We start from the raw sequence: 72089 nt of genomic DNA, 5'->3' as shown, positions 1-72089 counted from the left end.
CAGGTGATCGCAACTTGACTGGCGAAAGCAGCAACCGGCAGCACCAGTCGCCCCCTCACAGCACGGACTCTCTGGGGACGAGCCCATTGCCAGCTCAGACGCAGAGGACGATGCAGGACCAAGCAGACTTACAGGGCCATCAGGCTCCCAGGACATCACTGCCTCCACCACCTCGGCTTGTGTCACCACACCATCACCTGCCATATTCAGCTGTGCAGCCACCACCACCACCACCATCTCCACCACCACCACCACCACCACCACCACTCCTGCCTGTGCCACCCTGCCTGATCCATCACCCGATGATGGACCATCAACATCCCAGGCAAGCAGGGAGAGTGGACGTGAGAGGACACAGGTGAAGGCACAGCACACAACCAGGAGTACAGTTGTCTGTCGAGGTGGGGAAGGACACCCACCCCATCCTGCCGCCGAAACCCTGGAAGCCATCGCAAGAGTCAATGCCTCCTATCAGCAGGCGCAGGAACAGTCTGATCGGGCCCACCAAGACTCACAAGAGAGCAGTCATCTGTTGCGGTCAATTGATACCCACATAGACCAAATTGTGGACATCATGGGCCAGCAAACTGCTCTGTGGAGGGACTGGCTATCCCGCGCCACACCACCACCCCCTCACCCTAGTGCCCAGCGGAACCGCACCCCAACACCACCGCCACCCACACCTGAGCCCACGGACAGGGAGGTGGCCCCTGACCAAGCTGCCCCCACAGCTGTCTCCGCTCCGGCTACAAGACGGAGGGGTCGTCCGAGGCTGGATGCAGGTGAGAGCAGTGGTGTTGCTCCATCTACCCGCTCTAAGAGGGGGCGCCAATGACTTCACCCTTGTCTGAGCCTGCCATTCACCCTGAAAACTATCCTGTCCCACAAAGCCAACCATTGCCACACGTCTGTTGAACTAGCTTGACATCACACATTGTGGTGTCCCCACGGTGTTTTCATCGGCCATGACCTTCAACTCTCACTCCCCCACCAACACTTCTTTGTAAATATGCACCAACATCAATCCTCAACCTGTAAATAAACATCACGTAAACACTCAATGATGTGTGGCCTCCATGTTTTAATCACATGATTGTCTTAGAATGTAACGTTACCAGGTGCAGGGATCAATGTTGTTGAGAATCATGCCTCTGTGGGAGTGACCTAGGGATAATGAGAGAACAACAAACACAGGTCAGGAAAGAGATTTACACCCATCACAACACACTGCACTGCAACATCCCACAAACCACACTCATCACCAAGTAAGTGGATCACAGGACACACATCAGGGAGCATAGCATGTACCCCATCTAACACACACATTTGCAAACAGAACATACCAGAACAGGCAGCATAGACACATAACATCCACACTCCACCATCAAACATACATCACGCATTGTCTGGCTGTACAAGCGGTAGTTACTCACATTCAAGGGAAATAGAGATCAACGAGCTGACGCCTCTGGTCCACACCTTCTTCCTCACCACTATCCTCATCAGTCGACATGGGTGGGATGGGAGGCCGAGCAACCTGTTGGTCTTCAGGGTCCACGATCAGTTCAATGTTATTGCGCAAGGCCAGGCTGTGGAGCATGCAGCAGGCAATCACTATTTTGCATACTTTGCCTGGTGAGTATGGCAGGGCCCCTCCGGTTTTGTCAAGGCAGCAAAACCTAGACTTCAGCAGTCCAAAAGTACGTTCTATCACTCAATGTGTCCTCCCATGGGCATCATTATAACGCAATTCACATGGGGTAGTAGGATTCCTGATGGGGTTCAGCAGCCACGGCCTGTTTGGGTACGCAGAGTCGCCTAGGTGGGGTGATGACAGACACAAATTTCATTACCAGGATTTGTGGAAACACCATGCCACACATACAACACAATTGTCCTCACAACACACTGACAACACAATTGTCCTTTCAGCACACTCACCTACAAGCCACGCACGTTCTGGATGCAGATTAGCCATCAGTTGGGGGACAATGCTGCTCCGCATGATGTGGGAGTCATGGGCGGAACCGGGAAATCTGGCACACACATGCGAGATGATGTTGTCAGCCAGGCACACCACTTGCACGTTGATTGAATGGTAGTGCTTCCGATTCCTATATACAGCTTCACGTGCCAGGGGTGGTATGAGACCAATATGTGTCCCATCAATTGAACCCACTACGTGTGGTAACTGGGCCAGGGCATAGAAGTCCCCTTTGACTGCTGCCAACTGTGCCTAACGTGGAAAATGGATGAAATCATCCTTGTAAAGCATCATGGCATCCAGGACATCCCGCAGAACCATGGTGAACATGGATTGTGACATCCCTCCCGCATGACCAACTGTGTACTGGAAAGTGCCAGTCGCAAAGAAATGAAGTGCCGCCATCACCTTTATTGTGGGTGTGAAAGCTCCAGGATATGTCCTGCGTGGCTGTAGATGAGGTGACATTTGTGTGACAAGCTCCTGCAATCTCAGTCAGTCAAGCCGGTATTTGCGGATCACCTCCTCGTCAACCATGTCCTCCAGCACAGTGTATGGTCGATGCACATTTGGAGCCCTCCTGTGTGGGAGTAGATGGCAGCAGATGTCAAATGACCAACAACACATAGCTGTGCAACACTATCACATCTTGAGCACCACAATGCTAATAATACATGTTGCTGACAGTGATGATGTGTGTGATCGGAACAATATATAAGGCAATAGAGCTGACTACACACACAATGTACAGCCACAAAGAACATCCTGTGGGCTAACATGTACAATGTAACGTGCACACATGTTAAAACATCTTGCAACAACACATGACTGAGGGACCATATGTGGACAAGCGTCCACACAGACACACATGTACGTGCACAAACAACATGAAATTGGAACACACCCTACTTGTGTTCATGCACCCATGAACACACATACAATGCCCCCTCAGCTGACATGCATGGACACACAACAACAGACGTGCATACACAGAATGCATGTACACACACATCATTGTTACTTGCACACACAAACCACACACTCACAACAGCTAATGAATGTGTGTACACACCCTTGTGGTACTGTGTAGATGTGTAGAAATTAACACGTGTGTCCACAAGACCAATACGTCAACACTTCGCAATGCACATCTGACGCAACTTTGGCCCACAACACTAGCCTTTGTTAACCACTGGCAAGGTCTACAGTCTGAGCACACATGCAACAAATGGACATGAATGTAGCACGTGGACATGGTCCATAGACTACACATCAAAAATCTTACAGCATTCCGGACATGTCCTGACACACACGTACAACTAAGAAGATTACATGTTTGAGGAGACATGCAGTGTGTGTACATACGCCATCTGGGGACGCCTTCCACCAACACAGGAGATGACCGATTACACAGCAATTAAGCATGACATATGCTGTATGGTCAATGACCATCCCGGTTGCACCCCGCTAAATGCATGTGCGCACTACCGCGACGGTGCATCATTTGAAATCAATCACTCACAGGGGAATCATTTGAAGGGCAAGATGGCCGCTGTAGCGCTGTGCTGAGAGGTCGCATTAACTCCCTCTCCCGCACCGGATGATTGAACTGTCGAGTAAGATGCTGTGCTACCCGTGAACACTACCCCTGATGGAGATCGGACGATGGTGGCACAAAGGGATACCTAAAACCCAGCACATTAAAGAGCAAGTACTTCGGATCGGACAGGCTTGGGTCCGAGTCAGGAAAGCAATTGCGAGATTCCTAGACAGACAACCCATGGCTCCTAAAATACCCGCCCGCGCTGTAAACCAGGAGAAGACGAGCGAGAGAGGAAAAAAGGTATCGGGCTCACCAGCAGCAGCAAAGACTGGAACAGCTGCTATGCTAAAAATAGACACTCCCGCAGGGAAGAATACAGGCGCGATCAGGAAAGTATTTCCCCCTTCTCTGCCGGAGAAAGTGAAGAGAGGAGATATGCGGAAACCGAGCATGGCTGCAAAAAATAGCAGTGGAAGCACAATGGAGCCTCGCAACGCGAGCAAGGCTAACCCCCCCGGGAAAGGAAATGAGAACAGGAACCAGGACACGGGAATGCGGCAACCTACCATGAAAGAGATCCTGGCAGCAAAGATCCCCGAGACACCAGATCCCCTCAGCGAAACTGACGATGCTGTCACTCTGGCTTCGGGAAACGTCCTCGAGGACGTAACGGACGGCGAAGGCTCAGAGAGTCTGGCGGCTGCTAGGCAACGAGCGGAGCCGGCGCTGAAAGTGACGCAGAACACTGTAGAAGCGCTGATTCATGCGGCAAATGGAGTACACGCTGGAGGTGAACAAACAAACGAGATTGAGAGTGGAGGTAAAGGGGAGTCTGGAGGGGGTTTAGCTACCGGCATGGAGAATATGGGAGGCACGACTGCTGACATGCTAGGAGCTCTAATGCTTGTGGAAGAAGAGATGAATGCCTCTAAGAAAACGGTCGGCACCTGGGGCAGCAGGGACAGCCTAGCAAACCAGAACTTCTTAGGGGAGGCACACAGCGGCAAACACCTCCAGGGGGGAGGGGATTGTACCTCTCTAGAAGGGGAAGGAGAATTCTATTCAGTAAATGAAGACTCCGGGTCAGCATCTTCATCAGAGTCCAATACAGAGGAGGACGACCAGGATGATCAGGAAGGTACTGAGTCAGGCATCAGTACTTCTGGGAAAGAATCCACAATGAAGAAAAGACATGCAAAATCAGGGAGACAGAAACCTAACTCATCTAGTCATTTAGAGAAGCGGCTAGTGTGGGACTACTCGGCAACCTCGCAAGTATACCAGGAGGATGACAATCCCAGCAATACTGTTGAGGGAGCGGTAGCTGGCTCTACCCCTCCCCAATGCAATCCCTTTCATACTCTGTTTTCCACCCTTAAGCAGATGCAAAATGAAGCAAGGGCAGAAAGCCGCAGAGCGAGACAGGCCTCAAAGAAAATACAGAGCAGTTTAAGGAAGGTTAATAAACTATATGATGAACTTGTGGATCGTGTAACAGAGGTTAAGGAGCGCACCGGTAGACTTGAAGATGATGTTGGGAGCTGGCAATCATTTAAGACAGAGCAGGAAAAAATGGCTGAGGATATGCGCTGGAAGATGGAGGATTTTGAAAATAGACAGAGGAGGAACAACGTCAGACTGCTGGGTGTGGCGGAAGGGTCAGAAGGACAGGACGTTAGACAATTTGTGATAAATCTCTTGAAGGGGGCCTTTCCAGAATCCCAATGGCAGTGGGAAACAGAAATACAGAGGGCGCACAGGTTCCCATTTACAATGAAGAAAGCCCGGGCCACAGGAGGAGCAGGGAGGGACGGCCAGCAAAACCACCCGAGGGCAATATTAGTGTACGTTGGGAACTTCTTGCTCAGGGAAGAGACTATGAGTAAGGCAAGGCCAGACAGTAGGAGGACTTTTGAAGGCAATACCTTTTTTGCCAGGCCAGACTTCTGCCACTTTACCGTAGAAAGGAGATGGAAGTTGAGGCAGATGATCGCTCCCTTTCAAACCCTAGGTGTGGAAGCATATTTACTGTACCCTGCTAGACTTAAAGTGATTGTGAGGGGGAAAACTTGGATGTTCACTTCTGAGATTAAAGCCGAGCTATTCCTGGAAGAAATGAGGAAGCAGAAGGGGGGGTAGGAGACATGGGTATCCGCACACATAATAGTGTCACCTAAATACGGAGAAAGGGGTTAGGGGTAAAATGGGCAGCACAGCATAGTTAATGCACTTAGCAGGAGAGGGATGCGGCTTGCACAGCACAAGGCGGGCACACATAGGTCTGCTGACCTATTTGCCTGTAAAGGGGAGGAGGTGGGGGGGGCAGTGCAGGGGAAGGGAGGGAGAGGGTGGTTGCAGGGGGGGGGGAACAGCAACTTTTTTTTTTGTTACACTACAAGATTTGGCACATTGTTACTTATTTACGAAACACTGGATGTACACAAATTGGTTTGATGATGGTAAATAATGTTCAACATTGGTCGCAATTATCAACACTAGCGATATGGCGTGCAGGATAGCATCAATTAATGTATGCGTCTCAATGAGATGAGTAAGAGGATGCAAGTTGCAGCGTATTTAAAAACTATGCGACTGGATTTGGTATGCCTGCAAGAGACACATATAGAATCTAGTAAGGCATACCTTCTGGAGCAACTAGGGTTTAAGGTGTTGGCAAGTACTAAACAGGGGACTAGGACCAGAGGGGTAGCAGTCCTGGGTAGGCAAAGGGATGCGGTTGTAGGGAAGAAGAAGGAAGATCAATGGGGCAGATGGGTTATTCTGGAAGTATGTTTTAGGGGTCAGAAACTAACTCTTGTTACAATTTATGGATCTACGGAAGACGATTCAGATGTATTTCAGTTTCTTGATATAGAGTTAGCCCAATGGCCTGAGCCTATAGTATTTTGTGGGGATCTTAACATTCATGACCCAGAGAGCTCATTTACACGTCCAGGTGCGGTATACCAGGGTAGGAAGAGGAAAGTTTATAGGGCATTAGCTGCTATGGTCACACACAACGCCTTGGTGGATCCATGGATAAAGCTACATCCACACTTAGATGGAAGCACCTTCTTTTCCGCCCCACATAAAGTAATGGTTAGGCTTGATTACTTTTTAATATCTAACTCTCTACTTCCTGGGTCTCAAGTGGAAAAGCTACCTAGGGTGATCTCAGATCACAGTCCAGTGATTTTTACTTTTAAAATTAGCCAAACATCAAGAATACCATCACAGTGGACTTTCGAGAGAGGTCTATTAAAGGATCCTGCTTATAGGGAGCACATGACAGCCTGGATCAAATGTTTTTGGGATATTAACAGGGGGACAGCAGCTCTGGGAGTGGTCTGGGACACTTTCAAGGCAGGAGTACGGGGAGAAACAATTAGTTTTGTTTTGGGAAGGCAAAAGAGAGAAAGAGAAAAAAGAGAGCAGGTTGGGCAGAGACTATTAAGAGAGGAAGGCAACTTAAGTAGAGCCATAGCACAAAATCTACCTCTAGAAGAATACCTGCTTAAAATTATAGCCCTAAAAGCTGAAGCAGTAGAAGGGTTGGCTAGACAAGCTGCAGATAATTTCCTGACAAAGAAGGAAAAGACGTATGAACTCAGCGAGAAGGTGGGGCGAGTGCTGGCAACTACAACTAGGCAGAGAGCGGCTGCAGCGGGAATAAAAGAAATTAGGGATGCACAGGGGAATATGGTTACGGACCCTAATCTAATAAAGGAAGTGTTTAGAAAATTCTATGCAGATTTGTATACCCCAGAGGAGCCAGTGAGCCTATTAGAGGTTGAAAAATATTTAAGAAATATCGTTCCCCCGACAATGTCTGAAGAAGATAGGGAGATACTAGATGGACCCCTACAATTGGAAGAATTTAATGAGGCCCTCGGTAGCTTACCAGTAGGTAAAGCAGCAGGGCCAGACCAAATCCCGCTCGAATTTTACCAAATATTTAAAAACGTGCTAATGGCAGATATGTTCTTAATTATGCAACAAGCGCAATCAGGGGAATCCAGTCCGGAATCATGGGGAGGGGCTGATATAATCGTAATTTTGAAAAAGGGGAAGCCGCCAGATGCACCAGGGTCTTACAGACCAATTACATTAATGAACTCTGATATTAAAATATATTCTAAAATGTTAGCAAATAGATTGGCAGGGATCATCGAGCAGCTGGTAACCCCCATACAGCACGGATTCATTCCTGGAAAAGGGACAACGCAGCACGTTAGGACCGTTGTTACTATGTTTGACTCTGCAGATATACTAGGGGACCCTGTCGCAGCACTTTTTCTAGACGCTGAGAAGGCGTTCGACAGGGTCTCCTGGGACTATCTTTGGCAGGTCATGAGGTGGGGTGGGATCGGGGAACCTTTCATAAAAGCTATACAGGCTCTTTATAGTACCCCAACAGCGAGAATTAGAGTGAATGGAGGACTGTCAGACACAGTAAAAATTGCTAGGGGGACCAGGCAGGGATGTCCCTCCTCTCCCCTCCTTTTTGCGCTATATCTTGAACCGCTATTGCGACGATTCGAAGCTAATCAAGAGATACCACCAATGAGGGTAAACAGCTGTACGGTGAAGACCCTAGCCTACACAGACGACGTAGCTATATTAACCCCGAACCCCAGTCTAGCTATAAAGGAGGTTGAGGCAGAGGCCCAGCTGTTTGGACAGATATCGGGGTATAGCTTAAACAGATTAAAAACGCAGATTATTAAAAATAGGTATACTCTATGTGATGATAATAGGGTGGTTAACTCAGCCGGGTACTTAGGGGTTTCTTTAATGGCGGACCTGGACAAGATTGTAGAAATGAACTTGATTCCTCTGATCGATAAGGTTAAGAGAGACCTGGAGAGGATGAATAATTTACATCTCTCTCTCATGGGGTGTACTAACGTGATCAAAATGTTGATTTTGCCCAAATTTTTATACTTTTTTCGTTCTATCCCCTTGGTTTTTGAAGTTAAGTGGTTTAATTTGCTAGAGAAAGTATTGAATAGGTTTATCTGGGCGCATGGGAAAACCAGGCAGGCCTACAGGTATATGACTCTCCCAAGAGAAAGAGGGGGGTGGGGGGCCCCTGATTTTAGGCTATATCAAATGGCTGCAGCATTACAATATATGCAGGGGCTAATCGGGGGTGGGGGACTCGACACAAGGGTTACGATCATGTCCACGGAAGTCTACTCTATAGTATTGGGGGCAGAGGCAGAAAATAACTTCTTAAACAGAGTTGAGTTTGGATACCATAAAAGGACCAGATTCAAGACTGTAGTAGCTGCATATAGGATTTGGAATGCCTTTCTTAAAAAAATGGGACTGGGAAGATATAATAGATATGTCAGACTTTATAAAAATAAATCCTTCCCTGCAGAAGTATTTGCTGATTCGACAATAGCAAGATGGACTCAAAAAGGGATAATACAGATTGGAGATCTAATGGACGAGGAGGGGATAGTCCAGTTTACGGACCTTACCCTCAAGTATGGTATTGGGAGAAAGGACTTCTTTAAATACCTACAGGTAAGGAGCTTTCTATGCCATAAGCAGGGTGGTAGCGTGGGGTTTAACAGCAATGAAGTATTGGAGAAAGTAAAACTAGGAGGGGACTGTACAATCAGATCCTTCTATGCATGTCTAGCAAAAGGGAAGACAGATGATATGGAAAAAGTTAGTAAAAAATGGGTTGAAAAACTGGGGGGGGAGCCTGGAAGCTTTCAAGAATCTATGGACATGGGCTGTAATATCTTGTGTTCGGGTCCCCTGCAATCGCAGCACTACAAGACATTATTTTCATTGTATCACACCCCTGCCAGAATAGCTAAGTGGGGAGGCACCACTGGCACCACTTGCCCCCGATGTAATGCAGGTGATGCAGATATAATTCATATGTTTGCTACCTGCCCCCAGCTATATACCTTGATTAAAAATGTAGAAAATGTCCTTGGTAATACACTTGGCGTACGAATAAAATTGACACCTATGAGGATTTTGTTGGGGAGAGATAACCAGGACGGACCTGATTACAAGGAATTTATGTTTATGGTTACTGCAGTCCTGAGATTGACAATAGCAAGAGCCTGGTTAGATAAGATACCCCCTGGAATGCAAATATGGCTGGCAAATTTATTAGCTAGCTATAATCTTGAGAAAGCAATATATGCACGTAAGGGGAAAAGGGGAAGAAGGCTAGGGTTAAAAATCTGGGAACCAATAGCGAAATGGAAAGAGAGTATGGTACCGCAGGATAATGCAACATAATATGAAATATAGGCTTTCTTGTGTTTAATTCGTGCTTTACTTTATTATATGTTGTTTAAATCTCAAACCAGACGATGTAAATTATGGATGTAAAGCTGATTGGAAAATGTACAAATGTATAAATGTATGACATGTAATACAATGTGTATATTAAGAAAAAGGGGGGGTAAAAAAAAAATGTATTTAAAAAAAAAAAAAATGAAATCAATCACTCACTGGCGCCGCTATGGCGGTGCACGCCTTCCGCGGTGGTGGTGCAGGCCAACACATACATTTGATGATGCAATCTGGAATGGCAGTTGAGAAATACCCTTACAGTGTTATTGCAGCACCCACCGCCAGTCCAGGCCGGTCACCCACTGCCAGTCCAGGCCCGTCACCCACTGCCAGTCCAGGCCGGTCACCCACCGCCAGTCCAGGCCGGTCACCCACTGCCAGGACTGGGCGGTGCCAGGACTGGCGGTGGGTGACCGGCCTGGACTGGGGGTGGGTGCCGCAATAACACTGTGAGGGTATTTCTCAACTGCCATTCCAGATTGCATCATCAATTGTATGTGTTGGCCTGCACCGCCCCCGCGGAAAGCGTGCACCGCCATAGCGGCGCCAGTGAGTGAATATTTTCAAATGATGCACCGTCGCGGTAGCGCACACATGTGGTAGCCGGTGTGTGAACGTGACCGTCCGTGCACATGTAGCCAATGGGAACAGGTTACGCGTTGCGCGTAAGCGCATTCAAAAATTGCGGAAGACGTGCACCACCACAACAATGTGAGTCATTGGCTCATTTTGAATGAAGCATCCAGGGAAAACCAATGGCTGCAGACGTGTGCCACTGATATGAGTTCAGGGCCCTATATATGTGTGTAGATTTCCTGCACACATTCACTGCTTCCAGCCACTGCTGCCTGCGACCGTCACCTCCACCTGCTGCTCCTGAGCTATCCAACAACTGCTGCCTGCGACCGTCACCTCCACCTGCTGCTCCGGAGCTATCCAACAACTGCTGCCTGCGACCGTCACCTCCATCTGCTGCTCCTGAGCTATCCAACAACTGCTGCCTGCGACTGTCACCTCCACCTGCTGCTCCGGAGCTTCCAACAACTGCTTCTGTAGTGCCACAGTCCTGGACCTTGCCATGTCGAGAGTGCGAGAGATCCGGTCTCGGCCCTTCACCGCAGCGGAGCTGGATGTCCTTGTGGACGGTGTGCTCAGCCACTATGAACGGCTCTACGGTGCCCCCGGACAGGTGGTAAGTGAAGTGGGTAACATGTTGGTTGGGCATGAGGTGGTCACTGTCTCCTTGCTTCTGCAAGCTTGGCGGTGTGCTGCGGGACCTTCACATGTGTTGTACTGCGCATGGCTGCATGCAGATACGTGTTTCTGCAATGTATATTATTGTGAAACAGTCCACTGACGTTACCCTCTTGTCTCCCATTCTGGTAGGTGAAGCTGCACCTTAGCAAGGCCGTGTGGAGGACCATAGCACGTGATGTACGGGCAGTGGGGGTGTGCAATAGACGACACACACACTGCCACAAGTGCTGGGACGACATATCCAGGCTCAGCAAGAACGTTGCGGAGATGACACTGGGGATCATTCCGAGAACAGTCCACCTTGCCCGACGCACCATGACACCTCTAATGCACCGCATAATTGCTGTGACGCATCCTGACCTGTCCGCCCGGCTGAGAGGGGATCAACAGCAAACTAGCGGTAAGCAGACTGTATGTGTCTGTAACTTGTTAGTGAATGCATATATCCGTGCGCAGACACAGTAGTGACATCCGTGGTGCGTATCTGTAGCATATATTGCATGTTGGTGTCATTAGCGGAGTGAGCGGTAGCACCCATGTCCGCCAGGTGGACATACCAGTTGATTTGTATTTGAGGGTTCCAGGACATGCCGTTGAAGTCTGGTGTCCCATGGCATGACATGTGTGGTGGTCTGCATGCACTTGCCCTGTTTGTATGATGTACAGGTTTCACAGACACCCACGGATCTATGATGTGAGGATGTGTGGTAGGGGTGGTTCGTGTACAGGATGGGTGCTACATGTCAATCGACTGTAAGAAACGGTGTTACTTTGAAACCTTCAGTACGTGAGTGTGTCACTTAGGTTAACATCTCTTCCCTCTCTCTTCCAGCTTTGGCCGAGGGCACTGAGACACAGACGACGGATATGAGTGGTGGCAATGCCTCCGGATCCGAGATGACACACGCACAGACTGAGACTGAAGAGAGCAGCCACGGAGAGGGGGACAGAACCGTCCCTGAGGACTCACATGTGGAGACACCATCGTCATCATCCTCAGACAGTGTTGGTGAGTCAGAACGGTTGTCACAGACAGGGAGTGGGCAATCGACACCTTCATTCGGGATAGAGCACACAGGGCCCACACTGCCACCCACTGCAACATGTACTGCTCGTGCTCGCCAGAGGAGGGGGAGCAGAGTTGCCTTCGGTGCAGGCACCGCAGAGCCTGCCCCTGTGACACAAAGTGCACTTTGTGCTGAGGCAGTAGATCTGCTGCGACAGCTGTGTGTAGGGCAGACCAACATGATCAATGCATTTCAAGACCACGATAGGAAGTTGGGGCAGGTGGTGGCATTCATGGAGGGGATGCATGGCGATGTTGCTGGTCTCCACAGAACAGTTCAGTCATTGGCAAACACTGTGTCCACAGCCATTGTACAGTCGCATAGACAGGGTGCTACTTCTGTACCACCATTCACACCACTTGATGTTACAGGGGAGAGTGAGTCATCAGACCAGGCCTCTTATTCAGGTTATTACACTAGGAGCAGCCACAGGCAACAAGGCAGGGCACGGAGGGCACAGACACCATCCCCTAGGACTGGGATATCTTTCCCCGAAGACGACGTGAGCAACACTGGAGTTGACACACAGGATCATCAAGGGGTGTTGGGGGAAATGGATTCAAATGCTACACAGGCATCCCCCACAAAAGGGACTCCCAAGCCAAGGGCACCTCCCAAGAGCAGGGACACTCCCAAGGACAAGGACACTTCCAAGGAAAGGGCACCTCCCAAGAGCAGGGACACTCCCAAGGACAAGGACACTTCCAAGGAAAGGGCACCTCCCAAGAGCAGGGACACTCCCAAGGACAAGGACACTTCCAAGGAAAGGGCACCTCCCAAGAGCAGGGACACTCCCAAGGACAAGGACACTTCCAATGAAAGGGCACCTCCCAAGAGCAGAGACACTCCCAAGGACAAGGACACTTCCAAGGAAAGGGCACCTCCCAAGAGCAGGGACACTCCCAAGGGCAAGGACACTTCCAAGGAGAGGGACACTACAATGTACAAGTCTGCACCCAGGGACAGGGCACCGGCAAGGGATCAAGGATATTCCAGGGACAGGAAACCTCCTACGTCCAAGGCACATCCCATGGCCAAGGGTTCTCCCATGGACACGAGCACCATCAAGGACAGGCATATATCACCCCTGGCTGCACTGAGGATGATGTTTAAGAAACGTACAACACATGTGTCAGCGGTGGAGTCCCCTCATACCTCTACTCCCATCCACGCCCCGCAGAAGCAGAGGAAGGAGTACACTGTTGTTGCATCCCCCATTACACATGATGCAGAGGGCAGAAGGCAGGCCCACAGCAAACGGCAGGCAGGGTCCAGCACATCCCCAGAGAGCAGACCACCACAAGCACATGATACATATTTGATGTCTGATGATGCCACTCCACTTACCAGTCCAGTCATGTCCGGGGTGCCCCCACATTTCACAAAAAAACGGAGGCACACACCAGTGACACATGACCACCCAGAAGTCGCTCCAGTACAGCTTTCCCCAACTCCCAGGGCCACACTGCCTCCTGACCCATACAGCCCTGTGGCTCATCATTTCAGTGGTCCTAGTGAGTCAGCTGCAGTTCACTCTCATGTGTCAGATAGTGGCACCGTGTCTAGTGTACGCTGTCATGCATCATGTAGTGGCACTGTGTCAGTTGTGCCCTCTCCTGTTGCAGGTACTGGCACTGTGTCTGGGTCTATGGCTCATGTGTCAGTCAGTAGATCTGTGGCTGTGTCTCACACTCCTGTTTCTGGTGCTGGCGGTGTGTCTGGGTCTAGGGCTCATGTGTCAGTCACTACAGCTGTGGCTGTGTCTCACACTCCTGTTTCTGGTGCTGGCGGTGTGTCTGGGTCTATGGCTCATGTGTCAGTCAGTAGATCGGTGGCTGTGTCTCACATTCCTGTGTCTGGTGCTGGCGGTGTGTCTGGGTCTATGGCTCATGTGTCAGTCAGTAGATCGGTGGCTGTGTCTCACACTCATGTTTCTGGTGCTGGCGGTGTGTCTGGGTCTATGGCTCATGTGTCAGTCAGTAGATCGGTGGCTGTGTCTCACACTCCTGTTGCTGGTGCTGGCGGTGTGTCCGAGGCGAGTAGTTCAAGCAGTCCACCAGATTCTGTGGTGTGAGGTTTAGTTGCCATCAGTCACATGTCATTTTACTTTGTGTGTAGATTGATGAATGTAACCACCCAGACATTATTATTATCCTTGTCACGGGTCGCTTGACACACGTACTTGGGTAGCCAGTGATGTACCTGCTCTGTTGTCCACAATGCCCTGTTGCTGTTCTGATACTGCATTCTGCCCTCTCATGTGCTGCCATTGATGTAGCTGTTCTGTGCAATGGACTGTTGATGCACTTAGCCCATCTCATATGCTGCCTCTGATGTACCTGCTCTGTTGTCCACAAGGCCCTGTTGCTGTTCTGATACTGCATTCTGCCCTCTCATGTGCTGCCAATGTTGTAGCTGTTCTGTGCAATGGACTGTTGATGCACTTAGCCCCTCTCATTTACTGCCTCTGATGTACCTGCTCTGTTGTCCACAAGGCCCTGTTGCTGTTCTGATACTGCATTCTGCCCTCTCACGTGCTGCCAGTGATGTACATGATCTGGTGTACCCAGTGGCCATGCTCTTGGATAATCTGATATTATACACCTATTATGTTGAATAAAGCTAATAAATCATGTTTTGTTGTTTGTCGTTGTCATTCCTGGTTGTGTACTTCAATTGTGTATATTTTGGTGCGATCGTCAATGTATTTCCTCTGACATGACACTTCCCCTTCCAACGTCACAGCCCTGGCAGGTACTCCCCTTCCAACAGCAATTGGTGGGTTGGCGTACCTGCGTCGTCGTCGAAGATGGTCCATGACTTGCTGGTGGTGGAGCACGAAGAGTATCGGAAATGCGTGTAGCGCTGGGTCCATGACGGCGATCTGCTTGTGGTGTGTATCTCCGCTGTGGTGATTCCGCCGTGTTCAGGCAGGTTGTTTTTCCGCAGAGAATTTATGTGTGTTTTCCACCATCGTGATTTGGAGGACAGTCGGAGACCTCATTCCGTACGGCGGTGTGTCTGGATTGGTCACGTCCGCCGCGGGGTCGGGTGTAGTTCCGCGGCGGTGCGTGCTCTCCCGCTGCGTACGGAAATTTGACAGTGTTTCTCATCCTAATATGGCGGACGGAGTGTCCGCGGCAGGCGGACGTAAAAAAGGCTTTTTCCGCATACTCCAGGACGGCGGTCGTCCTTCCGTCCGCCATCCTAATCGACCCCATAGGGTGCCACCGCGGCGTGTAGCAAGTATAGTTGTGGTGGAGCACACGTATCAAAAATAGATTGAGGGAGATTCACTGGTAAATTCACGAAATAATATAGGAGGCGAGGGAGCATAACCATTTTTGAAATGGCAAGTCGTCCCATCACTGATAGGGGCAGAGAGATCCAGAACCCTACGCTGCTTCGAAGTCTGGTTATTGCCCTTTGGATATTACCGTCACTCTGATCTGCAGACGACCTATACACCTGTATTCCCAGGTACCTAAAAGTATCAGGGGCCACCGGCATACCATGTGTGCCGAACTGTATGTGAGTGAAGTGCGGTGTCTCTCGAAAGAAAAAACTTATCAACTTTACAGGGTTTATCGCCAGGCCTGCTAACTGTTCAAACGTGTCAAATATGTCAGGTATCGGATTGTGATTTACTGTGAGGTCTCGGAAATATAACAGAATATCATCCGCGTGTATGGATATAAGATGGTGCGTCCCACTAATAGGGATGTCCAGGCGGTCAGCCGCTCCCCGAAGGGATAGTGCCCAGGGCTCAAGGGTAAGTACAAACAACAACAGGGACAGGGGGCAACCCTGTCTTGTGCCTCTGTGGACCTCATAACGGTCTGATATGTATCTACCAGAGCGAGCCCTAGCCGTAGGAGATGTATATAGTAGGCGGACCCACTTCAGGAAGTTATCCGGAAACCCAAATCGTTTAAAGGACTCAAACATAAACTTCCAAGACAGGGAGTCAAATGCTTGTTTGAGGTCAAGCGCTATACATCCCGCATGAGGGAATTCACTGGTAGTGGCTGACATGATCGAGTGTAATCGGCGAGTGTTCAGAGAGGTGCTACGATTCGGAAGAAATCCGCACTGGTCCTGGTGAATAAGTGTGGGGAGGTGTGATTGTATCCAATTTGCATAGGCCTTACTTAAAATCTTGTATTCGGTTGAGAGCAAAGAGAGGGGCCTATAATTGGTCATATAGCACATCTCGCCCCGGTTTAGGTATGGATGCAACTAATGCCTGCATGGTGGACTCGGGTAGGTGGCGCATATCAAATGCTTCCCTAAAGACAGTTTCCAGTACCGGGACTAGAAGGTCCGAGTACGTTAGGTAAAACTCCACAGGGAGACCATCCATGCCAGGCGTCTTATTGCGGTTCAGGCTCTTAATCGCTGCTCGGATCTCAAGCTGGGTAATGGGGCCATCAATATCTTTCTTTGTGGCTTCTGATAGTGTCGGGAATGGGAGGTCCCGTAGAAATTCGTCAATCCTTGTATCGTCTATTGGCTCGGGGGGGGTGTATAGAGCGCTTGGAGATGGTCATGAAATGCAGTGTTTATTTCTGTTTGTGTGTGAACTATAACCCCTATCTGACTACATATGCTGGTGACATGTGGTGGATCAGGTTGGTCCCTTACCATTTGGGCAAGCAGTGTGCTAGGTCTTTCAGCCTCAGTGTGTTTCCGCTGAGTGTATTCCCTATAATCTATTACCCTGAGCGTTTCTAGCATTTCAACATGGTCAATGTGAGCCGTTTGTAACTCTCCATTCTTCTTTGGGTTGAGGGCAACTTCCCTCTCCAGTATTTGCAGTCTACTCTCAAGGTCGCATCATTTCTGGCATATCTCCTGCCTAGCCCCTACTAGTTGTCCTATTGCTGCCCCCCTGACCACTACCTTTAAGGCATCCCACTCTATCAGATTCGAGGAGGCCGTGTTCCAATTCTCTCTCAGGTAGTCAGAGAAAGCGGTAGACAAGGAAGAACAGGGATGTTGGGGCACGGCAGCACTCGTCCATGGCCAAGAGTGTAGACTGCAGAGTGGGACAAGTACTCGGCCAGGCGTAGTGTCGGTCCAATGAAGAGCCAAGCTAGCACCAATATAGTCTATCCCCGACTCCCACAGCCAGGCTCAGACCAGGAAGGGGTAATCCATAGGGCCAGTCCCAGTCGGACTCCTTCAGGCAGGCCTAGCTCCACTCAATGGAGACAATGGTGCACCACAGAGGGGGGGGGGAGAAAAAAGGGGAGGGGTGGGAGAAAGAGAGGTAGTGGCAGGATTCGCAAAGAGTCAAGGAACCAGAGGCCCCCAGGGAGCAACCCCACTCACCACCACCACTCCGCTGGGCCACTTCTATGCACCACGTCTCCTCCGTAGGTCCAGGGTCCAGTACCAGCCAGTCCCAGCGGGGGGTACAAGTGCGGCCACCAGCGAGACTGGACCACAAAGTCCCGGGAGCAACTCCAGTGTCCCGGCCAATGGGCTGGACAATCTCCATGACGGGCGTCGTGGTCCGGCCGCCCCGGAGAATGATTACGTCCCTCCAACCTACACAGCCAGGCGATGGTTCTGCAAAGCTCCGGACCGTATCAGCCCTGGGCACTGCTAAAGGGGTCAAGTCACCCCCTCGTGGCAGCACCGACTCTCCAACCACCTCTGGTATGTTCCCCAGGTAGGCCCGGGTATTATGTGGTTTGCACATGGGCTCTCGCATCACAGGCTGTAGCGGCCGCCAGCCAGGTCAGGCCTCCCCCATGCAACCGGCAGCCCCACCTCACAGGGCTGCTCCTCGGCAGCAATCAGCGCAGCGGCTGCGCTGCACTTGGCTTCTCTGCAGACATCGACCAGACCCCCAGCTGGTATCGCCGGGGACAAGTCTGTAGGCCGACATGGCTCACTTCACTGCGCGGTCCCAGTGAGAGGGGGACACCTCCCTCCCGACCCCCGACAGACCCACAATTGCTCACTCGCTTGTCAGGGCTCCTCAGCGAGGACCACAGCCGTCCTGGGTTTCAGCAGGCCCCATCCGCCGCAAAGGCCTCGCGTCGTCTCGCCTCCCACTGCAGCGCTCAGTCAAGTCCGGCGCCAAGCCTCTTACCACCACAATCTGGCCTTCACCTCCGTTCAGATGTCCGCCAAGTCAATCGGCACCTTCGTGGCCCATTCACGCCTGTACTGTGCCGTAGGCATGGCCGCACCTCAAGGGGGTTCAGCAGCAGTCTGCGGGAGGAGGCTCCTTGGAGGGCGGGCCACGTCCCTACGAAAGTTCCCGGTCGCAGCCCGTCCCGCTCCACCACCAGGCCTCTCGATGTTTCCACGTCCAGGGCAGCCCTCAAGGACAGTGCGGGCAGCCAGGGGCACCAGCTACACTTCCTCCGCTCCTAAGTAAGTGTAGGCACCGTCATGACCGCGCCAACAGGGCAATTTACCCCGGGAGGGTCCGGAGCTCTATCGGGCTGCGACATCCATCTTGGCCGGCTAGCCACGCCCCCCAGGTTTTTTTGACTTGATGTTGGCCTTAGCTTTTCAGCAATTTACACTTAACTGGAAATGTTCATCTAATCTTTCAGTGAAGTCCTAGTGGAATAATGTTTGTCATTATCATAGACTAGATATTGCATTTGCCTCCTCTGTTAAACCGTATGTAAATAGCGATTTATTCTGGTCTTCATGAACCAATTATTTAAATAATATTTCAATGCTTACAGTACGTAATCGTTCTGACAATTTTCAACCTCCATAAATTATTATTGTCTCTGCGTTCTCCTAGATACCATTTCCCCTTGTTTCCTTTCACTTTCGTTTTGAATCATTGATATTTTATTTTCCAATTCTGCTTCTTCTGTAATTAATCTACAATCTGCTTTTCTCACTCTTCAATTATAAGAGATGTACTATTCTTCCCCCTTTTTTCTTTTTCTTTTCTTCCTCCCACCTCCCTTTTTATTCTCCCTGTGTTATTGATAAAATGTAAACAGCTTTCTACTCTGTTTACTGCCTATTTTTCTAATTCAATTATACTACAGATGATTTGTTCTTCATTGCCTCTCTTTTATGTGACAGTTGTCATTTAATAAAGATTTCAAACACAAAAAAGGAAAGGTATATTATATTTCAATAATGTTGGACATGTGTGTGTCAAATGTTAAACTTGAAGGAAACAATGAAATAAGTGTCAATATGCAAGGTGTGCTACCACATTAAGGAACACGATATAAACTTTGCCCATTATCTAAACAGAGGAGTGGATGTAGTTCACAGTAACCTTACATGAGCCAATAAGTACTGCTTAGAATTATGAGATACATAGATACAATATAATTTATGGTGACAAGAATATTGGAATTTTAAGTATGTTATAGAAAATGTCATGATGATGTGAATGATATAATGGGATTTGTAACAGGACGGCCAGCTGTAGTGATAGAAGAATGCACCACAGTAGACTCATAATCCAGTGATTTTATTCAACTCCCCAAGAGGTTATAATATTTGCCCTCTTGCATAAATAGACACTTATATAAAACAAATCTAAACGATTTAATACATATCAACACATATCTAATGTAGATGACAAAAATAATAAGAGACGAAGCATATTATTATAATTTTAGCATTTTTCCTAGCAGTTCTGCATTCTACATGCCTCTGCCCTCTAGGACTCAGATTTTTTGCATTTCTTCCACTACTCCCATAAAGACCACCTTACACAGCCTAACGTTTGCCTCCTACAACTACCCATCTAATAATGTGCCCTCTGTCCTATCTTACACTCCCTCACCTTCACTAGCTGTTACCTTTAACCTCATCCTTTCCAATGAGAGAACAATCTTCACTGCCTGGTTTCAAATACTCTTAACCCAATACACCACCATGACTCCTCCCACTCTTCACACAGGTACCAGTCTGCTCCTTGATCCTTGACTGGCCTTTTTACCGACGAGTCCACATTTCACATATAACCTTCTCCATTAACGCCTGATGCTTCACCAGCCCCGAACCTATTACTTTTCCACAACCCCCTCAGTACATCTCAGAAAACAGTTCTCACTACCTAGCACTACAAATTCCTGAATCCTGTATTATTTAGAACGGAACTTGTGAATTATTACTGCTCTTAATATGCTGAGAGGTGTTACCCTTCTAAGACAGCTTGCATGATCTCAGACATGAGCTCTGGTTTGCAGCGGAGGCTTCTCCGCACTGGTGGAGGAGCATCGCCCACTGGCTCAGAGCCAGCAGCTAAAAAATAAAACAATATTTTATTATCGCTTTATTTTTCACCTGCTGGCTGAACGAGCGTCTTTAGGGAGGGGTTGGGCTGGGCTATGGGAGGGAGGAGTTAAGTGCACTTTTAAGCACCCATGTCTGTTTGGCCAGCCATCTTAAGTCGCATGAGAGCAGCACGGGATCGCACAGGGAGTTTCTGATGCTGTCCCAGTGTCTGCTGCGACCAGGAAGAAGAGGAACACCAAAGCGCGAGGCGGCCGGCAACTTTTGGTAAGTCTTTTTTCATTATTAACAACCCTGTGCGCTCTCTCCTGTGCTCCCCGTGCCTCTTCCACCCGCCCCACCACTTCTTGTTTGTGTAGGTTGCCACTGCTGGTTTGACCTCAGGCCTGACTATCTCAATGCCTGCATGATGACTTGACGACCTCATGCATAACCACCTGACGGACTGCCTGCATAATAGACAGCATAGTGTCTTCAAGACATATTGCATGACAGATTGCATGGCAGTTTTTTACAACTTTATATAACAGATTGCACATGAAAAAGTCTTTAAAGTTGAAAGTTTCCCACAAAGTAATGCGCTACCAATCCGCAAAGTGCTTTAGCACCATGTCAGAAAAAGAAAGCACTATATAAATGGCACTACAATACGATACAAAGAAAAGAAAGAAAAAGGTCAGATAATCAAAGTGTAGCCCTTCTCACAAGCTCATGAAAAAAGCGAAGATAATTAGGAAACAAATGCAGATTAAAGGAAGCATTTTGGCTCATACAGAACGTGAAACAACACCACTACTTGCTCAACAGCAGAACTGAAAAAGACACCACCAAAAATTATCATATACTACGGGTCGATTGCTGCTAATTTTCAACACAATGCAAATGGAAAATGCATCTCCTTGAAAGACTAATAATGCAAATTACAATGTACCACAATGATGGACCTTCGGCACAATAATCACAGAATACCTTTTATCTCTCCTCAGATGCAAAGGAAAAGAAAAGCGAGAGTAAATATAACACACTTAGCAGAAACATTGTTTGAAAGCACATCTCCTGCCATGGCAGAAATAATAGGAAATGCAGGTTCTCAATCCTTCCTCCCACCCACATGTCCCAATAGAGACAACTCAGTAGCATTTAGACACTCAGATGTTGAGTCAACCACTCAGGCAAATCCAAATCCCTTTTGCTGCTCCTGAATAATAAAGCGGCAGTAGGCAGCACATCTCATTCTTGGCCACACTTGGGAGCATTTATCAAATCATCATGTAGCGCAGCAAGCCACCTTGCAGCACAGCGCGATAGGTCATGAATGGGCCATATTTAACATTATACGGTGCATTCCTGTCATTTAATGTGCTGCCTAGCGCCAACACAGGCACCCTTGCACTATGGTACAGGGGTGCCTGCATTGTAAGAAGGATTCCCTGAGCCATTTTCCACTTTCTTTGTATGCTGCAGAATACAGCACACGTAGAATTAGAAAAAAATGAGTAGCAATAAAGATATTTCTCCTCGTTACTCCTCCCCTGGGGATGTGTCATATTTTGATGCATTCCCAGGTCTACTAGTAATGATAAATCTGGAAATGTGCCAAAATCCATGGGTGGATGCGTGGGAATACCCCTGGAACACCTCCCTGGGGCAGAGTAACGCAAAGCAGCAATTTGTGCTGCATTACGTTACTCTAGATTTATCAAGCCACTCAGAGAGGCATAAGGTTGCCTTGCGTGGCTTGATAAATGTAACTTAAGAGTTGTGTCGTTCTTGCACCCCATTGCGTGGTACAAAGGCGACTCACCTCTTTGATAAATTTGGCCATGAGTTTTTCTCAATGATGATTGGTGTCATCATTGCCATACTCTTTCATCCAGAGAAACACATATAGGGACTGGCTGAAAAAAGCACTGAACGGTATGGGAAGTAGCAGGACAGGAGCACTCTTATGTACTCTTACATGCCTTTGTGAATCAGCCCAGAAAAGTCCAACTCCCTTTCAGGAAAAGTGCAAAATGCCACAGTTCTTTATTTTTGCACTAATTGCATATGAATATTCAATGGATATTCTAATTTTATTCCCCTTTGAACTGTTTTAGGGCCAATTCCCCACGGCATATAAGAATACTGCAGCTTTACTATTTGGGGACGCAAAACTTTGTGGGGGCAGGCAAGGATACCTCAGGACTTGAATTCCCAGAAGGCCCGAGGAGAGAGGGTGTAGTGGGTGAGTCCTCCTCCTTGAATTATCGTCCAGCACTTAAACGTAACTTCAATCTCCCACAGGACGCTAAACTTATTGACGGCATGCCAGGGTACATCAGGATTTGGATTCTCATAAGCCCAGAGGAGAGAGGGCATGGTGGGTGAGCCCTTCACCTTGCATCATAGTCCAGTGCTTGAAAGCACCCTCAATCTCACGCAGAACGGGACACTAAACATTGTGGGGGCACACCAGGATACCTCAGGACTCGGATACCCATAAGCTCTGAGGAGAAAGGGCATGGTGGGTGAGACCTTCTCCTTGCATCATTGTCCAGCACTTAAAAGCGCCCTTAATCTCCCTCAGCACAGGACCCATGCAGGCCACGCCTATGCAAAGTTCGGGCCAAGGGCGGGCCTGTCAAAGCCCGGAAAAGGCTGGGTTGTGCCACCCCCCTTGGCTTTACGCTTTGGAAAGGTACTCTTTCCCCGTGTAGCAGTGAATTTTTTAAGCTCACTTGGGGGTCTGTCTTATTTTTTGTTTTTTATATTTATTTTATGTCCATTGACTGCAAGGCTAAGAACCTAATTAACGTCTTTTACTCCGACAAATGTACTATTGCTTAATAGTGTTTGCCTGTCACGTCAGCATAGGGTTGATTCATAATGTTGGCAATATGTGTAATTTGGCCGGTCGGCTCATTGTTCATTATTATTTTTAAGTAAAACACTTACACCTCTCGATCGGCTCACGATGTGCATAATGGGTTTGCCCCCATGGAACATCAGCTGAGATTAGACCCTCTAAGTTATAAGCATTTGGGTTGCTGTCATCGAGAGGATGCTTATACAATAGTATGAAGGTTATATGAGGACAAAAAAAAAAAGGGCTAGCATGCCATGATTTGTAATAAGCTGCAACCTTAATTGTGGTAACTCCGCTGAAGTATAAATCTCTATTTACAGAAACTAGCACTGCAGAAATGGGAAGGCTTAAGACAAATTACTTGAACTGGGGAATGTGAAAAAGTAACAAGACAGCTGAAAATGTTACACTCAATGAAGTAGATGTTTTTATGGAGGAGGTCAAGGACCTTCTGTCCACAAAGAAAAAGGGAGAAACAGCAGGATCCCTGCAACACAACGCCTGAGGTATGATACTAAATCACAAATAACTACATTAAAAGATGAGATAACAGGTCTAAAATACAGTATCAGCAAGCTGTCCAAAACCTTAAATGATAAAATGGACAACTTCACTACCTTACTCTCAAACTGTATCCCCAATTCTTACCATCGCATGGGGAAAGAATAAAGCACCAAGTCCTCTTTCAATTAACATCTCAAATACTGTTGCACAGCCAGGGAGGTCAATGGGTAGCCAAGCAGCAGATAATCCTCGATGTATAACTTATGCCAATAGAAGATCAGGTAGGGCTCCCCCAGCACTGCCTACCAATATCAACCTAGGATCGAGCCCTTGGGTCAATTTAGGGGGCGAACGAAAACATTCTCCTAAGAGTCTGGGCTTTGTTCCATTGCTAAGGGGATCCCACTCAATCGCTCCTGTCAGAATGCATACACCTGCTAGTTGATCCATAGGCACAAATCCTAAGAATTTTAGGGATAGCATGAGGCAGAACAATATATGCATGATTAAGGTGCCAAACCCCCCTGGTGGTGCCAAAGAAACAAAGGAAACTTGGACTAATAAAGTCAGTCATTGGATCCACAAAATCCAAAATAGCAGATCAATCATAAGAGAAGACATATTAGATGTACATAGCCATACTAACAAACAGTCAACCCTTGACTACATAGGCTTACGGCTTGTCAGACACACACTAACTATTTGGAAACACAATGATGAATTAAGACTACAGCCTAGAGAATTACATACTCCACTACATAAAGTCCATCCTGCATATACCGAGAGGGCAGCTATGGGCACTAAAGAAAAGGGTCACTCACCCTTAGCTAACAATGGCAGAGGCTACTTACCCTGGAAACCCTATTCTTTTGAATCTCTGTTGGGGTTAAGGAATCAGGTAGATGCTACTACTAAAGTATTATACTGGAACATAGCGGGGATAAATGTTATTCTAAATGATCCCAAATTGGGCACTTTTATTGACCAACATCCTGTTATGTTATGTTATGTTATGTTAATTTAATTTTATAATGCGCACAGCTACCCACAAAGGGTTTCCCAGCGCAAGCCTGAAGGAACCATGAAATATGAGAAAAGAAAAATTGGAAGATTATTGATTAAGCAACCAAGTTTTTAGTTGTTTACGAAAATTTAAATACAGTGTTTCCTTGCGAATGAGAGAGGGGAGAAAATTCCACAAGAGTGGACCGAGGTAAGAAAAAGAACGGCCACATATTCTTGTAAGTTTGATCTTAGGAATCACAAATTTTTCTTGAATAGAAGAGCGTAACAGACGGGAAGGCTGGTAGGGGAGTACCAGATTTTGGATATGAGTGCTGCCTTTTACCTTGTCCCCAGGGAAAGCCTTTGGAAGTGGTTAGCGAACTCTGGAATCTTGGATGATCTATTAAGAATTTAAATAACCCTACATGCAGAAACCTACCTGTAAGTAAGATGGCCTACTGATGGAGATCTTACCCTAGAATTTTGATAAAGCATAGAGTAAGACAAGAGTACATCCTGGCCCCCACTTTGTTTAATTTGTACATCAATTGTGTGTGGGGTGGCTGGACAATTGTAACCATGGCGCCTGAAATCTGCTGGCATCAGTACTCCAGTACTGATTTTACTGATGTTCCCTTTTGTGTATCCAGAGCCCTCCAGCTAAATGCAGCAAAATCCAAATTTATGCCAATAAAACCCCACCATTCTTTCAGGGACAAGATGATGGTGGAAGGTGTACATATCAAACAAGTAAAAAGCTTTGATTATCTGGGCGTCACGCTTGCTAATAATTTGTCATGGGCTCAGCAGAAAGAGAAAAGCAGGGTTATGATGCAAAATAGTTCAGCTGGTGTCATAACAAAATTCAAAGCTACTACAAACAGAACAGGTTTGCCAGTCTTAGAACTCTATAGGGCAATATCCCTTGCTGGGGCAAAGTTCGGAGCACAGCTATGGGTCACCGCTGGCACTTCCTCCTTGGTTTTTCCAGGAAACAAATTAATTGGGACCATGTTTAATCTACCAATGAGCACTCCCTTGTAACCCATCCACTTTGAACTAGCATTGAACATGGTGGATTCAGTGGTGCTTTTTAAAAACACTAAAATACTGGGTACGACTATGGATCACAGTGAAACTGGCGCCTTACCATGAGGCTCTGACGACTGTATTGAGCTAAATAAAAGTGTAGTCACTACTTGGCTCAGAATGATTAAACATCTGTGTGCATCCATTAAAATGGAGGAATAATGACAAACACCAACAATAATGGGAAAAGCCACAACCATCAGGATGAATGATATATATTGGAATTACATGCTATACAAGTTATGGAAATACCAAAAAGACAAGGGCTTTACTGCAAAATTTCTGCTCCACAAATCTGTCTCCAGTTTAGAGCCATATCAGAACAGGATTAGGCCCAGACACCTGAAAAACCTACCCATAAAATTTAGAATTGGTAATCTACTCCTCTAAATATTTGTAGCTAGATGGGCCAAGGATACCACCTTGCCAACGTACTTGCCCTTCTGCCCTTTGATATTAGAGACAGAAGAGCATTTTTTATTTTTTTGCCACAGCTATCTTATTCTGAGAAAAATATGGATTCCTCCCTTATGCAGACTGCTAGTTGTTCTACACTTTGGGGAAGCACATAGGCTCTTGAGATGCAATACAATGGAGAAAGTTGTCTTTGCCACTTCCAGGTTTCAGTTTCAGTATCAGTTTTATTGACAGTTTGATATCATACCTAAAAAGGCAATACAAACTGTTCAAGTACAAACACAATATATAAAACCACGAATCATATCAAAAACATATACTATTACAGAAACAAATGTGTTACTAACATACTTTACTTACCCACATATTAATAAATTAAAATCTGCAGATATTCATTTTATCGTCTACCGGATCAAAAAAGCATTAAAATCACTCCCATTTCCTATCCATGATAAAACAAGTGTACTAACCCCCATACCACAGGAATACTTCTTCAATTTTATTTCCAAACAAAATACAATCCCCTAAGATTATTACTTAATTAGTAATATTATAAATACAATTACTGTTAACATGTTAAGGAAGTAGGCAGGATAGACACTGGATAAACAGTTTACCTTGTACTGAAACCATTTAATATATTCATAAATAATCAATAATAATACCAGAATAAATATACTTCTACGATCAGCTTAAAACCATTGGCATTTAGTCAGAAACAGATACTAAATTTGTCTATACTACGACTAATCAATTATTAATGTGCAAGAATGTATCTACTTATGTGTAAAAAAGTGTGAAATTCCAGGCCACTGTGATACTCACTTACTCAATAGTATTATAAATATAATTGCTAACTTTGTTGAGGAAGTAGGCAGGATAGACACTGAGTAAACAGTTCACCATGTACTAAAACCATTTCATATATTCATAAATAATCAATGAAAATACAGGAGGAATTACAATGTTACAATCATCTTAAGGCCATGGGCATTTAATCAAAACAGACACTGAACTTGTCTATGCTAAGACTAATCCATTATTAATGTACAAAAATGCTATTACCTGTGTGACTTCCCTTTCAAACATTAAGGGTATAGCTAAAACCTAGCAACATCAATATACCCGTTCCATATCCCTAATACAGCAAACCTTCCTGCTTGATTAGTTGATCTTAACAAACTGAAAAGAATTTCCCAACTGCATAATACAAAGGTATTTAATTGCATCTTAAAATTGATATGCATCAGACCTTTTGTGTAACGGATGTCAGGGGCAGATGTATCAACCATTTTTTTAGTCGCAAACGCTGCAAATTGCAAAAAACTGCGTTTGCGACTAAAAATAGGAAAAAGGTATGTATGCAATATAAGGAATCGCAAAAATTGTGATTTCTTACGTTGCGAGAACATCAATTTTGCCAATTAATGTGCAATTTCTAATTTAGCGATGTTTTAAGTTTGCGAATATCGCAAACTAGAAATCGCAAAATAAGAAAACTCATTGACATGTATGAAAAATTCGCTAATTGCGAATTCGTGAAAATCGCAATTTAAGAAATCGCAATTACCACCAAGTGCATGCAGGTGGTAACCAGGTTGAAGGTATAAAAAGTAACCCATAATGCAACAGATCTTCCAAAATGGCAGGACTATACCTGATAGCCAGGAGGCTGCGTATCCGTGCCCTTTCACAGAGGAGACAGAGACAGGAGTGAATATCCAGACTGCGCATCGCGCTGTTCCAGCAGACTGAAGAGGACATCTATGATATGCACAGGCTGCACCCACACACCATTTTGGACCTCATAGATGAGCTGAAACCCTTTTTGGAGCACCCAACAGGCAGGACACACTCAATTCCTACCCATGTGCAGGTATTGTGCTCACTGCACCTTCTTGCCTCAGGGTCTTTTTCAAGGAGTCATAGCAGAGGTTGGTGAGGTGTCACAGAGTGCTCTTTCACGTTTTTTTCATGCTTTTTTGAATGCAATGCTGAACAGGCTGCGACATCACATTTACTTTCCAAGCACCCAACAGGAATTACAAGAAACAAAACTTGAAATTGCACGTTTCCCCTATGTGATTGGCTGCATTGATGGGACCCATATTGCCATCACACCAACAGCAGCTACAGAATATGTCTTCAGAAATCGGAAATGCTACCATTCCCTGAACATCCAGATTGTGTGCAATGCCAAATACATAATCAATGACATTGTGGCAAAATACCGAGGCAGCACACATGACTCTTTCATTTTCCGACATAGTGGAATACATGGACGTCTGAGTGCTGGACAGTTTGGAGAGGGATACCTGCTAGGTAAATACATATCACACATCCATCCTTCCATACATTACTAATTTGTCAGTGGAACATAGACTTACTCTTACTTTCCATCCATGCAGGTGACAGTGCCTACGCAGTGCGAGACTTCATCTTAACGCCATATTTAAATCCATCAAATGCAAGTGAGAGAAGATAAAACAGGGCCCACCAGTCCACGCGCAGCGTCATAGAACGCACATTTGGCATTTTGAAAAGTCGTTTCAGGTGCATACATAAAAGTGAAGGGGCATTGCAGTACAGGCTTGCAACATGTTGTAAAATAGTGACAAGCTGCACAATGCTACACAACATGGCAATGAGGAAAGAAAGGCACTGAAATTGAAGTGAGCGACTCAGACTCATCGGATGATGATTGCACACCTCCCCCTGGTAGGGCAGCAGCAGGAGTAGGAGCAGTGGCTGGACGCCAAAGACGGTCTGAGATCACTCTTAATTAATTTTAGGTAAGAAATGATTGTAGTCTCACAAAAAATGTGTGTCACAGGTGCTGTGTTTATTCACGCTTTGCACATCTTATTGCACTTAGAACCCATAACATGTTACGACACAGTCATGGCACTGTTAAGTAAAGTTATTACAAAAAGAAAGTTTTGTTGCTTCACCATTTTAAACTGTAGTGTTCTGGAGTCCTTCACTTCCTACGGTGGCGGCTAAGTGCAGGTGCGGTGTTCAGATTGGGTGCTCTCCATTCCATGGCTACTAGCAGCACCATGTCTGCCACTTCTGTGTTGGGTGACTGGCAATGTAGGAGTGTTACTGCTCCTGCTAGAGGTCTCCTCACTTTCTCCTGAGACCATCAGGGTGCTGGCACCAGAGTTGGCTGTCTGCAATAGTTCTACAGCATTTGTGACTTGCTCTAGGCCCCTAGCAATATCTTGGCTGCAGTGAGTCATCTGCATCTGCATGGAGATGCTGCGCCTTGTGAAGTTGGATGTTACTGCGCAGAGGCGGTTTACAGCCTTTGTGTGGCTGTGCATACGTACATGTGCACGTTGTGCAGCCCTGTTTCTTGCTGTTTCAGTGCGCTCCAGTGTGCTACACAATTTTTCGATTGCCCCTGCCATTGCCTGTGTGCACTCACCCATGTTTCGCTGGTTTCTGTTCAAATTGGACAGCTGCCTATTGATTGATCGCAGTGCCTTGTGTTGCAGGTGCTGCACCGCAAGCATGTCCTGTTCCAGTCCAGCAAATACAGTGGGTGTCTCCACATGAATACTACTACTCCTGGATACGGACCTTTGTGCTCCATATGTGCGTGTTCTTTGCTGCTGTTGCTGTTGTTCTACGCTCTCAACAAGTTCCACAGTGTCTTGACTACAGTCTCTTGCATCTCCATGAATGTCCATGTCATCCTCCAAAGGAGGCAGAGGGGGCACATGTCTACGCTTCCTGCGCACAATTGGTGTAGTCACACGTTCCTCACTGCTATCCCCTTCATTGCCAGAATCAACAGGGATTTGGGAGTCCTCTCCCTCAGCAATGTCCCCCTGTGCCCTTGATTGTGCTGTGGATATAAAGTGGGACATATGAGTTTGTGTTTTGTTATGCATCTTGGAACAAATAAAGTTTTCAACTTTGAAGTTCTATCTATCCTGACACTCTCATTTTGCCTAAAATCACAGCCACAATGTGTGCATGTGTATCATTGCTCTCACATACAGAGTATCCTTCATAAAACTACAACTCCCATGATGCATTTGTATGTGTATGTTAACCCCTTCCATGCACATGACGAGCTGAGTCTTCTGGGCCTCCTTTAACCTGGCTGCCACCCTCTCTTTAGATCTCTGACGCATATCATACCATCTTTTTCTTAATTCCTCTATGGTACGTGTGGTGACTTCAACAGCATTCACCTTTTGTTGAATCTCAAGCCAGATCTTCCTCTTCCTTGACTCTGGAACCTTCAATGCTTTCTTCCCAAACAAAAGTTCATGGCTGCAAACCATTTCTTCGATTAAAACCTCCTGCTCCTTTTCTGAAAACTTATGCTTCCTTTTCCTTTTTTCGGCATCCATGCCCTCCTGTGGCCTCTGAGACTCCATTGCAGAGCTAGCAGTTCAGTGCAGCCTCCAAACACTCTCCTAACTGCCACTGGCTGCGGCTCAAGCAAGCAGGTGAAGGTGATCCCTCCCTCTTCCTGGTTGTGATGTCATCAATCTGCACCTGCTTAGCAGATTCCCGATTTTGCGATTTCTTAAATTGCGAATTTCACAATTAAGGAATCGCAAACCATGATTCTGCGATTATTTAGCGACTTTTAAGAAATTGCTAATATTTAGCGAAAAATTACATACATCGCGTTTTGCGAATCTGCAACAGCGAATCGCAAAATTACGCAAATACAGATTCACAAAACGGAATCTTGATACATCTGCCCCAGAGTCAATCTGAAGGTCAGTAACAACAATTGTGATTCTGGGCAAATCGCTTAATCTCCCCGTGCCTAACAAAAATAAATGTGTCCTCATGTAATGCAACTGGTGCTATGTAAAGAACTCTGATATCCGATTTGGGTCAAGTTCACGCTATATAGAACTCCGCTAAAAAAACAACAATGTTCTTCTACTAGCAGCAAAACAAGAACAAGTTATAAGTAAGTGCAAAAAAGTCAACTGCCCCCCTAAACAGAAGGGACACTTATCTATATCCAAACTAGATTGCTGAACCATATAAAAGCTGGTGGCTGCCCAAATCTGACCTTTAGTGCCCCTTCCTTATATGGGTACTTTTTTTATCCTGCAGGATACCTTCATATTCAGTAGGGTAGCTACTCACCTATCAGCATAATTTTCATGCAAACAGGATTTTATAATTTGCCTTTGCTTTAAAAAGACATAACCAATAGTTAAGCAGCATTGCCTATATTTAAATAGTATATTAGTGATGCCCAATTTGAGCCTCAAGGCACTATTTACAGTGTCTCTTGGTATGACTAACCATTTCTTCCAAACTTTCATTTCTATGGATTGCATGCTTCTTATGTATTTTACAGGTAGCACCTTGCATCCATACAGCAGTAGACTAATACTTTTAGCAATATATGTCTCTCTGAGCACTTTGGTAGATTTCTGGCCCAATGCAGTGTACATCTTATATAATACACCTACAATGACCTTAACCCTCCCCTCCTGATTATAAATAAGCAGTGTAAATTAAGATTATATCTCAAAAGAAGGACAAGATAACAAAATTCCTTTACCTCTTCCACTGGATCGCCACTTAGCCACTACTTAAACCTTCTCTTCTGAGTCCCCCCTTTTGTAAAAACCATTACCTTAGTCTTCACTGTATTTATTTGAAAACAATTTAACTTGCTATACTCAGCGAATACATCTAGTTGTCTCTTTAGGCCAATCGGTGTCAGATCCAGCAAAACCGTACCATCGGCATAAAATATCACAGGAATGGCCTCATTGCTCAGTTTTGGCAGAAATGATTGAATATCGCTTAATCTTAGCACAACATCTGCTATCGAAAACAAAAGTGGGGTCAACATACACCCCTGCCTCAGGCCGTTAGGGGTATGAACCACATTCAGGTATTTATACTGGGATTGGCGAATTAGGAAACTTTATAAGAGGCATGCCAACTAGCCAGGGTTGAACAAATACACCTTTTGTTCTCTTTGCTCAAACTTGATTTATATGGGCCTACACCATTTTTAAACTTAAATTCCTAGGAAATGTTTTTTTGTTATAGTATTCCAGCATTATTCTTGACTCACAAGTTGGAATCTTGTGGAAAGCTTTTATAAGCAATTTGTAGAGGATTTATTACTCACATTACAAATATATAATCCTAGGACTGGGATTAGTCAGGGATAGCGCAATTCTTGCTGTGTTTGTCCAAACCTACAGCCATTGTGAAAAAAGGCACAAATACCTCGCCATAAGTTGATAGGCACTGTATTCTGTAAGTATGTATCCTCAAGGTTAAAAAAAATCAAATTCCTAAATTATTTATTTTATATCTCATATGGATAAACCTGCACTTTAGGAATCCTATCATTTGAAATGAAATATAATTTAGATCTGTAGAGCGCTCTACTACCCAACGGTGTCTAGGCGCTAAGACTCGGAGAAAGGAGGAAAAAGGGGAAAATAGAAAAGAAAGAGTCTGGAACAGCTGAGAGGTAGAAAACTTAGTTCAGTAGATCCTATTGGTTGAACAGCCAGGTTTTAAGGAGTTATGAAAAGCAAGCAGGTTTGATTCTTTCTTGAGAGCCAGCAGCATAGTGTTCCAGAGCCTAGCCGTCGGAGCTATAAAGCTTCTGCCTCCCCATTTAGCTCTTCTGACCTTGGGTATTACAAGATTGGATGTAAAAGAGGAGCACAAACATCTTTAAGGCACCTGACACTGGAAGTGCTGCCTTAGTGATTCTGGACTGGTGTTGTGCAGTGTGGTAAATGCAATACACAGAGATTTGAACTCAACCCGTTTGTTGACTGGAAGCTAGTGGAGTGCGAGGAGAACAGGAGATACAGAGTGGTATTTAGGAACTGCCATAAGTAGCCGATTTCACCGATTTTCATAAGTTCAAGAAGATGAAGGGAAAGATTTTTCTGAGAGTCTTGAACATAAGGAGACACAAATAGAGGTGATGCAATTTACATGTCTTTCAAAGGAGAGTTTGCCATCAAACTAGACCCCAAGATTTTTTACTTTAGTTGCCATGTTGGGGAGCGCCCCCAGTTCCTGTGGCCACCAGTTGGGGGACCGGAATGATCCATTCCTACTAAATAGTAGACCTTGGTTTTATCTGAGTTAATTTTTAAAATAGTTACTTGACATCCACCTCCCGACTTGCTGCATTCATTCATGGATGCGAGATGCAGTCTCATCTGGATTACCGATCACCAACACCACAATTTGGGTGTCGTCAACGTAAAACACCACTGCAAAGCTGAAGTTTTTTATCAGTTTGACCAGAAGGGTCACATACAAATTAAAAAAGGCAAAGCCCTGAAGGACCCCACAAGGTAAGGAAAAAGGAGGGGACTCAACAAAATTATCTCTTTCTATGAGAAATGGTTTAAGAAGATTGAGGTCCTAGCCCCTGATGCCTAGCGAGAAGAGACGGTCAATGAGAAACTATTGTTCACTGTGTTAAATGATGCACAACATTAAGGTAACGTTTCCACCAGTGTCGAGAGTTGGCCTTATTTCTTCTGAGGCAGGGATCAGTGCTAATTCTGTACTGTGTTGACTTCTGAAGCAAATTTGGGTGGAATCTGAAATTTCATTGTTTTTAATAAAAATGAGAGCTTAGAGTTAATGACCTTCTCCACAATCTTTGCAGGAAAGGGAGTGCATGAGATGAGCCTTTAATTGTTAGGATTACTGCTGTCAAAATGTTTTTTTAGAAGGGGCAGGATACAGGCCTTCTTCTATTCCTTTGAAAATAGCCTGTGGTAAACATCCTATTAACGATGTCCATAAGATGCCTAGAGGTGACATTGGGTGCTAACTGAAGGACTCTAGGAGGGTAAGGGTCTAGGGGAGAGCCAGATTTAATGTGGCTAAATAGTGCTTGAGCCAACTCTTGCAGACTGTCCCCTGGGATTGTGTATTGCATTGTATATTTTAGAAGACAGTGTCGGGGGAACCTCGTGTTTGTATTACATATAGGTAATGCTAGGATTGACACTAGCCAGGGATAGCAAAATGTTTGCTGTATTGGCCCAAACTTGTAGTGAGCATTACAAAAATTGGCCAATACCTTGCCACAAGTTGATAGGCATTGTATTTTGTAAACCTACATACTCAAGATTAATGATTGTATATCTTATTATTATCTATTTGCGTTGTACTTTTATGCTTTGTATAAAAAATACTACCAGTACTACTTTACCTACTCTAAAATGCTCTTGTGAAAAGGCTCTGCTATTTGTTTGTAAAACAGATTTACACATTCGCTTGGTAATGTACACGCAAAATCTGCAGACAAATATGTTACATTACAATATTCTTCAGTTTTCTTATGCTTCCATGAAGGATAAAACAACACTTATTTAAACCACATTTCAATTTGTAACAGAAAAACCTTGTTTAATATCCATTGTAGTCAATTCACAGCTTAAATGATGTTACATCACACAGCAAATTCTGCTACGATATACAAGCTAAGTAAATTAATCAGGTGCCTTAAATGAATCTTTGGGGGTGTGGCTAAGCCAGCCAAGATGGCGGACGCAACCTCCTAATACTCCAGCAACAGCCCAAACATCGTCTACAATCCAGGCTGGTGAATCGATGGGGGTGCTGGTGAGCTCAGCTGCCTCCCTACACCTTGCTTCCCCCATACTGGGTCTGTGGGTTCACCCCAGGGATCCCGAGAGCGTGAGGCCCATGTGCCTCATGACACCTGACACTGTGGCAGAGGGCACCAGCCACTGTCTTGCACCGATGGGAGCGGCACAGGAGGCGAGGAACTTGTGACCGCTCCGCGGCTTTTCTCCTCCCTTTTGTGGTGATCGGGCATTCCTCCACTGGAGCGATAGTGGATGCCCCTGGGAGCCCTTCTACGGGCAAACACAAGGTTCCCCCTACATCCTGGCCCGACGACTCTTCCTATCCCCCACCTCGGTGCCATCATCAAGGTGTGTGGATAGGTGATGCGCTTCCTTCTGCTAACTGCGACAGCACAGAGTGGTGGATCCTGCACAGTGGTGACCTGAGATGTGATGTAGGTACTCCGCTCACTGCGTCCTCCAATCTGTTGCCTCAGTCATGAGTGTCATCCAACTCCCCATGGGCCCCAGGTGAGATGCAATAACAACAAGCAGCAAGCAACCAGCGGCTAGCCCTCTGTATATCTCCACATCAGCGCCATAGCGGAGGTGCGCGGGAAGCAGCACTACCTTCAAGAGAGTCAGGAGGGATCTCATCTCTAAACTTCATCCCCGGTCCTTACCCTGCAGCCTCACTGAGCACCTCTCTTCCAAGCCTCAGCTGTATCTGCTTGGGAGGCCTTGACAGGCCCAAATTTCACCTGCCTTTGCACCTCCCCAGACAATCACTACTCAACACAGTGCAGCGTAATAGCCCACATAGAAGCCCTGGGCTTTCCACTGGATGGCCTCCCTCCCTTTCGCGCCCTAGCATTCACTCATCGGCGCCATCATCAGGGCACGAGTGACATGACAACAACACATATGTGCCGTGGCATGCACCATTCCTGGATGGAAGTGATCCACTCAGCCTCTCACCCGTTCAGCTTCTGCACCAGCACCACAATAATGGTGTGCAGGGGGCAGCATTAACACACAGTGAGCCAGCAAGATCTTCACTTCTCCACCTCTCCTTCCACCTAGCATACATCGGAGCCACAATTGAGGCACGCACGATGGCCCAGCATGACACTAGCAGCCCAGCATCCATTATGGACAAAGGGGCTTTGCTGACATCCTTGCATGCCCTGAGCAGCCACTGGGACCACCACGACTGCCAGACCCTGTGCCCAGCCCCTTGTGTGCAACTCAGAGGGAGGGCGACACCGCCAGCAGAACACCAGCAGCCCTCCCTCTGGAGCAGGCACTCCACGGACCTACTTCCCCCACCAGCCACAATCCCGACCTGGTGGCCTTCTCCAAGTGTACTCTTCCTCTCCTCCTTCCAGAACCCCCACTTTGGCACCATAACCGAGGCACGTGGCAGACAGTGGTGGCTCATGGTGAACCATCAGGGCACCCGATCCTGCACCCCGTCTCTCAACGAACATCATTTGGGTCCGTAGGCCCCTGATTGTATTGACCCTGAGGGTCAAGGCGCTCCCTATGTTGTTGTGCCCTTGCAGCTCCTGCAGCAACTCCTAATAACCTCGCAGAAGCAATCAATCAATCATAGTACTTGTAAAGCGTGCTACTTACCCGTGAGGGTCTCAGGCGCTGATGGGAGGGAGGGGTGCCACTACTGCTCGAAAAGCCAGGTATTGAGGAGTCTTCTGAAGGCGAGTAGGTCTTTGGTCTGCCATAGGTGGGTAGGGAGGGAGTTCCAGGTCTTTTCGGCGAGGTAGGAGAAGGATCTGCCGCCGGAGGTCGTTCGTTGGATGCGGGGGACGGCTGCGAGTTCGAGGCTGGCGGAGCGGTGAGGGTGTGGAGGTTGAGTCTGCTGTTCAGGTAGGCTGGTCCGGTGTTGTGGAGTGCTTTGTGTGCGTCGGTGAGGAACTTGAAGGTGATGCTCTTGTCTACACGGAGCCAGTGTAGGTCCCTCAGGAGGGGGGTGCTGTGGCTGCGGCGGGGGGCGTTGATGATCAGTCGGGCAGAGGCGTTTGGATGCGTTGTAGTCGTCGTAGGTGTTTGGCTGGGATTCCACTTGTGCGTGGGGGGACATGTAGACGTTGAACAGCGTTGGGCTGAGGGATGAACCCTGGGGGACGCCGCAGATGATGTCGGTGGCTTCGGATCGGAAGGATGGGAGGCGGACGCTCTGGGTTCTTCCGGAGAGGAAGGATGTAATCCAGTCAAGAGCCTTCCCTTGGATTCCGGATTCTATGAGGCGTGTCTTTAGAGTGCGACGGCAGACCGTGTCGAAGGCGGCTGACAGGTCCAGGAGGATGAGGGCTGATGTTTCGCGGTTGTCCAGTTGGCGCCTGATGTCGTCTGTGGCGGCGATGAGGGCAGTCTCGGTGCTGTGGTTTCGTCTGAATCCGGACTGGGACGGATCCGAAATGTTGTTGTCTTCCAGGTGGCGGGCCAATTGTATGTTGACGATTTTCTTGATGACCTTCGCCGGGCACGGGTCTGACAGAGATCCTGAGTGGATGGAGTTCATGACCTTGCGTGTCTCGTCGTCGTTGACGTTGGAAGAGGAGGTCAGGCGGTTGGTGCTGGTGATGTTCACAGCGGAAGTGGAATCTGGCGTAGTCGGGGAGGTTGTGGTGTTGAAGCTGTCGTGGATGTCAGGGATCTTGCGGTGGAAGAAGATGGCTAGTGAGTCGCACAGTTCTTGTGAGGGCGGGATGTCGTTGGCGTTGGCGCTGGGGTTGGAGAGTTCCTTTACGATGCTGAAGAGCTCTTTGCTGTCGTGTGTGTTGTTATCTAGGCGGTTTTTGAAGGAGGATCTTTTGGCTAATCTGATGAGGTGATGATGTCTGCGGGTGGCGTCCTTGTGGGCTGCGTGGTTGTCAGGTGTGCGTTCGCGGAGCCATATCTTCTCCAGTTTCCGGCATGCGCGTTTGGAGGTTTGGAGCTCGTCGGTGAACCAGGTGGCTCTCTGGCTGGTGTGGTTATTGGAGGGTTTCTTGAGAGGGGCGAGGGTATTGGCGCAGTCGTCGATCCACTGTCTGAGGTTGCAGGCTGCGGCGTCTGGGTTGGTGGGGTTGGTGGGTGGGTTCTGGGCAAGGGTGGTGATCAGCTGGTCTTCGGTGACTTTGCTCCAGCAGCGTTGGGGCCGCTGTTGGGTGTGGTGGTGCGTGGTTGGTTTCTTGAAGGTAAAATGGATGCAGCGGTGGTCGGTCCAGTGGAGTTTGGTGGTGTGGTCGAAGGCGACGTGGGTGCCTGTGGAGAAGACGGGGTCCAGCGTGTGGCTGGCTGCGTGGGTGGGTGTGGTGACGAGTTGTCTGAGGCCGAGGTTGGCGAGGTTGTCGATCAGGGTGGCGGAGTTGGCGTTGTTGTTGTTCTCGAGGTGGAAGTTCAGGTCCCTGAGGAGGATGTAGTCTGTAGAGGCAAGTGCGTGGGTGCTGGCGAGGTCAGCGATGGAGTCGCTGAACTGGGCCCGGGATCCGGAGGGGTCTGTAGATAAATGTTCCACGGAGGATGGTGTTGGGGTCGGTGTGGATTTGGAAGTGCAGGTGCTCGGCGGTGTTGAGAGTGTCGTCCGCGTGGGTGGAGACCTTGAGGGTGGACTTGTGGACGATGGGTATTCCTCCTCCGATTCCGTTGGCACGATCCCTGCGGGTGATCTTGTATCCGTCCGGGACAGCTATGGCGATGTTGGGTGCCGAGGAATCGTTCCACTAGGTTTCGGTCAGGAAGGCTGCGTATGGGGTGATGGAGCTCGACGGCGTGTTGGCGTGTGGAGCGGGTGTTCAGGAGTATGCAGTCGAGGTGGTTGGGCCCGGTCTTAGGAGGTTTGTTGGCTCTCTCGCAGGTGAAGCTACAGGTGCAGCAGGAGAAGGGACCGTGTGTGCGTTTTGGGGTGGTTTGGATGCAGGTGTGGTCCCGTCCGGGGTTAAGTGTGAGGAGAGTGCCGGCGTCGTACTGGAGTCTGGTGTTGTGGAGTTCACGAGGCCAGGGCTTCTGGCACTAGGCGCGGTCCAGCTGCGGACGGGCGCAGACAGGCTTGCCTCTGGATAGCCAGCTGCGCGGCCGCGCAATGGCCGCCATTTAAGGTGGGGAGGAAGGGAGGATCAGCTGGGAGGCGGGAGCGGGGCGGCCGGGGGGTGAGGTCACAGGGTAGCAGCGGCAGGAAGGGGCAGGGGAACAGAAGGCAAACAAGGGGAGGAGGGGGGAACAAGGGCAAACAACGAGGAGGACACAAACAGAAAAACAGTACAATAAATGACAGAATCACAGTAATACAGGTACCAAAAAATGGAGACACTCTACCACAGGCAATGGCAGGAACAAACTCGAGGGCAGGGAGGCAGCGGCAGCATGGGAGGCACTGGTGCACAGGTGGAGCTGTGTGGCAGCAGGGGAGCAACCTGGCCTGCAAGCAGGGTCAGAGGTCGCTCCACTGCAGGCCCGGCCTTGACATTGGGAGGTCTCCCCTTCTGCATCTTGACGGGGAGGCGGAGAGGGAGGATCAGCTGGGAGGCGGAAGCGGGGCGGCGAGGGGGTGGGGCTGCAGGGGAGCAGCGGCAGGAAGGGGCAGGGGAACAGAAGGCAAACAAGGGGGGAGGGAGGAACGAGGCCAAATAACGAGGACGGCACAAGCAGAAAAATAGTACAATAAATTACAGAATCACAGTAATATAGGTACCAAAAAACTGAGACACTCTACCACAGGCAATGGCAGGAGCGAACTCACGGGCAGGGAGGCAGCGGCAGCGTGGGAGGCACTGGCGCACAGGTGGAGCTGTGTGGCAGCAGGGGAGGGACCTAGCCTGCAAGCAGGGTCAGAGGTCGCTCCTACTGCCGCTCAGTGGACCCATTTAAGGCGGGGAGGCAGGATCAGCTGGGAGGCGGGAGCGGGGCGGCGAGGGGGTGGGGCTGCAGGGGAGCAGCGGCAGGAAGGGGCAGGGGAACAGAAGGCAAACAAGGGGGGAGGGAGGAACGAGGCCAAATAACGAGGACGGCACAAGCAGAAAAATAGTACAATAAATTACAGAATCACAGTAATATAGGTACCAAAAAACTGAGACACTCTACCACAGGCAATGGCAGGAGCGAACTCACGGGCAGGGAGGCAGCGGCAGCGTGGGAGGCACTGGCGCACAGGTGGAGCTGTGTGGCAGCAGGGGAGGGACCTGGCCTGCAAGCAGGGTCAGAGGTCGCTCCTACTGCCGCGCAGCGGCCGCCATTTAAGGTGGGGAGGGAGGTAGGATCAGCTGGGAGGCGGGAGCGGGGCGGCGAGGGGGCGGGCCGCAGAGGAGCAGTGGCGGGAAAGGGGCAGGGGAACAGAAGGCAAACAAGGGGGGGAGGGGGGAACGAGGCCAAACAACGAGGACGGCACAAGCAGAAAAACAGTACAATAAATTACAGAATCACAGTAATACAGGTACCAAAAAATGGAGACACTTTACCACAGGAAATGGCAGGAACGAACTCGCGGGCAGGGAGGCAGCGGCAGCGTGGGAGGCACTGACGCACAGGTGGAGCTGTGTGGCAGCAGGGGAGCGACCTGGCCTGCAAGCAGGATCAGAGGTCGCTCCCCTGCAGACCCGGCCTTGACATTGGGAGGTCTCCCCTTCTGCATCTTGACTTCCATAATGACACCATATGCGTGATGGGACCTTGGCGGCACCTGAACCTTGCCCATGCCCGGCTTTCACCCAGCTAAATGGGGCAACTCCCCTATGCAGCCAGCAACATTAAACCCAGCATATTCCCCTCTCTCTTCCATGCCTCAATGCCAGTGGGTCACCTGCTGGCCACAGAGCACCAATTTGAGACTCTCCAAGTAGTACCATCTCAAACCAGGTATCCCCATCAACCATGGGCAGACAGCAATCCGCCACATCTGCCCCACCACCATCCACCGCAAACCCACCCCTCATGGTCCCAGACATCCCGTTGTTGGAGACACACCATCCGTCTCCATTGCAGACAGACTAGACAGAGGGCTGGCAGCTATAGAGCCCTCCAGAGTCTCCATGAAGCCACATTTGGAGATCTGACAGCAGAACTCAGCTTTTCACATTACGGCCACCTCAAGCTTGCAGACAAAGTCTCTGATGACTAGAAAACCCCAACTACCCTACAACTGCTTACAGAGGATGATCAATCTGTGATCTGGGACCTACAGGACAGAGTCCTTCACTTTGAGAAGAGATTGGAGCACCTGGAGGGGCACTCCCATAGGAGCAACATCCGTATCCTGGGGCTCCCACAAGGCGTTGAGGGAACTGACCCCATTGATTATCTAGAGACCTGGTTTAAAACCTTTACCCAAATATTGGACCTCACCTCCTTTTACTCTCTGGAAAGGGCATACCACATCCCAGCCAGGCGCCCACCGCCGGAGTCCCCTCTCCACCCCATGCTGGCAAACCTCTTGCACTTTAGGGACCACAATGCCATACTCCACATAGCAAGATGAATGGGCCCACTCCAAGTTGAGAACAAATCCATCATGCTGTTCCCTGACTATAATCGGATGATCCAGCACAAGTGCTCCTCCCTCCTAGAAGTCAAGCAGTGCCTCTGCCAACTGGGGATGCAGTACTCACTATTGTTCCATACCCGTCTCAAGATAATGTCTGACAGCACCACTGCCTTCTTCACCAATCCTAAGGAAGCCTGATATTGGGCCAACCAACATCAAGAAGAATCAGCAGTGGACCACACAAAACTTGCATAAGGACCCCGGGCGGCTAGGCCAGGATGGGGTAAGCTGCGAGGGAAGATTATTTCTTGGGTATCCTCAACCAGCTCTCCTAACCTAGAGCAGCTAATTTAAGACAGCAGACATGCTCTACAGGCTGCTGCAAACCTTGGGGCATAATACCACAGATGACGAGAAGGGCCTGCACATTTTCTCCTCTGAAGAAGACCCTCGAAACCGAAGACTCTCAACCTGGCTCACACACCCACCCACTGGCAACGCCAGATGGCAGGCAAGCTCAACTGAACAATGTATGTCTGGCACCTTCATAGCAGACTGCATCATACCATTGGTTTGCATCAGATAACATTCCAACATCATGCACATCACTACTAATGTAGTGGCCCTCGTTACCTGCACACCTCCCTTGAGCTGCCCACACTGCACACTTTACCTCTCCCCTAAGAGTCTCTGTTCCAGCGCTCACCCCATGTTAGATCTCTGTGTTGGAGGCTGGGGACACCAGTAACCCCCCCTCCCGCACGGGCATGATCCGGTCCTCTAAGGGCATCATGGCTACCACGCTATATACCAACAACTAGCCTCAACCCCATGATACACTAGGGCTCATCGAACATGCCTTGTTTGAGTGTTCTACCATTTGTGGTATGCCCCGAGTATTGGGTTACAACAATCCCCAAGTTGGCATAGTTACCCCTATTCACTTTCCCTCCTACTCTTGCTCCATCCTGGCAGATGGTCCTCTTGGGGCTCCTAGGGCATGGACTAGGTGGTATAGCGAGGTGATACTGTCTCTTGGCAGCCTACTCCCACATGCTATTCACTCCACCCTTGCATCGTCTTGGCCCCCTTAGCTGATATCCATTTCCTCAGCCTGAACATCTGAGGCATGCACACCCCTAGAAAGCCTATATCAAGCTCCAGCAAGGGCAAATTTTCTTTTTGCATGACACTTGTTCTAACGGGTGAACTAGACCACTTACGCAACAGTTGGAGGGGCCTAATCAGCACCACCAACTACTTGCCATATACGCAAGGGGCTCTGGTATGGGTACATCCTGGCATCCCCTTCCAGGAAACATGCATGACAATCGACAAGAAGGGCCGTTATGCACTCCTTGAAGGGCGCCTGGACAGCCAGCCACTACTCCTCAGAAGCACCTACACACCCAACTCCGGTCAGGGGTGCCTTCTGGGATATCCTCTCCACCACACTATCCTATAAGGCCACGTTACAATGGGTGTTGGGCGGAGACTACAATTGTGTGCTCAACCTGGCGCTGGGTAGGTCCCACACCCCTTGCCACGCTCCCCCCACAGGCGCAGGCAGACCACTTCCAGAGCTGGGCACACCATGGGTCACTTAAAGATGCGTGGCAATCCTGGCACCCTGGATCATTTGAGATGTCATCAGTGATGTCATCAGTGATGTCACTGACCATGTCATGAATGATATAATATGTGACATCATCAGCAGTGGATTGCGGGCGCGTGAGTTATAGTTAGTACAACTAACTATAACGGAGGACTTTCAATGGATTTGTACGAGTGAAATGTCCAGCTAACTATAACACCCCTAAAACCTATGGTTTTTTTCAGTGAATTTCTAAGGTTTTTTAAATGCTAATTCCTAACTATAACAGGCCTGAAACCTATGTTTTTGGCAGTGAATTTCAAAGGTTTTTTCAATGATAATTTTCAAATGTATTAATTGTTATATTTATTTTTGTCATCTTGATTTAGTATATTTTTTAAACTATTTTTTTACATATTTTTTTTTAAATGCCATTATATATTTTAAATATAATTTTTTTTTTAAAGTTTTTTAAAATATGGAAATTCTAAGATTTTTTTTATTTTATATATTTTTTAAACATATTTATATTATTGTCTTTATTGTTTTGTTTTTTTTCTAAACATTTTTTGGAGTCGCGCACCCAATGCGTACCTTTCTCGAACACAGCGCGGAACCTAGCCGCCATTTTAGGATTGTTGTGTAGGATCCGCATAAGGTGTGCGATGGGTGCGTTTTTTCCTTTGAGGTTGCTATGCAACCGGTACGTGACTTCTGGTGCATATGCGACACATACGTATTACGTTACGATACCCTCGTGTGCTTCCACGTGACATCATATACGTTTTTGACGCGGTGGGTACGCAACTCCCGCAAAAAAAATGTAATGTCTAAAAACATATATATGTATGTATTTAATATAAATATTAAGGCAAGACATTATCTGAGCTAATGATAAAAATAATAATCTTTTAGTTTTAATAAAGTTATATGACTTTTAAATGCAATTTTGCGAAGTCGCGCTGGGTGCGAGCTGCGTTTGCGCACTCTACGCGGATCCGATGTGACCAGAAAAAAAGAGATTTGATTTTTTTCATAACACTTCCTATTCTAACTATTGAAGTACCCCACCCATTTCAAACATTCTTCTTAGACATTCTTTGGAGCGACAACTCTACTAGGAAGAACCTAATCTTTTGCTGTTTGGAGACCTGATTTTCATTTTTATTAAAGAACAATGGCTACTGGACAAAAAGAATCATCGGATTCTGAACAATCCAACAATGAGGAATTTCTACTGGAGCCTGCACGTCCTGAGAGATACAGAGATTTGATTTGTTCATAACACTTCCTATTCTAACTATTGAAGTACCCCACCCATTTCAAACATTCTTCTTAGACATTCTTTGGAACGACAACTCTACTAGGAAGAACCTAATCTTTTGCTGTTTGGAGACCTGATTTTCATTTTTATTAAAGAACAATGGCTACTGGACAACAAGAATCATCGGATTCTGAACAATTCAACAATGAGGAATTTCTACCGGAGCCTGCACGTCCTGAGAGATACAGTTCCATCGTATGGAAATTTTTTACATTTCCTGCAGGACAAAAAAAAGTGAACGCAACCAAGGTCACTTGTAAAATATGCATACTCGTACTCTCACGTGGAGATCCGAATAAAAAGTATTCTTGCGGAACCGCAAGCATGCTTAAACATTTAAAAAGTTTACATCCCGTCAATCTATCACATGAGGAGTGCCGAAGACTGAGAGAAAATCCGCCACCAGCACCAGCAATAGCAAGCAATTCGGAACATCTCCATCAAGTCAAAATCTGGACATACGTCCACAATTGGACCATGCAAAAATACACTGCATAAGTGTAATAGGCTGCTGTGCTTTGGAGAGCAGTCTGTGGATTTCGTTTGAAGGGCTTTAGAAAATCATCGGTGCTAGTTTATTTTTTGCTTTACCCTCGGAAGTTCATTGTTTTGTTGCTCCAGTTCTCTTTTGTTTCTTTAAAAAAAAATACAAAAAATAAAAAATCGTTCAGAAAAACACAAAAATCTTTTTTTTTTTAAATAGTTTTTTCATAACTAACTTCTCCGGTTAAAAAAAGACCTATATTTGTATGATAATGTGTGAAAGTTTGGTTGAATGTATGCATACTGGATAATTGACTGAAAGGATGCATTTGTGGTGTGTGATGAATTTATAAGTGCAGAACTATAAGGAAGTGCTGCAGCATGACACTGTAAGCTCTTTAGCTGCAGCGTGCTGTGGTACTTCCGAAGCGCAAGCATGCAACATATGTACATAAATATGTTGCAAGTCTGTGCTTCCCTCTGCACTGCTGCTTAAACTGCAGCCATGTGGTGACACATGCACCCTTGCGCCATGGTGGAAGGATGTCAGTGTCGTGTGGAGTTTGTTTTTGTGCAAAAAGACACACCTTTCTGCACAAAAACAGTGAAGGTATTTTTCTCCTTCAAAGTATTCTGTGCATTTTAGCATATATTCAAATAGAAAAAATGAGGAGAAATTAAAATAATTCTCCTTGTTGTGCCTTGCCCCACCAATTGGAGGATTTTGCAGCATTCACACACATGTCCAGATTTATAATTTTTGATGAATCTGAAGATGTGTCTTGTTCTATGAGTGTTCTGTGTAAACACGCACTATAACACCTATAGAACGCCTTTTCAACGTAAAGTGGTATGTATGATGAGGTCGTATTTACATGGAATAGAAAAGGTACACATACTGCCTTTTCCTGTTTGTAAATATGAAAGAGTATCTTGCGCTATAGCTATGCTACAAAAACTGACATATTGTTGGTACACAATGCTTCTAAATTTGCCCCATAAGTGCTTACGTATTGTCAGACTGTTACAATAACAACATATTCCTAGTTAATTGTTTGAAAAATTGCATGAGAGTGATAGGAGGTAAGCATAGACTTATGTCTGCTAAGATGCTCAAAGAAGAAAGATTGAAATGATTGCGGTTCTTCAATAGGTACAATAGGAAATATTATGAACCCATCAAATCTTTTTTTTCAGGTCAAACAATATCCTATGAGAGTGAGATTCCAAAACTATATTGGTATAAACTGGGTGTTTTCAAGACTATATTAATACTTTGTAGCTTCTTGCAGATTTGTTTCCATAGTATAAAGAAATTAATTTGTACTAGGATTATTAGGTAGACTAATCCTTAACTATACAAGTAATAAGTACAGTCATTTCAGTACTGCAAACAGAAAAGAAGATACATTTATAAGTACTTACGTTTTGGCAAACTGATAGGACTCGTGTACAGTGAAGGTAGGGGATGGGGCCTGATGTGACATGTGCAAACACACTCTGTGATGTGTTTTAAGTTAAGGAGTTTTGTCTCTTTTAAACCTGAAAGTACCTCGGCCCTACTAGCCCACCATGTCTCTCTATTAAATACCATATAGGTGCGTTGCAGAGAGGTGCTCTGAAGTCGTGTCCTATTTTACACCTCTCTGCAATGCAACTCTATGGCACTTTCTGCACATATCTGGTGGGTTCGTTGGCCCCCAGTGAAACTCAGTATTCATTTTAACTTTATCCTGTAACTTAAAACGCCCACAGAGCATCTTTCCACACATATCTACTCCGTCCATCTCCCCTTTCTTTACCTGTGGCAAACACAGGACATTGTGTATTTCAATACTTACTATATGTAGCTGAAAGGGTCACTATGGGAATGCAAGAGCAGTAACAGGTTGTTTGCTGGAGTGTATGGATACCGACTGGGGAATTGAAAGCCTGAAACACAAGTGAAAAGGTGGTTAAACCACTACATGTATAGTGCATAGGAGTTTAAAGTAGTCCATGACCTAAGGCCTAGCTCGCTGCATGAGTACATAGATACTGACTGAATGATTAGAGTACTACAAAGAGATACACTGGGTGTATTTATAATTAGTTGAGTTTTACTTTAGTGAATACTAATGGTACTGAAAGAGTCACTATGGGATTGCAAGAGCAGTCACAGGGTGTAATGTAGTTCCTATATTCCCAATAGGCTCTGCGCATAGGAATAATATATCCAATAGATTTGATGTAGGACTGAGGTCAACTAGGTCTCTATCGAATATACTAAACTTAATTGTGTGTGTGCCAGCTAACTCAGAGGTCACTAGAAACTTTCTCGAATACAAAAGAAGGGATTCGTTTCTGACAACCGCATAAACATGACAACTTTGGGCCCGATTCACAGAATGAACTTAAGACTAAATCCTAAACTTACTACTATTTAGTATTCACAGAATGCACTTACTACTTTCGGGATTCACAGAGTGAACTTACTACTTTCGGGATTCACAGAATAAACTTACTACTTTCGGTATTCACAGAATAGATTTAAGACTACTAACTCTAAGTCCGAACTCGGGCCGGAAATTCCGGCCAGGAGGCGGAGCTTCTGGCTTGGGGGCGGAGCTTGCGGCCCGGAGTCAGAGCTTGCGACCCAGAGGTGGAGATTTCAGCCATGGCTAAAATCCCCACCTCTGAGCCGGAAGCTCCGCCTCCAAGCCGCAAGCTCCGCCTCTGGGCTGGAAGCTCCGCCTCCGGGCCGCAAGCTCCGCCCCCAAGCCAGAAGCTCCGCCTCCGGGCCGGAATTTCCAGCCCGAGTTCGGACTTAGAGTTAGAAGTCTTAAATCTATTCTGTGAATACCGAAAGTAGTAAGTTTATTCTGTGAATCCCGAAAGTAGTAAGTTCACTCTGTGAATCCCGAAAGTAGTAAGTGCATTCTGTGAATACCAAATAGTAGTAAGTTTAGGATTTAGTCTTAAGTTCATTCTGTGAATCGGGCCCTTTGTTTCCCAAGAATAAGAATATATCTCTCAGAGTCGCGGAAACAATAGATAAGTATTTCACTTAGTCAATCGTGCATGCTTCGTTTCAACAGAGTTGCAGAGAAAGAGAGACGGGCGTTTTCAATAAAAGGGTTTATTGAACAGTCTTCTTTCTCATGCAAGAAAAGTGAGCTGCTACAATCGTTATACAGACTGCAAAGTATAACGCGTACAGCGTAAACAGTAATATGAAATAATACCATAAGATCATTGTATGGTTTCTAAGCCATATAAAAATACATACATGAATAACATTGACTAAAATACTCAACTGGTGCTTCTAAAATACGCCTACCCCAATGTACATAACCTAAGCCTAGTACGCGGGAAGAAGTAAGTATTGTGTAGCATAGGTTTAGTTTTTTGCCAAGAATCTACCAGAGGTTTCTCTAGGTTCTAATCAGCTCCATACCTTGGTTAGAATGAAGGAGGTCTGGTATCTCTGTCTCTGGACTCGATTTCCCAACACCCCGCAAGGAGAGCCGGAAACACTGGAGCTGGTTTCTCGGCAGGAGAAGGGTAACTTCCTGATCAGTGCGTCAGCTGGAGAGTCGGCTTCCTTCTTTCCTTCCTATTTTTATACCTTGAAGGTGTTTAGGAATGCCATAGTTTGACGTAAAGTCGGGCATATGAACGTCAGGAAAGAACCCTTAGGGAATAGTTGTTCTTTGTAAAGTAACTGAGTTCTTGGACAAATCAATATTCAAGCAAGGGGAAGTCCCTGACTGCTTAAGCTGGTTTTCCAAGAAGTCGTTGTGACGTTTGGTACGGGTGGAAGTAGCCATGCTTGCATTTGGGTAGCATGGGCTATGCCTAAATAAGGGTTTTATTTCTATGCCTATATAAGGGCATTGGGCCCGATTCACAGCACTAACTTAAGGCAAACTCCTAAACTTACTACCATTATGGTATTCACTGAGGGCACTTACTCATTTGGCATTCACAGAAGGCACTTACTCATTTTGGTATTCACAGAATTTAGGACTCCTAACTTTAGGACTCCTAAATGCCTTTTGTGAATACCGAAAGTCTTAAAGTTAGGATTTTTCTCAGTTTAGAGTTAGGAGTCCTAACTTTACTACTCCTAAACTGAGAAAAATCCTAACTTTAAGATGTTTGGTATTCACAGAAGGCATTTAGGAGTCCTAAAGTTAGGACTCCTAACTTTATTACTCCTAAACTGAAAAAAATCCTAACTTTAAGAATTTTGGTATTCACAAAAGATATTTAGGAGTCCTAAAGTTAGGACTCCTAACTTCTGTGAACACCGAAATGAGTAAGTGCCTTCTGTGAATACCAAAATGAGTACGTGCTTTCTGTGAATACCAAAATGGTAGTAAGTTTAGCATTTTGTCTAAAGTTAGTTCTGTGAATCGGGTCCAATGTGAATTGTACCTATATAAGGGCATGAATCGGGAAAAATCACTCGGAGCTTAAAAAGCCACACAACAAGGGGGTTTGCTGTAGTGTATGGGTACTGACTGGGGAATTGTAGGCCTGAAACACAAGTGAAAAGGTGGTTAGACCACTACATGCACAGTGCATAGGAGTTTAAAGCATGCTTTTAAAAAACAGAAACATGGAGCCTATTTTTCAGACTAGAATGTTGTCAAACAGCCAATGGTTAAATAATTTTTACATCTCCAACACCCTGACCTCATAATTGTGCACTGTGGTGGCAATGACCTAGGCACTTTGAATGGGGTAGGTCTGGAAATGCTTATGAAGGACACATTTACAGAATTGATATCACTTTTTCCCCAAACTGCCTTTGTCTATTCTAACATATGCCAAAGGCAGAAATGGAACTGGTCCAATCAATTTTGTCCACAGATTGAGAAAGCTAGGAAACATGTTAATAAATCTGTTTCTGCTTTTCTCCTAGATTATAGGATGGGGTCTATTTACCACAACAATGTGCGTTTCAATATGGATGACATCTATAGGAGAGATGGTGTACATTTTACAGATGAGGGTAACAGAGTCTTCCTCGTCAACTTTAGACTCTGCATAGTTACTTACTTGTAGGTACCAAAATCCCTCAATAAACACAAGGGCTCTTTTTAGAGCCACCCAAGACCTAAACACTTAAGCTGCATTTATATCTCAAAAATATAATTTTTTTTTGCTTGGAGTCGCGCACCCAATGCGCCAAAGTTGTGCACCCAACGCGTAGAAGTCATGCACCAAACGTGCTTGAGTCGCGCACCCTACACATTAGGAGTTGTGCATCCAAGATGTGCACACCATTGGGCCACACTCAGCGCCGCGCTGGGTGCGCGACTCCTAATTTTACTGTAAGCAAAAAATAGCCCTTATCACTAATTTCTATTATCCCCGGGGACCCCATCCCCCGGGGCTTATATGAAACGTTGGGGACCGTGAGGTTAGCCCCAATGCCCCCACAGTCCCAGCCAGCTCCCCGCGTCGTTCGGTAGCCGGCATTGCTTTTGCACATGGGGAGCTGCTAACATGCAGCTCCCGCTGTGGAAAAGCAATTTGGTTTGTATTTTGAAAGAGAGAGCAGGTTTCCCTGCTCTCTCTTTCAAAATCCAAACCAAGTTTGCTATGGGAGGGCGGGAGCCGCGAGACTCCCGCCCTCTCATAGCAAACAGCAGTGTCCCGGGGGTGGGCCTCCCGGGACACTGCAGGAGCTGGCCCTGGGAAGGTGGCAGTCACCAGGGCCCACAACAGCTCCAGGAGGGGGCCCCCCTCCCACAATACACAAAGCCCCGGGGTGGTGGTCCCCAGGGCTTGAGGGGGCCACTGAGCCCCCGAACCACGTATTTTGCTGGGGTTGCCTTAGAGCCCCCCCAACCATTAATTTTGTAGCCCTGGGGGTGGCGGTCCCCAGGGCTAGGGTGCCCCTCTGGTTTAGAATTTTGACAACCACTTGACAGCCAATTAGCATTCAGCGCGTGATCGGGACGGTGCGCTTAGGGTGCGCTCAGGATGCGCGGCTCCACCGCGGCCATAGCTATATATGTACTTTTAATTGTGATTTTCTCAAGAAATACTGAACGGATTTACACCATTTAAGCAAAAGGCAAGAATCTGAACTCAGGACTACCTTTCTGCTAAATTTCGTGTAATTCCATTCAGCAGTTCGGGCTGTAGCCGCGATGAACTCTTCCTATGGAAAATTGCATAGGGAAAACACGTTTTGGGACCCCCTTTTTTCTCGGCCCCCACTACACAAATCACCCCAAGACTTTCAGGATAGGAGCGGACCGGGCCTGGCCATTAGATTTGAAAAAGTTGCTACAATTCGTCAACCGGCGCCAAAGTTATTCCAAATAGAATGTTGCGGATTTCCTATGGAAAATAGGTTCTAACTATAACTACCTACCGCCAGTAGGATATATATATATATATATATATATATATATATATATATATATATATATATATATATTCACTGAAAAAACCATAGGTTTTACACACGTTATAGTTAGGAAGTAGCATTTACAAAACCTATGAAATTCACTGAAAAAACCATAGGTTTGACACCAGTTATAGTTAGCTGGAAATTTTACTGATATAAAACCAATGAAATTCCACGTTATAGTTAGTTGGACTCACTATAACTTGCGTGTGTAATGCACTGCTGATGACGTCACATATTACATCACTCATGACATCACTGATGACACCATCCAGTGAATGTGTATCTTTCTGAAAAATAAATATGTGTTATATATGTATATATTATTGAATATCTTAGTGAATACATATATTAGTGAGTAATGCTTAAATATTTAAATACATGTATTAGTGTTTCACTTTGTGTATAAGTGGCTGCATGGGTTGATGAGTAGGTACATGTGTATGTATATAGGTGATTAGATGTTTTTCTTAGTATCAGTATGAGTGTTTCCATGCTTTGGTGGGAGTATTACTTAGTACATAGATGCAAGAATGACTGAGTCTCTGTTTGTATGTGTTTTGAAGACAGCATATGTGCAGGACTGTATGGGTGGATTCGTGTGCATATGTCTGTGTTAGTGAGTGAATGACTGTCTTATTAGTGTCTTTATCAGTAACTACATATGTTTTAATGTAGTATATGTGAATATTGATGTATATAAGTGACTATATGTGAGAGTGAGGGATTGTAAAAGTTCCTGTTTAAATTAGTATGTGTTTCTAGAAGTGATTTTTTAAGAGAGTAAGTATGTGTAAGTTTCCTTAGAAGTAAAGTGGTAGTGTGTGTATATTTGTTTATGCAAATAAATGTATGTTCAATAGTTTATTTGCATGTGTGAGTATGTGTGTGAATAACTTTTGGATGACTGTCGGTGTGTAACAGGATGTGTAGGTGTATCACTACATATGATTAGTGAATATATGTATGAGTGACTATATAGAACTGTTGGTGAATTAGTGCATGTGTATATACATGGTGGAATTATTGAATTGGTTGTTGTAACTGGTATGGGTATCTCCATTTTTTTGAACATTTTAGTTTCTATTTTTGAATATGCGTTTCAAGGGTTAGATTACAGTGAAAGGAGGTCTGTCACTGAGTCACAAGGATGGTGTCATCAGTGATGTCATGAGTGATGTAATATGTGACGTCATCAGCAGTGCATTACACGCGCAAGTTATAGTGAGTCCAACTAACTATAACGTGGAATTTCATTGGTTTTGTATCAGTAAAATTTCCAGCTAACTATAACTGGTGTCAAACCTATGGTTTTTTCAGTGAATTTCATAGGTTTTGTAAATGCTACTTCCTAACTATAACGTGTGTAAAACCTATGGTTTTTTCAGTGAATTTCATAGGTTTTTAAAATGCTAATTCAGAAATATCTCGTGTATACAACCTATACTTTTGTCAATAAAGTTCTGACAATATTTTTTTCAGAAACAAGCCGTTTTCTTCACTGTTCAAGTTGCATCAAGACTCCTTGTAAAGCGATACAAAATTAGAAAGTCTGTACCATGCCTTTTTTTCAACGCATTAAAATTTGCCTGTAAATAAAAATAGCCTTTCTAAACTTTCGTGCACGACCCGGTGTGCGCACTCTCGGCAACAGTTCTCAATAAAATGGATAGCGCATTTCCAGGCTTTCGTGCGCGACCGACTGCGCGCACCCGCCTATATATTTCGTGAAAACTTTGCAATCTGAACTTATTGAATTTCTTCATAGACCCATCAAAGAACTAATACTACGTCAAAGAGACTAAACCTAGGCCTCTTTTTTAATATTATGAAAATTTTCATTAAATGGAGCCGAATGTCTTTTTAAACTTTTGTGTGTGACCGAATGTACACACCTTGGTATTTTAAAAAAATATATAAAAGGTTTTATACTTTAACAATTGTATGCTTGAATCGAGCTCAGAAGATATATTAAATCCGGATATGTTTGGATTTACTCCTTTTCACGTTTTGAAACTTCGCTGAATTAGACCGCTACTTCCAAATGGCGTACGTGACCAGATACTATCACCGCGTACACGTCCTGAGACGCGCATGTGAAGTCATGTGACTTGAAAACAACACTTCCAATTGGTTCTTAGTAGTTTCTATTCTGCAATTTACACGGAGGACTCCACCCACTCCTCTCACTATCTTTTCTACTCTCAAAAGAGAACGACGTTCAACACCCTTCGGAAGACTTTGCTGAAATGGCTGCCACCCCGCATTCATCTTCCGAATCTGAAGGAAATGAGCGACTACCTTTAAAAAGAAAAAAGGAATCTTTTATTTGGCAATTTTTCACTTATACTGAAGAACAAAAGAAAGTGAATGCGCCAAAAGTTACCAGCATGATATGCAATTCGGTTCTCTCAAGAGGAAATCCAAGAAAAAAATATTCCTTTTCCATACATACCATGGTGCGGCATGTCAAACAAGTGCACCCTGTGGAATTTGCAAAGGCATCGACAAGAGCCCTGGCCACGCTATTACCATCAGAGGTGGCCAGCACATCTTCTGGTGGACGACCTGTATCACCATCGAGTGCTGTGATGGACTTGAGAACATATCTTGCAAAGGTGCACATGAACTGCAACGAGTGTGGAGAAATTCTTCTGTACGGAGAGCAGAGCCTCATTCTTACTAAACTAAAAATTGAGAGTCATAAATGCCCCGAGAAAAGATACATTTCTTCATTTCATTTTGATCCTGTGTCACACATGAAAATGTTGTTGCAAGTTTAAAAAATCAAAAACAACATAACACTTGTTTTAAAAAAAAAAAAAAAAAAAAAGTTCTTTTCAGAACTAACTCATTCTACCAAAAAGAGCTCCAGGAGCATATTATAAAGGGGGTTTATCTCCGCTTTTTTGGCTTTCGTTCGTGCGCGACCGTGTGCGCGCACCCGCTTATATATTTCGTGAAAACTTTGCAATTGCAACTTCTTAAATTTCTTCATAGACCCATCAAAGAACTTATACTACGTCAAAGACAGTAAACCTAGGCTTCTTTTTTATTATTATGAAAATTTTCATAAAATGGAGCCGAATGTCTTTTTAAACTTTCGTGCGTGACCGAATGTACACACCTTGGTATTTTAAAAAAAATATATAAAAGGTTTTATACTTTAACAATTGTATGCTTGAATCGAGCTCAGATGATATATTAAATCCGGATGTTTTTGGATTTACTTCTTTTCACGTTTTGAAACTTCGCTGAATTAGACCGCTACTTCCAAATGGCGTACGTGACCAGATACTGTCACCGCGTACACGTCCTGAGACGCGCATGTGAAGTCATGTGACTCGAAAACAACACTTCCAATTGGTTCTTAGTAGTTTCTATTCTGCAATTTACACGGAGGACTCCACCCACTCCTCTCACTATCTTTTCTACTCTCAAAAGAGAACGACAGTCAACACCCTTCGGAAGACTTTGCTGAAATGGCTGCCGCCCCGCATTCATCTTCCGAATCTGAAGGAAATGAGCGACTACCTTTAAAAAGAAAAAAGGAATCTTTTATTTGGCAATTATTCACTTATCCTGAAGAACAAAAGAAAGTGAATGCGCCAAAAGTTACCTGCACGATATGCAATTCGGTTCTCTCAAGAGGAAATCCAAGAAAAAAATATTCCTTTTCCATACATACCATGGTGCGGCATGTCAAACAAGTGCACCCTGTGGAATTTGCAAAGGCATCGACAAGAGCCCTGGCCACGCTATTACCATCAGAGGTGGCCAGCACATCTTCTGGTGGACGACCTGTATCACCATCGAGTGCTGTGATGGACTTGAGACCATATCTTGCAAAGGTGCACATGAAATGCAACGAGTGTGGAGAAATTCTTCTGTACGGAGAGCAGAGCCTCATTCTTACTAAACTAAAAATTGAGAGTCATAAATGCCCCGAGAAAAGATACATTTCTTCATTTCATTTTGATCCTGTGTCACACATGAAAATGTTGTTGCAAGTTTAAAAAATCAAAAACAACATAACACTTGTTTAAAAAAAAAAAAAAAAAAAAGTTCTTTTCAGAACTAACTCATTCTACCAAAAAGAGCTCCAGGAGCATATTATAAAGGGGGTTTATCTCCGCTTTTTTGGCTTTCGTTCGTGCGCGACCGTGTGCGCGCACCCGCCTATATATTTCGTGAAAACTTTGCAATTGCAACTTCTTAAATTTCTTCATAGACCCATCAAAGAACTTATACTACGTCAAAGACAGTAAACCTAGGCTTCTTTTTTATTATTATGAAAATTTTAATAAAATGGAGCCGAATGTCTTTTTAAACTTTCGTGCGTGACCGAATGTACACACCTTGGTATTTTAAAAAAAATATATAAAAGGTTTTATACTTTAACAATTGTATGCTTGAATCGAGCTCAGAAGATATATTAAATCCGGATGTGTTTGGATTTACTCCTTTTCACGTTTTGAAACTTCGCTGAATTAGACCGCTACTTCCAAATGGCGTACGTGACCAGATACTGTCACCGCCTACACGTCCCGAGACGCGCATGTGAAGTCATGTGACTCGAAAACAACACTTCCAATTGGTTCTTAGTAGTTTCTATTCTGCAATTTACACGCAGCACTCCACCCACTTATGTCACTATCTTTTCTACTCTCAAAAGAGAACAACGTTCAACATCTTCCGAAAGACTTTCTTTTCACGCGATAATGTGAAATACTGAGATTGTTACAGAATTTTTATCACTTAGAAGCCTTCCTATTATGAAGGTTTATCTCCTAAGTCTCTGATTCTCAAACTGTGCAACGCGGCTCCCCTGTGTGCCGTAATGAAGTGCTAGGGGCGCCGCCCACACTCTAGTGTGACTAACCATCTATAAATTCCACAGACATCTCTACCCTGTTATCTGCAATTGTGAGCGTCAAAAGGAGCTGCGCTACGCCCCTGTGAGAGGCCTCACTCCCACTGCTGCAACGACTTGGCAGTCCTCCAGATGCACAGGAACAGCCCCTCCGATCCATTGAAGTTCTGTGTCGTGAGAGGCCTCACTCCCACTGCTGCAACGGCTTGGCAGTCCTCCAGATGCACAGGAACAGCCCCTCCGATCCATTGAAGTTCTGTGTCGGTCTCAATACCACTTACAAAATGAAAATAAGCACTGAAGAATATTCAAGCATGTAGTACTCCTCCTGCTACAGCATACAAAATGCATTCTATTACCTATAAAAAAGTCAAACACCCACGCTACAATCATATAGAACACTTCCTCTAAAGAAGCCTGTGAATAACTTTAAAACATCAGGTTAACCTTTTTTTACTCTCTCATCATTATTAAAGATAAGTATTTACAATGCTATATTAAACAATGCCATGGTTCTTGCTTTTTAATTTTAAAAATCTTGCAATCTTTCACAAACCCAATACTCATGGCTTCTTTTTCGTGACAAAAATCTTGCAATAGTACATACCTACATAGAATAACAGAAAAAACATAACACTACAAAGGCCGAACACTCTACTAAACGCGGATTTGTAACCTATGAGGCAGATTTATGTTAACTACTTCATACCCAGATATGCACCAGTTAATGTGCACCACAGTATGCTAGTGCTCCGTTACCCATGGTGTGCCACATTTGAAATGTGGCGCACCATGGTACAAAAACACCATACATGCGTAACACATCTGTGCTCAAAAAGTAATACATTGCTAGAGTTGCATCGCAAGTGTGATGCAGCTCCAGCAAGGCTCACCAATGCACTATATTCACAATACTGCGTCAATACCTACGCCTCCTTCAAGCACATACACAGTTTTGAAACAGCATAGGTCTGAAAGTCACTGAGTGAAATATCATGCATTACAGTCAGCCACTTTCAAGACGCATTCCTTCAGAGGAACACTTCCTTATGGTGCAGGGCTTTAGAATGTGACATATCTCCTAGATCCATAACGTTGTAAATATGGTACATTATTTCCACTGTCATTGTATTAAATAAACTGACGAAATTGTGGCGCAAAGAGACGCAACGTCAACATAAAGCTGCTACAATGTGTTTTAAAGTGCCCTTTAAATTACAACCAACACTCTCTTTGAAGAGACCCATCATGTTTTTTTAACACCTGTTAAGTCCTTCCATGCTCATGACAGAGCCGCTCCATCACGAGCATTGCCTCAGCTGTCCCCAGAATAGACCAGTTTTGTCATGGCCTTGCCTCTGTGCTTGCACAGCACTAATATTGTACCTCCATGACACGTTCTATTGACTAAACAGAGCCATGAGAGAACCACTGTATCATGAACAGATCTCAACCGTGGCTCATGAAGGAGTACCTCTATCATGAACATAGAAGTACCACTCAGCCCCCCGGCCCCCTAATGCTGAGGCAGAATTGCCACTGCAGCAAAGGACTTAAACTCCTGGAAAGAACAACATGTAACATTTAATATCATTTCCCACCAATGTTTTCATATATCAGTGTTGCTGAACTCACTCAGTAAAATGTCGCTCATTTCATTAAATCACTTTTAAAGCATGCCTTATAACAATGCACCCAATCCTATGTGGAAGTGCTTATATTAAACATGACATTGCTTTAAGCAGGATAGACAAAGAAATGACACAGTGATGTAAAAGTTTCTTTATTTTTTATACTTACCTAAAAAATAGTAAAAAAGTAAAGTACATTTCTTTTAAAAACGTAGTACCTGTGGAAGAAAAGTAAAAATAAGATTATAATGTACATTTCATAAAATTAAAAAAATAAGAGAAAATAAGAGAGAGGCAGAGAAAACTCTCGGATGTTATTAGTTGTACTTACCTTATAAATATAATATCTGTGGAAGACAGTAAAAAAATATGTTTTAATACATATTTCTAAATTCAATGTAACAAAATAACTCACACAACATATTAAATGGTTTATTTTTGCTGTCCTCAGAATACATTGATTTTCACTATAAACAGTGATTTCAATATTACTCATCATATAACAGCGGGGAAAAAAACCACAATCAAAATGATTGTGTTTAAAAAACCCATCCAAAATCTCCATACATATTATAAATACCTGAAAAAAACATATCTTAAATGTTTTTCTCAAATTCGCAATTTCTTGAGTAAGCACACTACATCTTCCACAGTTACAAACTAATTAAACTATACGACCTATTTTTAAATATATCTCAAAAAACACCGTGCAAGTATCTCCTATAAAAATCTATCTTAAGTATACATTTTCTTTTCTCATACCTTTCCGCATGGCCAAATTGTATAAGTTAACTCATTACCTTTTAAATACCTCTCCCAAAAACTTGCGTCCATATATGTTCTAAAATAATTATCTAAAGTACTCATTTTCTTCTCTCATATTTTTCCACATGGCCAAATACTATGAGTTAAGTAGTTTTTTTCTGAAATTTCTTAATCTTAATCTTATCTATTCTTTTGTGAACCTTTACAGTAAAAATGTGTAACATGCTTTATACCACCAAACATTAACTAAATTTCTACCTGATGTTATCACTATACCAAACACAAATTTCATTTATAGATTTGTAGACCATCAGTCACATGATATTTGTAAACAAGAAAGTTTCATATCTTTACAGTATTAATCTTCCTACAGCAAGTGATTCTACTGAAATTTGGGTTCCAAAAATAGCAGATAGGAGTTAGTTAAGGCAAAAGGCAAACGTTTCTTAAAAGTCAATTGTGTATCATTGCAAAGCGTCCAGCCACTTCCACACTTCAAATAAGCTGTATAATGTCCTGATGATGTGGAAGGCCCTTCATGAAAAATAATGGCTACAGTTACAAATGTTCTTCTAGAAATAGATACTTGAGTAGCCACAAAATTTTTAATTAAAGTTGACAATTTACTCCCATCAGCTCTGCATCGTTGAAACATTAATATTACATATTGTCCATATCTATGGATAAATAAAGTTGATAACATTTCAGACTTACATTGAGAACAGACCATGTTCTGATGCGCATCTTTAACTAGTTTATTAAAAGACACTTCTTTACAGTCTGGTAATGTTAAATATATAAATCTTTCACTGTGTATATCAGTACTACTTGAAAATGAGCAATTATCACAGTTATGTTCCCATTTATAAGAAAGGCCAAAAAGATTATCAATATCTACACCTTCATCTTCCAATAAATTCCTGACAATCTTGCTGAATATTCTGTGAAAATTGATTTACTCCTGCACATATGTCTAAAACATTCCTTAGTTCTGAAACACTTCCTACTTCACTTTCACCACTACTACATTTTTCAAATATAGAATTTAAGGAATAGCAAAATGTTTGCTCCTGATTTTCTACAATCTGTTCCCTAACATTTTTTAGAAAAAAACCAACATTAACTACTACATTTGCATAACAGTTGATACCAGACCTGTTTTCAAACTTAAATCCAACAATCTCTTCAATACTAACCGTTTTCTTATGCCTACCAACAACAGCTACATCTTTTTTTCGTCGTTTCTCAACTACTTCAGCGCATTTCTCCTCATTTTTCCTTTTCTGACCAACCATACGCCTTTCAATTAAAGGATATTGAGGTAAACTTGGAGCATATTCTCTTCTTAACCTATTATACTCCTTCACACAATTTAAATCTGCACTAATCTTTGTCTCATCATAATCAATTAAATAAAGTCCACATAAAGTTCTAACTCGCGATAAAGCAACATATGCCATACCCTCTTTGAATACAGTGCTTCCAATATTTACCAAAGCACAATCTACACTTAAACCTTGAGATTTGTGAATAGTCACTGCATATGCCAAACAAATTGGAAATTGCTTCCGACGGACATATAAGTCTTTCACAAGCAAAAAACGATTTGAACAGCGACTAATTTGCTGAACTTCCTCAATTCCATCAAATGTTATTCTTAAAAATTCAATCTCATCTCTATTTGTATAATTAACAAAACCAACAACATTACCCATTGCTCCATTTACCAATCCTCTTTCTACATGTAAATTTCTCCTTAAAATTATCCGACAATTTAAACATACATACAGATTTTTCTCTAAACCAGCAGTTTTAGATATACTTTTTTGAAGAGAATCCAATTTTAACTTCAACTTTTCAGACAAAACAATAGTACTACCTTCATGCTCTATTCTATCTTTAGCTTCCAGTTTCCTAATTTGTTGATTTTCTAAATTCAACATTTTCTCATTAAAAACTGAACATTCTTTCACAGTTGGCATCAAGCATATCACTGATTTATCTGCTACCTCTTTACTATATATTTTCTCAGGTACATTATATTCATTAGGAAACAGCTTGGAAAGTAATCGTGTTCGTAGAGTGTGTTTCGCATCTTCAGTTAGTTTTCCAATCCTGATATCTTGAAGAATATTTCCATATTTAGTATCCTTTGCCTGTCGCATATTTTGAATCAGTTCAGTATATTTTAAATGTGACCATATATTAACATTTCCAATACTGCCCAGGCACTTTCTAGTCTCCTCATGCGTAACAGTTTCAAATACAGGTTGTCCTTTCACTGGAGTTAGTTGGAGTAGATCTCCAAAAACTATGACATGTTTACCTCCAAATAACACATCATACTCTGTCTTAAGTATCTGTTGCATTCTTAAATGCACAAAAGCAAGCATTACATTAGATACCATGCTTACTTCATCAATAATAAGAAGTTTCATTTTTTAAGCACTCTAGAAACTTCAAAACAAGCTTCTCCAGATAGCTTGTGATATTGTAATTTATTTTCATGTTCAACTGGCAGCATCAGTAAACGATGTAAAATAATACCTTTAATATTATGTGCTGCCAATCCAGTTGGAGCAGTAACAACACACGACAGTGTTGACTGAGTTCTTTGCTGTAAATATGTAGTAATTCCTTTAATTAGGAAACTTTTACCAGTTCCAGCTTCTCCACTTACATATAATCGAATAGGTTGAAATGACATACATGAGCAATCTTTTCTCTCATGACGAAAGCCATGCTCAATGTGCTCTGTCACTTCATCATATATCTGTCTTTGCTCAATATTAAATTGCTTCTTTAATTCTTCTAAGTTGATTACTTCCTCTTGACCTTGCTGCATTGCTCTTTCCACCTCATCCATGACAGTGGCTGCTTCATTTTGGATAATTGGTTGTCCCAGTGGATCTTGACTTAATGAAGCCGAACTTTGACTATCTTGTGAACTATCTCTACCAATCTCCGCTGCAATTGTCACTTCTTGCTCTATTTCATCATTCAACATTTGCAGATAATTACTAAAAACAGTACATTCAATACTACTTTTAGATGCGTTGAATGAATCTTCATAACTATCAAAGTCCCCAAGTAGTTCCTCTTCTCTACGCCATGGTTTAAAGAGTTGCAAAAGAGCAAAATAGTAAAATTCTCTTTTGTCAGGTGTTTCGCAACTCAGTTTCCGATGATTAATCAAGTGTCCTTTTCTTTGCTTCACCAGACATCCTTCTTGTCCAATTACAGCATATACACCTTTATCAATGTTCTCTGTAACATTCCATTTAAAAGTGTAGTTTTGAAGTATTTCATACAGACAAATGTTTTCTAGAAGAGTACTTCTATTTGGATAGTATGTATCCAACATATTTGTTTTCAGAATGTCTGTACTGTTTGGTTCTTTCTGGGCTAAATATTCAATTTCTTGCACAGGTTTTAGAACACGGTTTCGTGTTTCTGCAAGACCCAAACTCACCCAGAGAATAGTCCTTGATTTAGCATAAAGACTTGCTGATGATAATCGGTCACAACATTCATATGCTCCAATTTCTCGATGAGACAACATCTTCAAACTGTACGTATACAATTTTTTGCTTAGGCTCTTTTCATGAGAAATGTCTTCCCACATCTCCTTCAGTTCCGTCTTTTCAGATTTTGTGATGGAAGACGTTACATATCGAGCCACAGCAATAGAGTTGTCTGCAACATATTGTATGTCCATGTTAGCATTCCACATGGACAAAATGACTGGGTTATAGTCATTTATATATTTGGATTCTTCACCTCTTCTTAAATTGTACGTATTTTTAGGTGACCTTCTTCTGATGTTATGTCGCAAAGATGACATCAAATTGTTGACTCTTCCTTTTGAAAGTACCGGTCGTGCAAATCCAAAACGACATTTGGTGTAGAATTTACTCTTTGATTTGAATTTTCGCCGACAATATTTTCCACAACGATGACTTTGAAAGCGTAACACTTTTCCTCTTAAGTCCTTATCAGTTGTACTATTAGGTATGTCACAAGTGGCATACTGTTCAATAAAAGAGAGTACAGTCTCATCCGAGTCTCTTCCAAATTTAGGAGCATCCTTGATCCATAACAGCATATGAATATGAGGAGCACCTCTTGCTTGGTATTCTTTTCTCCAAAAGAAATCCAGTACTTCACCAAGAGGCGGATTTTTCTTGTTTGTAAGAAAAGACATCATAGCTTCAAATCTATGATTAAAATATCTGCAAACATTAACCGGATCTAACGAACACAGTTCTCCGGGTGTCTTGTAGTTTATATTTTCTATGTTTGCATTCGCCTCCTGAAGAAATTCAAGTAAATCTTCCCAAGCATACTCTGCACAGCTTAGAGTTAAAAACCATGTTGGTGCTCCTAAGTTTCTAAGCATGCACTTCAAATCTCCATGACGACGGTACCAATACTCATTAGTACCACACTGAGCCATTAAATTAATTAGGTGTGAATCCAAAACACTATCTTTCTGTTGCACTTTATCCATAAATTCCTTTGCTGAAATATTATGCAGATGAACTCCACTTTTTAAGATATGATTTACTGCATAAGAGAGACCAGATAAGTCACTCTCAAACAGAAGATGAAACAAATATGGAATGCATTGGCGAAACCTTGCATCTTCTGCATATAATCTTGTTGTCCGGTATTCAGATGCAGGAATCTGCATAGGTCGATCATCATATCGTGTACCTTCACCTGTAGGGAATAACTGTGGGAAACAACGACCTTCCAAACTTTCTTCCCACACACTAATAGGATTTCCTTTCGCCTTTTTCATCTGAAATAATTCAATAGCATTCCCTATTGCTTCTTTGGAATGCAGTGGATGAACACTATAATGTTCATAAATTTCTTCACTTCTGGATAGATCAACTTTTTCAATTTGTCCAATAGACAAATCACTCTCCTCTTCTTCACTTACATCTTCTTCTTCTACGTATACATCTTTATAGTACTTATTGTTTTGAACTAAATACAACGTTGCCTTTTTGACTTTTCTAACATCCACTAAATCTTGCCAGATTTTCTTACTCTTTGTAGGTACACCATTAACTAGAATAACTAGAGGTTCCTCTTCTACATTTTCAACACCAATTGTTTCCATATTTTTTTTTAAATCAAGTGGCAAATATACAACTCTACCCTTTAATCCTCTTTGTAAATCTGAAGGATTTAATTTACCAGTCTTAGGCTCCATACGAACAATAGCCTGAAAAGGATGTACACATTGGATCAGAATAGTCTCATAAGTATTTAAATCCATCAATTCTGATGGAATATTTATCAACTCTAGATTATTATGAACAGCTCTAGCAGGCATTTTATTTTCATTTAATTTATTATAACAATATTTACAAATACGTTGCTCAAAACCCAAATCAAAATAATTTTCCACCAACAAATAAGTTGCAAAATCTTTCCATTGACCATTACTTTCATCTTCACTTTTTAAATATAAATCAACTAACCTAGTTTGACTTTTGTAATGAATGCGTCGACAACAGACACAAGAAAAATTTGGTTTCTCACCTGCAATTACCTTAAACTTTATTATTTCCTGTTCAAAATTTTCAATATTAACATGTCCAACATTTTCTAACACATTTCCTTCTATAATTATATCAGTTTCTGCATTACCTTCCTCTGGACCAAAATAACTTACCTCAATTTCTGCACAAATCTTCTTAACATCTAATTCACATCCATACAAAAGAGCAGTATTTAACTGTTTAAGTTTAAGTGCTGGACTTTTTGCATAATACAACTTTCTCACCAATTTTCTCATTTTAGTATGATGCACTGCTAACATCCTGAAGTGATGAAACACACTCTGGCATATTTTTTTAGAAAGACAAGCCAGAGAATGACCTTGCAGACCTATTTTTTCTCGCACTCTGCAATGATCTAATTCTTGCAACATAACAATTTTTTTTCTAAGACTTTCTTTAGTGTGCTTACGTAAGAAATTGCGAAAGAAATCAATTGAATCCTGTCGTACACTACAAATGCTACTACAATTCCAACTGTAAACAGGAACATTAGCACGTCCCCCTGAAGCTTCTCCAGCAATCACCTCTTCTGCATTTCTAACCACAATTTTCTCTTTCTCAATTACACATCCCTCCTTCACCTCGTATCCTCGACCACTGGTGTCAACTGCATGCAACAAATCGTTACTTTGAAAGTAAATCTCTTCATTAAAAAATGGTTCAGACGTTGAAGTATGCATCCACTTCCCAGAAAACACTTTACAAAAATTACTCCTATTTATGTGTCTCTTCCATTTACTTTTAGCTTTTAAAACTTGTATTGCCTTATTTAGCGTATTTATTCTATTAAGTACTCAAATAAATAATTTTCTTTTTGTCTCAAACGCGCGCTCAACAATACCCTCTATATATTGTTTCTTCTTAAGAAAAGCAGATCTTCTTTTAGAAACTTTCTCCTTTTGTAATAAATTCGAAACTACTCTGTTGTAAAACATACGCTTCCTGATTTGGCTAAATTGATTCATCCGAGTTTTACTGTACAGATTTTCCTGTCTCCTGATTCCAGAAACATTTTTATCTTTGGTTCCATGTCTCCTTCTCGATACTGGTATACTTTTTTCCTTGTCCACTTCAATACTAACATTTTTCCTTCCACATATTGCTCTCAAAAACTTTTTGGTTTGCTTACCAGGAGCACTCTTCTTTTTATCCGTCCTATGTTCTTTTGATACTTCTTCAATTCCTTTCTTCTTCAAATTGTAACTCCGTTTATAGAGCTTTCTTTTTTCAGTTCTGGTCGGCATCTTAATTTAAGATTTTGATGAAATTCTCAATCTGTAAAACACAAACATAACAAATATTATAGTTGACTACTAGCATATAACGTACAAATTTAAACCACAGATTCATTTTCTAAGTAGAATTAGGAAAATAACAGAAAGTCTCTGAACAGAGTAGGAAATCCTGTAGTGAATGTTGGTTCTTAATTTTATCATACTCCATATCTGTTTTAACATTATAGACAGTTTTTAATTCTAATTTTTAAAGCATACAAACAGTACACTTTTTACAAGAACTATGGGTCATTGTAGATGTTTTAATCTTTTTTACTACAATCTCTTTTACACTTCATGAGAACATGTCTTATCACTCTCCTAAAGCACATCAACGACGAATAGGACAAGAAAACTGTCTTCAAGAATGCTTTACTATCAAAAAAAAATTTATTTATTGAAATCTTCATAATTTTGTAGAACTTCCACCATTATATCATCAGTGACTTCTTCAAGTCCAAAGTCCTCATCTCCTTCAACCATCTCTAAGTAAGCGGAGTCTAAAGACATGTCCATAAAATAATTTTTTTCATCTATTTCCTCTTCAAAGACTGCGTCTAAAATTTCCTCCATCACTTCGTTAATGATTTCAAAATGAATTTGTTTCTCTTCTGAGGAATTCTCCATAACTAGACTCAGTTTATTCTTCTGTATCCTTTTAAAAAAATATACAGACTAAATTATATCTTTTTTCATAAATGTATAACTTAAAAATACCTTTACTAATTTTTAAACTACATATATTTTTATAATTTCTAACTTATTAACTCTATATATTTTAAGATATCACGTTCCTCTTCTTTTGAAAAGAAATTGGCAATATAACCCTAAACATTAACACTGATCTTTTTTTCCATTAAATAATTACTATTGTTAAAAGACATTTTACTGTAAAATTTCTTTTTAGATTTTCTAGATATCACAAATATTGAAAATCTGTAGAATTAATTTTTAGAGACCCATTTTTTCAGTTCACCAGTACAAAGAGCTATGTAAACTATATGCACTCTGAAGAGAAGTCTCACACTATACAAACCATAGCATTCACCTAATAGATTACTACTTCTCACAGAGACAGGTCCTTTTATGTTTCAACAGCATACTCACCATGTAAAAGTCATAGCATATACAAAATGTCATACTAAGCATGAAGAACAACCTCATAATAAACCTCTGCATGAATATGTAAAACAATGCCTATACATAGTATAATCACAGATATGCAGGAAAGATACCCATCACACCTAGAACCATATCATAATACCTCTTTGTAAATAAAGGAGAAAAACTGCCAAACATAATGCAACAAGATTTCAAAAATCATGACCACTTCACAAGATTTAAGTAATGGAAACATGAAAGAATTATACTCCAATGATCCGTAAATCTGAACTCCATCAAAAAGAACACATGCACCAAGCCCATTAAAAGATAATTTCAACTGTCAGTGGAGAATATCTCAAAATACATATCTAGTATAAGCAGATACAACCCATGTGAATAATTCAAGATAAAATCATATTCCAAAATGAAATTTTACAAACATTTAAAAAAATCTTCTCCATTATTTTCATGTGCACCCAAAAAAATTGCCTATGCAAAAATACCAACTCACCTGAAAAAAAGAATATAATTACTCAAATTCTGTAATTCAGAAGGCACGTTGTTGCTTTTCAGCACCAAACACTGTAAAAAAGAAAATAATAACATTTAATTAACTTATTACAGACTTATTTCTTACACAACATAGAGCCATTATAGCAAAGAACAAGCATAACAGATAAATTCCCCAAGATTCTCTATCATTACAATAAGATACAAAATGTCTCATTTATGAAACCATTGCGCCACAGATATATCACTTTTTCCCATGTTAAAACTCATGCACCAGCGACACAAGGCCTTCATAACTAAAAGCCCATGTGACGGAGAACAAGTGCATAAACAGAAAATACAGGGCCAACCATGGGCATATGCAAGCAGTACACCTGCACAGAACCACCAAACCCCAGGAGCCACCATATTAATATATATGCTTAATATAATAATCCTCTAAGGATGCATACATATTTGCGTAGCGGACCATGGCAGGAATTTGGCGTGCTCTGCCTCTGTTCCACTTCCAAACACCTTGATCAACCCCCCTCTTCAGTGGGCTGCACACTCCGCCCCGCCCAAACCCCCTGTTACAGAGCCCCCTACCTACGCTCCCTGCCCAGGGCTGCCATGACCCTATACCCGCCCCTGGAAAATGTGTAAGACACAGCAACAGTAAAAATCAAAGAATAGGCAACATGCAGAAAAACTACACAGTAGATAAAGAAACGAGGGGCATATTATCAAGGGGGTTTATCTCCGCTTGTTTGGCTTTAAAAGCCAAGAAAGCGGAGATAAAATTATCTCCCTATTACCTAGCTGTCGCTAACACCAGTTAGCGACAGCTAGTAGGAGATAGCGTCCATCTTGGGCCCCACTTTGCACGTCAGTGATATTTACCACTAATGACATGCAAAGTGGGCGTGCCAAGAAGTTAGCAACTGGAAACAATCGCTAACATCGCTATCTCCTATTACCAACTTTTGAAGATATTCGTGCTAGGCGCGAATATCTCCAAAAGCTAACACCTGCCCTGAGCCGTTCTTAGCCATGTTATCCAATGGGAGGTGGATAACATGGCTAAGAGCATTAGCTCGGTAATGCATAAATATCGCTGACTTTTCAGCGATATTCATGCATTGCGGCCGTTTTTTATCGCTTTTGCGATAAACCTTGGTAATACCAAGGTTTATCTGCGATAAAAATTACCGCAGCGCAGCGGTACATTTTTGTCTCCAACCAAGCAATAGCGATAATTATCGCTATTGCTTCATAATATGCCCCCATATGTTTAAGATAACCCCATTGAAAAACATGTAGGAATTTTTTTAATCTGCCATGCATCTAGCCCTCCACGACCGCTTTGGAAACTCCTGCTCTAAACCTTTACATTTCATTTTTAAAACAAACGCACGTTTTTTTTCAAAGCTGCATATTAAACGCCTAAACATATATTAGTCATCCACATGCAGGCACTTTCAATTACATGACTTATTTAAGTGAAATCCCTGTAATTTTGCATATCTTTCCAAAAATACACCAGTGCCTATTATTATAACAATTTTTTTTCATTCTTCATCAGTGATATTATTTTTTACATATAATGAAAATCAGTATGACTTTTTAAACGACAAAGCTTACGCGATAAAAATCACTCTGCATTTGCTTCCCTTTAAGAATGTAGTTTATCTACCCCACGCATGTGAACCTTGATGTTTTCATCTGGCAGCGAATTCCGGCCTTGAATCACAAGACATGAACAACAGCCTTATTGTCACAAAAACAAGTTAGCGTAGCATCTGTTCGCGAACATATCTTTCACTTAGCTAATATTCACAGACAACACCATTCCTTATAAAAGAGTGGCCTTCCTTTACAATTTACTGAGGTGACTCCCTTAATTTTAAACACATCCTACACTTCAAGACACGCTATTTTTTTTATAACTACTAACCAATGGTTTATTGACCGGACTGCCAAAAATTATATCAAGTCATTCTGCTACTATTCACTCCATGCTCTGCGACCTATTTCTGTGGACTTCCTGTTGAACTGCCAGTGCTGCGACGTTTGTGTTCCCATCTCGTTTATTTCAAAATGGATGTCCCTCTTGTCTTCGCAAACAAGCCGGAACACTTAGAACTATTTCGCCAGAAGATGCTTGACTACTACGGCATCTTAGCACTCTCGACTCTGAATACTTCATATCGATTATCATTTCGATATTCCTATTTCACCTGTGTGCAGCCTGTATTTCATTGCCTGAGCTGTGATTTCATGTGGGCCCTGGACTTATGTCTCTGCAACTTGGTACCTCCTGAAGTGAATTACAATCATCTAATGAATCCGTTAATTGATCATGAACAACTTTGTTCCAACGGAGGGATTATGGCCTTTGCAGCGATACAAGGAGTTCTGGGTCATTGGGATATATTCGCAGCGGCGCAAGATTTCCTGACAGACAGCCACATTGAAAACCCACCGAGCTGTCCTCTGATGGTACTAGAGGCTCCGGTAATAACAGATCATGAATGCTGCTTTCCTCTTTTCAATTGGATGGCTGACATGTTTTCGGATCATAACAGTGACTTCCTGTTAGAAGCAATTGCTGCCTACTTCGCCTATACAATCCTGGGTTGACTGTTATGCAAGCCATTGACGTCCACATTTCGTTTTGCCTCCCTATATTTTTCACGTTTTCTTGGATACTTTCTTAACATGAACAGACCTATTGGCTTTACTAACAGTGGACATTATGATTTCCTACTGGTTAAATTTTGATCTTTTATGTGGACTAAATTTTTTTTCTTCAGCTACTTGATTTTGAACTTTATTTTTTATTAAAGTCTAATCTCAACAATTCTATTGTATATCTTATCTTATGTTATTTCAAACGTACTCGAACCAAAACTCGCTACTATATGCTACATGTGCCCTAATTAATGTGTAAATATAGAATGAGTTTTTTATAACTGTAAACGCCATTTCGCATTTGAACTGCTTAATTCCGCCTCAGACACCTCTGATCATTTAATTTTCCATAAACTGAAATATTTTGATTACATACATGCACCTCTCGCCATTTTGTCCGTTTTGGCGCGTTTTTTTTCCCTTACACAATAGCATAACAGAAACGTGATAGTGCTTCGCATGCAGAGAGCTGATTGATAAAGACATAATGTCTAACCACTAGCATTTTCATGTATCGTTCCTAAACTGAAAGGCCAGAGACCTTCTTCCATTTATTAAAATATAATATACTTCCTCATAAGAGTGTATAATTAATTTTGCAAAACCATATTCATTTTTCATCAACTATACCGTTTGTATTCTATGTACTACTGACTATACCGATTACTTTGTTTTTTGCAATATCTCTACTCGTATTAGATTAGAAACTTGCCTTGAAAACAGTGCATTTCTGAATAAACATTTCAAATATACACGTTCTCTCTTTTAATCCATAATCTCAACTAAAATGATTGTATACTGAAACAGTATTCATGTGTTCCACGTAACTTCAGCTGTACTAACTTAATATTTTCTTTTGTCGACCTGATTTACTCATACTAGAACCCACAGCCCTATAACAGCCCGTGAACCCTTTCTTAGTAGGTCGCGCACCATGCAGACAGTTGTACCTCTGTAAAAAAATTATTTATTACTCTTCTCAAGCACCGTCGCAGTTCCGCTCCACTCAGTGTTAATCACTGCTCCCACGCTTCTACAGACCAGACGCTATGTCGTATTTCACTCCTTATCACGCTTTAATCTCCACATTAACAAACACTTCTCCGCCAGCCACCAGAGAACAGAGTGCACATGCAGAGGCACTAAGTAGTGAAATACAACATACCCTCTGTTCTATGGAAACAACCGAGCGGTAATTCTGAAAGAAAACATTCACTAGCGCTTCAAAAAAGCATTTCAATTATATAAATAGTTTTTTGAAAACGTTCCAACTACTTTGATGCGACTATCTGTGTGTGCCTCCACACCAAAGTTCCTCAGCCCGGACTGAAGGCAGACACAGACAGACACACACACAATAAGATAACACAGGGCAACGGAGATGGAAAACAGAAGGGAGATAAAGATGCAGTCAAACAGCAGGAGTGAGAGAGATATTTTTATACTCCGTTTGGTACCTCAACTTACGAACACATTTACTGCACAAATCTGTGTACAACCTCATGGTCAGAACTTTTCATTTTATTTTACTCAACCACCTGCCCTTCTCACCCTACGCCCACCATCGCAGGCCGCGGCCACAAACCGCACTATAATTTTGTCGTCTGTCACAAACTTTAAGAATTCATTAAGCATTACCACTTTTTCAAGACCGTATCACATGTAATGTACCAACTTTTCATTTTATTTTACTCGACCACCTGCCCTTCTCACCCTACGCCCACCAATGCAGGCCGCGGCCACAAACCGCACTATAATTTTGTCGTCTGACAGAAACTTTAAGAATTCATTAAACATTACCACTTTTTCAAGACAGTATCACATGTAATATACCAACTTTTTATTTTATTTCACTCAACCACCTGCCCCTCTCACCCTACACCCACCAATGCAGGCCGTGTCCAGAAACCGCACTCTAATTTTGTCGTGTGACAGAAAGTTTACGAATTCATTAACCATTAACATTTTTTCACGACGGTATCACATGTAATTTACCATTTCTCTCTCTATCTGCATTATCTGTCTCTCTGCTAATATCATTTTTTCACTTCATAAACAACTTCGCTCATTATATATAAAGGCTTCAAAATCACACAAATAATTACTCTTTATATTAAACATATTTTATACTTCATATTTCACATTTAAATTAAAAATAGTTTTAGAAATACAACACATTATGACAGCCAAAAATGAGTTTAGTTTCAAACTATGAGGAAAATCAATCATTGTTTGTGAGTAAACCATATTTTACGGTACATGACAAAACAAACAGTTACAGACTTACCTTTACCAATGCTTTGTACGATGTACAACAGTGACAGTCACAAAATAGATATTCGTTTGACGGAAGTCTCAATTATGCTGCTATCACTGCAACCAAAATTCAATGGCACAGATATCCAGTCAATACAGACTCATATATGTCTCTTCAGCCAATCATATTTCCTCCCGCAAAATTTTGTATTCAAATTTACATTTCAGTTGGTTGTCCCTCACAATATTTTCAATGTCACATAAAAGTCACCCAT

Source organism: Lissotriton helveticus, chromosome 4_1, assembly GCF_964261635.1.
Source record: "Lissotriton helveticus chromosome 4_1, aLisHel1.1, whole genome shotgun sequence".
NCBI lineage: Eukaryota > Metazoa > Chordata > Amphibia > Caudata > Salamandridae > Lissotriton > Lissotriton helveticus.
This window is presented reverse-complemented; position numbering follows the sequence as displayed.